This window comes from Ctenopharyngodon idella, chromosome 12 (assembly GCF_019924925.1).
Source record: "Ctenopharyngodon idella isolate HZGC_01 chromosome 12, HZGC01, whole genome shotgun sequence".
Classification (NCBI taxonomy): Eukaryota; Metazoa; Chordata; class Actinopteri; order Cypriniformes; family Xenocyprididae; genus Ctenopharyngodon; species Ctenopharyngodon idella.
Window position 1 is genome coordinate 17,084,518 of NC_067231.1, and position 51,466 is coordinate 17,135,983.

The window sequence follows — 51,466 nt, forward strand, 5'->3', positions numbered from 1 at the left end:
CTGCCAAATATTAAAGCATTTTTACACATCTGGATCAGTACGTTTTCATTTCTTAGATTAAAACTGGAGACCGCTCGCTGAATTAAATACACACACACACACACACACACAAAAGTAGTCAGAACAGTGTATAAGTCCACAGTATTCAAGGGTTAGTTCCCCTAAAAATGAAAATTCTGTCATTTATTACTCACTCTCGTATCGTTCCACATCCGTAAGACCTTCGTTCATCATCGGAACACAAATTAAGATCTTAGTCTGAGGTTTCTGTCTCTCCATAGAGATCCAATGCAACTACCACTCCAAGGTCCAGAAACGTAGGGAAAAGACATCATTAAAGTACTCTATGTCACTCCAGTGGCTTAAACTCAATTTTAAGAACCGATGTGAGTGCTTTGTTTGCGCAAAAAACAAACAAACAAACAAAAAACAATTCACTACTTTACTTACAAAAATATTGATTTGCAACACACAAGAGCTTCACGACGCATGCGTGTTGTGTTCAGACTCGCGCGTCAACTCTACGCACATGTGCGAGTGTTCGCGAGAGCATCACGACGCGTGCGTTTTGTGTTCACGCGAGAGCTGGAATTGTTGCGTGAACATGCTTTGGATAATATTTTGTAAATAAAGTGGTAAATTGTGTTTTATTTGCACACAAAAAAATACTCACGTGAGACACGTTGCAAATTCACGCATATACAGTAGAGAGCATTCAACACTCTTAAAATAAAAATAACACAAAATGAAACACAAATGTGGTTTATATAAAGTTATTCTCGCTTATTGATGCTCGCTTATTGATGTGGTTGAATTGGATCATTGAAGGTCAGCAGCAAAGACATTGTTAAATAAAGTGAGATTAAATACATAAAGTATATTTGTATTATATAATTTAATTGTTGCAGGTTTTCATAATATCCAGAGTTATGAAAACTGTTTTTATTCATGTTGTGGAATGCTGAATCTGTTTTTGTGCAAGTGAGATGAATAAATGCATGCACGCTTTTAGTCTAGAACTACAATAACTATCATGTTTACACAGCGCCTCTGCACCTTACTCCCAATTTCTCTTGACATATAGGGACAGGAGATGTGTCAGTCAATAAATGGGAGTGCCCAAGTAGCAAAACCTGATTTCGCCAAGTACAACATGTTCCTGGATCAACATTGTAGATCCTGGAACAACATTCCATTCAACCAATCAAATTTGAGGGACAATTTTACAGTTTATGTCATGTTTAGGCTTACAAACAGGGTTTGGTGCTTCTACATCAGTGCTATTCACCCATCTTTCTCTAATTTCAGGGATAACTTATGATTAGGGTTAGGTTTAGAAGTAGAGATATGGTGAGGACCAAATTTTCAGACAGAAATGTTGTTCCAGGATCAACAAAATTTGCATTACTTATTTGGAAAAAGTAACTCAGATATTTTGTTGTAAATTTAAAAATAATGCATTACTTTACTAGTTACTTGAAAAAAGTAATCTGATTACCTAACTCACATTACTTGTGATCTGTTACCCCCAACACTGGTTCCATTTACCGCCGAAGAGGCATGTCGTCACACCCGGATTGACAGCATTCCATTACACAGGCCAGAAAACTATGATGGACATTTCTAGGCAAACCTTTGTTGTGCTTGCTCTTTTGGAATAAAAAAAACAAAGCAGCGCAGTTTGGCAAAGATAATGTTGAAGTATCACATCCAGATAGAGAGTGGATAGTACTGTGTACACCAGTTTGAGACAGACAAACAGAATTGCTAATTAACAATACTAATGTTTCACTATGGTTGATGCGCTTGAGCAGCCATATTGGAGCTCCCCCATCCCTCTCCCGAGGTAAATGAAACATACGCATTTAAAGCGACAGACGACATAACTGCATCACATGCTCATAATAAACAAAACGTTATCATCCGTTAAAGCCCTTTAAGCCATCTTTAAACTATCTTCAAAATTCACATATGATTGTCTATTTTACCCCCTAGTGGCAGTGACGTAACTTTCAAACTTGTCATGAAACAGTCATTACCCTCCGCTTATTCACCATGGCAAAATGAATTATTAATATATCCACACAAAACAAATGACAGCCAATATCTCTAAAAGAAAAACTTTTCTAGGGCTAATCAATGCAAATAATTAACAATTTTAAAAAATGATTTCCAGCATAATTATTCATAATAGGCCATTTTACAGAAATAATGTTTGAAGAACATTTCAGTGGAATAAAAGATTGGTAATTATCTCCTTTTTTTCACTAATAACTACAATGTTCATATATTTCAACACAAACAAAGCTCAAATTGGATCCGAAAATTTCACATACGCATATAAACGGAATTCCACAAAGCTCCCATACTTGTCTTCATTGGAAAATAACAAATTCCGGTCCGTTGTTTGTCAAAGTAGTGAAACGGAGGCTAAAGACTCTATTTGACTGATGATACAGTGAACAACAAACACTAAATCAGTAAAAGAAAAAAACTCTTTTATTCTTTAATACCATATATAATGCAACAATTGCATATCTTTGGCAAAAATAAACTTTATAAACCTTTTATTAACAGAGGTTAGCTTACAAAATCAAAAATCAGGTTCAGACTGCCACATACATGGCAGACGAACATGACAAAATTGATGGGGAAGTGGCAACTTAGTTAGTGGACCATATCTTAATTAATAATAATAATAATAATAATAATAATAATAATAATTAATAGGCAGCTGTTTTCAGAATTGGCCTCAAATTCTAAAACTACTGCTCTGTCCCCCTCCCTGCATTAATACTTGCATTCTGTAATAGCACTATGTACAGCTGGGAGGGGAGGAATTGGCAGCCATGGTTAAAGTGACAGGGAAAGAGCTTCACAATAGGCAGTTTTATAATAATCAACTCAAACAAGAAGTTCTGGTTTGCCAGTGTAAGGGGGCAAGTGGCAGTTATAGTTCACAATTTTACATGCTTGGGTATATAAAATCCTAATACAGCCGCAAACAAACACTTAAAAACCCAATCATAAACAAACAACCTAAAGGTCCGGGACCACAGAGTACACACAGCCAGGCAAGTTTTGTGAGCAGCAACTTTGGCGATCTCAAAGATGACAAATAAAGGAGGTGGAGGTGGGGGGGGGTTCTCACTTCACATCCGGTTGGCTCTCCTATCACCTTTAGCTCATAAACATAATGTCCACTCTCCCCAGCTTTAGTTCCTGTGATCCTTTCTCCCATGATCAGCACCATCCGCAAGCCGCAGTGATGGGAGAATGTCTTTGTCTCAGCTTGCAGGCGTGTTTATTGTGCAGTTCACATTGTCTGTGGTTTCCTCTCAAGCCCTGGGAACTCTCTGGAGGTCTCAAAAGCAGCAGTGGAAAGTAGCAGTCTGCACAGCACCCCCTACTGGAGGCTTCATCACACATTTTGAAACAAGATAAAGATGATAAAGGCCTGATTTGGGTAGAGGTGGCAATCGTGCCAACAAAAAGTTAAGGAGCAGGAATGGGGGAGAGTGGTTCAAATCTTATAGTAGAGGTAAAGAGGTTCTTCTTTTGATTGGCCGCTATTCAGTACGCTCCAAAAGCAGGCAGTATGCACATGGGCAATGATTAAATCAAGTCAGTGAGTGCACGTGGATTAGCACAACACCTGATTATACAGATCGCTAGCATCTGAGAAACACTGAGGCTGATGTGCATGCAACAAAAAGCTGTTTCTTTCAAGCTGTTCTCCAGTCAAAGTGGTCAGGATGGGGATGCAAAACTGATCCAATCAGGATGTATGGGAGGAGTCACATGGTTTCGACATCATAACTGCGGCAGCAAAAGGCTCCCAGGGGCATGCCGTCACCACCACCACATGAGATATAAACCAGCAGTACAAAAATAAAATAACTACAGGTATTTAGGTCAACTAATTATTGCATTTCTTCTTTGTATCATGTATATATTATGATCCAAAATCAATGGCACTTTCAAATTTCTTTTTTCTTTTTTTTTAAGCTTTTTTTTTTTCCCGCTGTGGTGAAGCGTGAGAGGTCTTGGGAGCTTGAAAATCCATGCATTCATTTTTCGTATAAATAAGTTTGTGTTGATTTAGAGGTGGAAGCATGCAAATCTTCTAAGTTTGAAGCTTTTTCACATTGTCTCTCTCTCTTTTTTTTTAATGATTAACATCTTCAAACCCTCTTAGTTATAAACTTACTGGTGTGGGCTGTTCATTTTCTGTACATAAAACATGTCAGTATGGCTTTTCTCTCCTGTGTTTGTATTGCCATGTTTGATGAGTGGATTGGGACGTTATCCCAGTTAAAAAGACCAAAGGAAAGAAAAACACCCCAACAACTACAAACAAGAAGGAAGATACACCAAACCAGAAGAGAGAGGTTGGGCAGGCCACAGGATGGAGTTCCAGAATTGGGTTTATTTTCTACTGAGTTTCCTGCTCTTGCGTCTTGAGGCGACTAAACTAGTGCGAATACCGGCCAGGTGTAGAAGCGAGCCGGCCGCCTCCTTGAGCTCCTCATCCACGTCAGACCGAGAATCTCTCCTGCTCCTCTTCCCTAAAAACTGGCCCTGCAGCGGGCTGCGTGGCCATCGTGCCCGGCCTTCTCTCTCCTGATCATGGTGCAAACCCAGACTGAAGTTGACCGGCTGTGAAAGAGGCATCTGGCGTGGGCAGGGCGGGACAGGGGTGCTGCTGTAGTTGTGATCCTGCTTTGGATCCCGACTTACAACCACCAAGTCCCTTCGGGAGAGATCTATGGGTCCTTCTTGGTCTGTGTCTGAGAAATCATAAGCAGAGTGATAACTGATGATTAGACAATATTATGATAACTGTAAGATCAACATTGTTGATTGCAGAATGAGTAATTTTATAGTAGTATGTATATATCATGATTTAATTATTTTGTTAAATATTTTGTATTTATATAAATGTATTTATATGCAGTTAATTTTACTCAATTTATATAAATGGAAATTTAACAAAAAAATTGCTTATATATTACACATTTTTATATGCCATGACAAGTATTAAATCTCTAATTTAATTTGATTTTTTAATCTCTAATGTGAATGTTCTTTTATACAAATTATTTTATTTTTATTTAATATTATATCAAAAAAAATTTATTTTATTCAAAATAAAACCAAACCATCAAACTAAAATATTATTCAGTTTATCATATACTCTCTCTTAAACACACACACACACACACACACACACAACCATAATATTGTGAATTATCATTACAGTTTAAAAGAACTGTTTACTATTTTAATATATTTTAAAATAGTAAAAAGAGCTGCCATTACTCTAGTCTTCTGTCACATGATTCTTTCTAAAATCATTAAAATGTGCAGATTTGGTGCTCAAGAAACATTTTTTATTATAATCAGTGTGGAAAACAGTTGTGCTGCACTTTTTTTCAGGAATATTTGATGAATAGAAAGTTCAAAAGATCAGCCTTGATTTGAAATACAAATCTTTTGTAACATTATAAATGGATTGTTCTAATGCAAATTTTTGATTGGATGATCCCCGTTTGAAGCCAATAACAGAACAGCCAATACACACACATGCTGCGATTATATGAACACTTACATATATGCATGTCTTGATTCAAATAAACCAGATGTAAAACATGAATAAAAAGAAGCAGAGAACAAAAAAGGGAGGACAAAAAAATGAGGTGTTGGTGTATGTAATGGCAGTCTCTTACATGAGTCAATGTTCTGCTCAGAAGCAGACTTTAACAGCATCATGGCAGTGGCAGCATCAAAATCACATTCTGTAAAGAGAAAGAAATGTTTGATGCACACAAATACTGACTATGTGATGTGTATGTGTGTGTGTGTTTAAATGAATGAGTCACTTCCACCCAGGAGCGAAACAGTCTCTTTCTAATTTCAAAGTACCAGTGCCTTGGTTGTCAAGGTTACCAAATACAGGAAAGAGATGGCATCTATGTGCACTGTGTAGACTTCAAGTACAGGGTGAGCGGAACAAAAAAGAGTTGAGATGAGTGATAGGCTTCAATGTGTGATGATACGTCAGATAACAGAGCTGATGAAGTGTACTAACCTTTTAGGGCACAGCCCTGCTCTGATGTGAAAAGGTGATGAGGAGGAGACGAGGCACTACAGAGGAAAGATAAAGAATGAGAAGACATTAAATACACCTGTTTTAAAAAAAATAATAATAATAAAAACCTCATATCTCATGAATCGCTTGTGTTGCCACATAACACCGCCCTGCATTATATTTTCACTGAATGAAATCCAACACTTGTTTCTTACTAATTTTGGGGTGCTGATTCCAAAAATAGTGGCTGTTTTGCTCTACCATGTAAAACTTTTTTCACAAAATATGATGTGCATTTCGTAGTATTTTTGCTTTCGATTTGTATGGTGAAGTTGTCTTGTATTAACCTTTATTCACCAGAAAAACTGCCACAAAGATATGATTACAATCTTCCTCTGAGCCAGGTTACAACTATTTGTTCAATTCTCATCCTATTTTCACATGTCTGAAATTATTTTATGCTTAATCCTGATTTTAAAGTTAGAATTATGGCCAGTGACAAAAGAAAATGTAAGCATGACTCAGATGTTTTCCACTACATCCGTGGGTGTTTTACTACATCTAAACAGTGACAGAAAATGACAGATTTTGTAGGAGAAACTAACTTTTGTATTTGTTGGATTGTGGTATGTATAAGAAAAATACAGACGATCTTATGATTTGATCTCTGCTAAGTTTATTTGTGCTTGTATATATTTCTCCAATAAAACATATCGAGAGAAAAAAAATTACAGATTTTGTGAAAGAAGCGGATTTATTTATAAACTGACATTAAATGATTATTTGAGTATAGAGTATTTGAACATATTTTTCCAGTCCTTTGCAGAATCTAAGTTAAAGGCACAATATGTAATGTTCGCCACTAGAGGTTGCTTATTCAAAACAAAGGAGTAGCTTGATGATGCCCTTTTTCGCGGAATCATGGGAGGTGTTGTCTTCACGTCTACAGCCAGTGGAAAAGAATCCAACAGGGCTCAGGCAGAAATCATATTAATGGATGAGCTAATGTATTAAAGATTTATTAACATTACTGTAGTATAAAGCAGGGTGTGGCTGAAAGCCATTGGAGCGGAACGAGGCCGCTGGAGCGATTGCTAATGAGAGACAAACGCAACACATGACAAGGCTCGAGAGCAGTGGAGCTTTTATTATGCCACAGACAAGTGCTTTCGCTTCCTCCAGTCATGAGTATGTGGGGTAACGCAGCGCTGTTTTATCATATTATATACATTTGTGTGTTGAAAGTTGTTATAGTGCTACTCTGTGCGTTCTACTATGAGACATTTGTTGCACACTGCAGTAAGCTAGATTGATATTAGGCATGGTAAAACATGGTACTTGCTGTAAATCAAGAAAAGGAGATTTAAACAATAAGACTTACTATGTTGAGCTATATTACAATGATTCGTTTTCTGTTGATGAATGTATCCAAACAACTGTCTGAAGTACTTTATTTTTCTTACCTAATATAAATGCATTTTAAAATTTGTGTTATCGAATCTGAAAAAAAAGCTAGAATCAAATGATTCTGAGCGGTTCAAATCATGATTTGAACCGCTATATTATAAATACAACTCGATGAACAACGTTTCAAACCACCAATATACGCACACCTTTTTTATACTAATGCAGCAAGCTGTGGTGTTTTCTGGTAAACAATCTAAATTTTGGTCAACATCAAACATGATGGCCTACACTGGACATGAGTGGAGCATCATGAAATCAATTTATCAATCTACATCATGATCAAAACTAAATCACTTCCATTATATTCAAAAAAGCTGTCTACACTGGAAGTGCTTGTCTGTGACAGTTTGCATGAGTAGACTTTTGAAAAGTAAGCAGTACACAAGCATTGTTTATACTGACTGAAGCCTTGATAAATGTCATAATTATCCATCTGTTGTATAATCAGGCCAGCGTTGATACCTAGGAGGGGAGGCAGGAGGGGTGCAGAAGGCATGTGCATTTGGGAAGTGCTGCTTCTTCAGGGCTTGCATCAGCATGGGCCGGAACTCGGGGTGAACGCACCACAGAGAGCCTTTCCCATTGGTCTAGAAGGAACAGAGAGGGGAGGAGTCAGAAGCGCAAGAATGATTTCAGCATGGTGGTGTGAGGAAAGGGCTCAGGTTAAATGACAACAGGACCATCTGTCTGTCTGATTCTACACTATACATTCATGAACACATCATGAATGCAAAATTATCATTTTAAATCATCATGAAACTATAATGACCATAAGGGAAGGATGTGGAACGGTGGCTTCTGCTGTGTTTGCATGGGGGGTTTTGTGTGTGTTTGAATAAAGGACTCATCACCCTTTGTCTGAGGTGTGGTCCTGCAGGGGGAATATGACCTTGACTCACTTCACTAGCCGTGTTCATAAACAGGAAAGAGGAAACATTGCCATGGCAACAGACACCAGGCTGAGACATATGAAACCCACAGATTCACACACAATGTCACATGTTAATGAAACATACTGTCCTCACCTTCCATAAATCATTTTGCCATCTACGGTTCATGTAGAAGAAATGAAAACATCTGCATCACTTCATTTAACTGGCTACATGTCCTGCTTTGAACACATTGGTTTTCAAAAAGCCCTAAACCAATATCCCTCTTGACAAGCCTGTTAGCACACTGCAGTCAGCCCTGCACTACTTTATACACTGACCCAGTTAGTTAAACATCTGAGCGAGTTCTCTGCAGCAATGTTGTGTGAACCAGTCTTGAGAAAAATGTTATTCTAACTTATTACAAGGCTCTCTGGAATACTTGATTCTGATTGGCAATCGCAGCATTGTGAGGTCGATGTTTTTGTGTAATGACCACTGAACTGTATTTGAGTGTTGTCCCTGGCAACCATTCTCACTCTGCTAGTTTCATGTCTCATAGCACATTGCGATCATGCATAAAAAAAATAATTTTAACCCTCATTAATATTTTAAGATTTTTTTAAAAATAATTTTGGAAATAAATGTGCAGTAAGATGGTCATTATTGCCAAATAAACCCCTTCATAATAGGGATGCACTAATATTAAAATTCTGGCATACACTGGCAGGACAAAAATTATTTTATGACATTTATCGATTATGGCCAATAATCAATATAACTCATATTAAAGTCTTATACTATTTTGTCTAAATATATTCAAAATAAAAAGCTCTGAAACTAAAATGAATTATTTTAAATGCTACTAGTGAATTTAGGCCTCACAGCATTATAAAGTACAATACAAAATATACATTTAACATTTAACAAAAAGCAGAAGTAACTATTAAAAAACAGGCAGAAATCCTAAAGGTGTTATTTAGTATTATTTATATACTATTATAGAATTTTGAATTAGCTTTTATTTTCAGTTTATTTTCCATTTTTTGTTATGTGCTTTTCTCATTTTATTAGTTTTTAATATATATTTCTATGTAGCTTTATATTTTTTAGCTTCAATTAAAACTTTAATTTACTTTTAGTTAACAATAACAACATTGGTCCACAAATAAATATTCAATACTAACCGATTCAATAGCCATAAAATAGGATTGAGAGTCAAGATTTTTTGGTTTCAAACAGAGATCACCATTCTCCCACGATTCTGAACAGACAACTAAACAAAATAACATGTAATTTATTAGAGGTTCTGACAAATATTAAAGGGTTAGTTCACCCAAAAATGAAAATTCTGTCATTTATTACTCACCATCACACCCGTAAGACCTTCGTTAATCTTCGAAACACAAATTAAGATATTTCTGTTGAAATCCAAAGGCTCAGTGAGGCCTCCATAGCCAGCAATGACATTTCCTCTCTCAAGATCCATTAATGTACTAAAACATATTTAAATCAGTTCATGTGAGTACAGTGGCTCAATATTAATATTATAAAGCGACGAGAATATTTTTGGTGCGCCAAAAAAAACAAAATAACGACTTATATAGCGATGGCAGATTTCAAAACACTGCTTCAGGAAGCTTCGGAGCATAATGAATCAGCGTATCGAATCATATTTCGGATCGCGTGTCAAACTGCCAAACTGCTGAAATCACGTGACTTTGGCGCTCCGAACCGCTGATTCGACACGCTGGTTCATAACGCTCCGAAGCTTCCTGAAGCAGTATTTTGAAATCGGCCATCACTATATAAGTCTTTTTTTTTCCACTGTACTCACATGAACTGATTTAAATATGTTTTTAGTACATTAATGTATCTTGAGGGAGGAAATGTCATTGCTGGCTATGCAGGTCTCACTGAGCCATCAGATTTCAACCAAAATATCTTAATTTGTGTTCCAAAGATTAACAAAGGTCTTACGGGTGTGGGACGGCATGAGGGTGAGTAATAAATGACATTATTTTCATTTTTGGGTGAACTAACCCTTTAATTGCTGCAATTTAGAATGTTTAATGAATCTGGATTCATTCTTTAAAAAAAAAATAATAATAATGAATGATTCAATGACTCACTCATAAATACTTAATTGTTTCATTACTGGATGAATCAGCTTTTTTGAACCACTCTTAAGTAAATGATTCAATGACAATTTTTTTAACAGTCACTTGTTGCCACCTGGTGGCATAATGATGTAATGATACAATCCTTATTTGAAGCAACATCAAAGTTACTTTTTTAAAAGGTGATTTGCTCTTTTATGATTACCTCCGTAGACATCAAGTGTTTATATCCGAACTATAACCTTTTATCCCAGTTCTTCTATGATATGAATATTTGTAACAGAAATAACAATACTGTGTGGTTGAAAAGCTGTTTCATACTTATACATGATAACTACTCTCTCTGGCTCAGCAGCAGCTCCGACGCAGATTTGAATTTTCTGGTGTGATTTTGTCAGTTTTAATAGACAGGCGAATCGTTGTCATTTAGGAATGTGGTCACGTGGGTGTTTGAATCAAGATCGCAATCTTTTAAAGATTAATCGTGCAGCTTTAATAAATATAAAAATATTGTGCATCCCTACTTCAACATGAAACAAGACCTGATGGTAACAACTGGCTGACTGGGCATTACCCCTTACATACACTGCATGGGAACATTTATTTTTCTTGCGTTCTTACCTTTCCTATGCTTCGCTCTACTTTACGGAAGCACTTGTTGAGGGACAGGTTGTGGCGCACTGAGTTCTTCCAGCCAGTAGGGGCGCTGGAGAAATATGGAAAATGCTTGAGGATCCAACCGTAGATGTCCTTCACTGGGAGAGATTTGCTGGGTGACTGCTCGATAGCCATGTATATCAGTAAGGAGAAAGAGAAGGGAGGCTTTGACTTGTAAGGATCTCTCTCACTTCCCGCAGAGACAGAGGAGGCAGACGAGGCGGTGTTGCTATGTGGCGATCCCCCGCCGCCCTCAATGTCAAACAGTGGGCTGTTGATAGGTTGCGCCTCAGGTCCCCCGAGCGTGAAGTTCTGCAGCAAGTTCTCATGAAGCCAGTTCAGGTTGGTTAGCTCGTCATCTTCAGACTCGCCTGCTACCACACTCAATGCTCCAGTACGAACAATCTGGTCCAGACTGGTAGCCATGGGGCTGGAAGCACTCTCTGCTTCAGGGAGAGTTCCAGCTCCACACACGCCCTGCGCTCCAGGAGATTCGGCTTTCTTATCTGGAGACATCCCGATTATCGGACCCATCAAACCAGGAGGGTCTGTGGAAGTGAAGGGCATAGGAGAGAACAGAAAGAGGGCACTGGTTAATACAACAGTCAAATCACAATTCAATTTGGGTTTTTTTTTTAATTTTTTTTCCCCAAAACAAAATTTTCATTTAGCCGAAACTGAAAATGAAGTTTCAATAATTAAATGTGGGTAATTGAACTCTTTGCTGTTTCGGGTGCTGGTTTCTCAGATAATAAATTAAAGCAGTCATAGTAAAGTTTTTCAGCAATGCCTCTCAATATTTCAGTCAAAATCTTTTGCTACTCTTTTCAGTCGTTGGGCAATAATTTCTAATTTTTGGTCACATCAGCACTGCTGCCATGTTTATCTATTGTAGCTTATCAACATTGTGTGCACAAAATATGCTGACCTAGTCAAAAGGATTTTTTGGATAAGAACATTTTATCAATGAGTTTTTTTTGGCAGTTCAGTCAAGTATTTTTGGAAAACAATTTTGCAAAGGTAAAGAGAGTAATTTCTGCTGGAGTTTTCTAGAATATGACCACAATTGATTAATGTACTAGCATAGCAGAAGTCAATGAGAGAATTATATAACATTTTTGGGTCAAATTTTAACATTTATAATTTCAAAATGTAAAAAAGTACTAGATACCTTGGGTTTTTTCCCCCCACTTTCTTTTAATCGCTAAAACACTGTCATCTCTCTGCCTGCACCATTTCTCTTGAGGGAATTAAGAGGCCCTTTAGGACAAAGTTAAGGGCCTCTTAGGTGTCTACTCAAGTGTCTCAGAGAACCATGACCCTCAACTTCAAGACGATACCACACCAGAACAACTACAGTGTGTACTCTAGGGTTCTTAGACAACCACTGAAGACGTGCGGGTCTTTTATTAGTGCCATATAATAAGACAGGCAAGGATGAAGAGGATAAGTGATATTCAGTTCTAACCTGGGGCTGGCATGGTGGCCCCACACAGCCTGAAGAAACACATACAGAAGAAAAACTCACAGAAACCAATCAGAAATCTACCTGCCACAGACTAAGTGAATGGCTTTAATGGACATCCATGGAAAGCACACAGAATATTTATAAATAAATCATCAGCTCAAGTAAAAGAGGGCTGAGTGCCTGGGAGAGTGAATGTTTCTCTGCCCACTATTATACCCACTGCCATGGAAACCATACAGCACATCAATAAATAAATAATCACATAAAGTGCTGCTCTGAATCATTCTCTCTCCCACTCTGGAGAATAGAGTGGAGGGCACAGGGAGGGGGTTCCACTTCCTCTCTGACCGTTCAAAACACCCCAGACACAAATAAACATCTTCCTCTTCACATGAGTACTGTAATAAAAAAGGTGCTAACAAAAAAATAGCTTTTACACAAAGTTAAAGAGATGGTTTGTCCCAAAATTACAATTATGTCATCATTTACACATGCTCATGTCATTCCAAAACTGTATGACTTTCTTTTATCAGTGAAATACAAGAGAGATGCTTTGAAGAATGTATTTGAAAAAAGCAGCGTGCACAATGAAAGTGCATGGAAACCAGGGGCTGTCCAACTCCAAAAAGGAAAAAAAGCACCATAAAAGTAGTCCTTATGATAGCTGAGATATATTTCAAGTGTTCTAATGCTATATGATAGCTTTGTGTGAGGAACAGACTAACAATTAAGCCATTATTCACAGAAAATGCTTTACATATGTGGTCACCATTTACTTTTACTGTGTTCCATGGAAGAAAGTAAGTCATACTTGTAATGAAAGACAAGGTGGTGAATAAATGAAATTTAAATTTTTGGGTAACCTATGCTTTTAGGGAGCTTCGCTTTCTTGATTTAATGTAGCTGCAATTAGGGCCGCACGATTAATCTGAATAAAATAGTTATCGCAATATGGCTTAATGCGACGGTAATTTAATTCGATAAATGCTGCAATTTAATTCGATAAACATATTCGCTGACTCTTTCAGAGAAACAGTGCTTCAGCATCTCAGAATGGCTAGGTTAATTTACTGTGAATACAGGATATGTTGACTTTCACTTTTACAAGCAGGTATTGTTCGATACCATGATCGCAAGAAAAGCTTGACATGTTCCTATTATATGTTTTGATATAGAAACGTTTGTTGTCAAGTAAGCTTCATTCATAATGCTTCCCCTGTTGTAAGCCTGTGCACTTTCAAACTGTCCAAGTGCTGCACTGCTCTTGCAGTTGACTGCCGCCTTCTTTGTTTTGACAACATTACGTTATTAACCTTTAGAAAATCGATTTTTGAAATTTGTGAATCGATTCAAATCGGTATTCATATGTGAATCAATTTTTTTCCACCACCCTTAATATACAACAATCACAGAAAAACAATAAAGATTTTTTTCAATATCATGCAGCCCTGGAATCAAAGAATCCATCATCCGTGTCCACATCATTATGCTCCTGGAGTGCATCCACATGCCGTTTTGTTTTCCAGTACAATTCTCTTTGGATGTCTTTCTTCATGGGCACTCAAGGGCAGGGACGACAGCAGTATGTCCTTCATAGCATATTTAGTACTGTCTGCTTTCTATCCTGCCCCAGGAGGAGACCTGATCCCTGCACTCAAGGCGGCACTCATTAGCAAGACAAATCTCCCTCCAACAAGCTCATCAGCCCATTACCAAACCCTCCTTACGAACATCCAGACAATGCTAATGGTGACACTCCACTACTGTTAACTACTTCAAACAGAAATACGCCCAAACAAACCCACTATGCGTAAAGTTTGGTCAATGGGAGGGGCAGCTTAGAAATACAACTAATTACCCTTTTAATTCCTAGGCTCGCTGGGAAAGCTATGGCATTTATTTAATGTCACTGATAATTATTCAGAATAGTATGTACACCCTAAAAGTCGCAATGAAACTGAAGTAACGGCAGACATTTTTCTTCCGTATTGTGACATAAATTTGAATGTAATGGATTACTGAAAAAGAAAAAATGTAGAGTGGGACTTTGTTCTATCTTGGTTGATTGGATGGAGGCAGATCGAAGTGATTCTTGCTAAAGTGGCATGTAATTTCCGCGCCTTTTGTGCTACACGCATGGACGATTGTGAGATGCTAATATTTTTCTAAGTGGTCACATTTACAATTTACACCTTGCAGATTATAAAACAGGTGAATTAATTCCATAAACATGCACTCAAAAAGGCACTCAAGCCATATCATGGAGACTTGGCGGTGGGCTCTTTTAAATTGTGCTTAAAAAGCAACCACCTAGCAAGACTTTAAAAATCACTTAGAAGACCCAAGCAAGTACACAGCAACACGCTAAAAAACACTGAGGACACCTTAGCAAACGCATAGCAATGCCTAATTATCCACTAAAGCATTGTGGCAGCAACTTTTGCAAGCACCACTTATACTATCCTCAAAAAAATTGTGTAAAATGATCTAATGGATTTTACAAAGAACAACCTGTTTTTCCTTTTTCATTCCCACTAACTCATTTCCATCAGTTTGAAGGAGGATTTATTCAGTATTGAACCGCTGATGTTTGCAGAACAGAGTACTGGGAAGAGCATGTGCATCTGTAATAAAACAGTTGGAGATGGAGATCAAGGGGTCTTCTACGTGTTTAAGCATGCTTAAACAGCCCGTTTCAATTGGAGGTCTCTGCTGAACACCAAGCGGAGAGCTTTTCTGCCTTGATTCCTGTAGCGGTTGCTATTGGTCTGTCAAGTATCAGTCCTGACTCAAGGGCTCGCAGCGCATCTCTGTCTCTGTGTGAGAGCTGATCTAAAAGCTCAGCAGGAAGGTCACCTAACCCTATTAGAAAACTGCTGGAGATTAACTACTTTTTTATTTTTCTCTGTATAATCTAGAATTCAGGTATTCTCCTTGATGTTGAGGAGACATCTGACAGAGACTAATGGATTTACTTCCAGTCATAAGCTGTAAGAAACAAATCATACAGTACAAAGACCCTGTTGTTGTTAGTTAGTTCAGGGCTAGTTTTCTCCACAACTCTGAATCACATTTCAAAGCTAAAGCTTCTTAAACATTCATATGCTGCAAGGGTTCTGGAAGCTTGAAAGCCATAATCCACAGCTGTAAAGACACCACATGAACAATGCCTGAGTTTGTTTCAAACCACCTTCCATTTTTAAAATTGAACATTTCAAAATTTCAGAAATATGTTTTCATTTTCAATAAAATAATGTAATTAAAGTGAATTTAAATATATAAATCTTATTTACATACAAATTAGTTCCTTAATTTCATAAATGCTTCCCATTTGTTAACTTTAGCTACTTTATGTAAAACACGTTATACTTGATATTCCAAAACAAATTCACAGTAATTCATCCGTAAAGCCTCTAATTCATCTCTAATAGATGCAGAGGTTTATAAACAAGTCCATTTGGCGTTAAATTGTCTGTTTTTTGTTTTTTCTTCACTCAGGCTTTCAACATTGGTGCTTTTATCACAAAATTTGGTTGCCAAATGGAATGCACACTGTTTGAACTCTGTGACACCAATGACAGTATTTGCATATATTCGCAAATATTGCAAGAAAAACATGACTTGAATTTTTTGAATTAATCTGTAAATTAACACTACAACAATTAAATGTTAAGTTTTACACACCATCTGCACTGCATGCAAGCAGAGCGGCACGGTATGGAACGAAAAAATTTGATCAATATCAATTTGATATATTTAGCTTTTGTCGTTTTGCATTGCGCTAAATGCTCTCAGTGTACATGCATGTTACAATTGAATCTCTCTCTCGTGCAGTGTGGAAAGGCTTGTTCATTATAAGAGAATTCTGATTTGTTGCATCATTCACTCAGCACAGATACAGAAAGCAACTGAATTCTTCCCCCCCAAAAAATCTAGATAATCTCATTGCAGGCCCAGGCTATAGTCTGCAATACTCTTGTCCAACAATAATGACAGTGAAAAAGATGGGTTTTTTTTTTTTTTTTTTTTTAAACAGACCCCAAAAGTGCTAAAAATGTGCTTTAATGTCACTTTTGGCAAGATATATTTATATAGGCCTATAGTTCTTTTTCATTCTTTGCTTAAGGGTAATTAAGGGTAAAAAATAAGTTGTAAATACCTTTGCACAGGGCTTGATGCTTACATTTTTCCCAAAGAGCATGTGCTCCTAAGTTGAAAAATTTAGCAGCACATTTAAAAAAACCTTAGGATTCACAATGCAAATTTTTCAAATAATGTGGTTAAGCTTAATAAAGGGATATAAGGAGGAGACATTATAAGGAGAATACGAAAATTATAGACGTTTTTTAAATACTAATAAAAACTGTTTTTAATAATTATGTAATTTTTATAGTTCTACTTTAAACTGTATATATTAGGCATGTGACAGTATCAAATTTTCATATCATGATAATGCTGAAGCTTTTATCATGATATATATGGTATACAATATATATGGTATAACTCCGCAACGGCAAAAGTAACGATTATGAATGTGTTGGAAAAAAACAGAATGGAGTATTAATAATTTTTAATAAACTAGTGTTTTCGGTGTCAATTTTGGCGGCAAAGATGAAGTTCACAAAGTTGACTCATCTCCGCAGTATAGTGGATGCATCTATAGAGAGAAATGCACATTAAGTTAAACGTCATGCAGTAAGCGCTGTACTATTTTAGGTTGCTCGAACACTTAAACACCTAATAATAGCGCATATTTATCTAGGTTAACATTAATGGTAGAGTAAGTGGCCAGGTAAAGTGTCTACTACTTACATGTTTCAATGTTTCAATACATGATAAGTAGAGATGCACCGATGTATCGGCCAACAATCAGTATCGGCCGATAAAAGCTATTATTATCACTATCGGCCATCGGCCGATTGTTTAAAAACGGCCGATTATCAGGGCAGATTATATCCTGTCAATCAAAAGGGTGTGGAAAGACGTGTTCAGACTGCAACTCATACATACTGTGTGTGAAGAAAATCACTCGTGTTGAATTTCTTCTTCTTCTTCTTCTTGGCGGTTGGCAAACCAGCTTTTGTGTTGAATTTTAAGGCATTAACAGTTTAAAAATAGTGACACTAAAGCAGGCTCTTTTTGACCCTATGAATCACCCGTATTTCAAGCCAGGGTTGCCAGGTCTGCGTTTTTATTTTTATTTTTTGCTACATCAAATATTATTTGTAGCGCCTCCTGTCTAATAATCGCAAAAGGCTTTGTGCTTTGTTACTTCTGATAAGAATAAAAGTTTCAGTTTTCAAATTCTGTCCATTTTAATCATGAAATTCAAACAATAAATGCCGTTTTGACGCTCTTAAATGTGACGTGTCAGATTGCTGTAATGCCTCAGTTCAGGCGGCAGCGCGGAGCGCGAGTCTCTTCTTCCTCTTCAATACAAGTTATATCTCGAAAAACATGCATGAATATCAAGGTATGTTGAAAGATATAGCCTAGTACAACTTACCAGAATGTATCACGTCTCATGTAATCACTTTATTTGTGCTTCAACCGCGGAAAGACGTCAATAAAACAGCTTGTGAACAATGTCACATCATGTCAAATTTACCTCAGGAATGTTTTCCAATGTTTACAGTTCCTTAGCTATCTATATATATATAAAAAAAAAACATCAGAGAGGAGCTTATTTACTGTTAATTATGTTTGTGTAAATTTACCATGAAGACAACAAGTGCTTAGTATCACATAAGGTAGTTTTCATAAGTTTTATACAAACATTTCACTTTTTATTTGAGTGTAATTATTATATCTAAAAAAAAAATGCAGCTGAATATAAAACTTCTGTTGTTAATTGTAACCTCTAATATTGTAGTGTACCAAATGAGCGGGTTCCCTGTATAGTTTGCAACATTATTTGGGAGAGATTTTTTTTTCCTTAAGAAAAACCAAACTATCGGTATCGGTATCGGCCGATATCATTCTGAATAATTGGCTATTGGTATCGGCAGAGAAATTTAGTATCGGTGCACCTCTAATGATAAGCAATGTTTAATGTTGACGAATGAAAGGCAAACATGATGCAGGCGAATGAAAGGCGTCATAATTACCACATGGACCGGCTGTGTTAACGATCTGTCTGTCGAACTGCGTGACTTCGCCAATTCCTGTAAAGTTTTTTTTTCTGCAACTAACTGACTAATTAAAACTTCTCGTCAGCTAAAGCCTAGGACACACCAAGCCGACTTCAAAGAACTAGCGGCGACAAAAACCGATGCTGTTGTCGCCTCGTGTCGGCGAGGACCAAAAAGCTGCACTTGAACGTACAGCACAGACTACAGCCGACTGCAAACTAGCATGTGCGTTCTGCGCCTGCGTGTAAGGAATTAACGGTCTATATCAGCAGTAGTGTTGTCAAAAGTACCGACCACAATACCAAGTCGAAATTTTAAAAATATGATGCTTTGATTGGATACGTAAACAACTCTGATTGGCCATTGTGTTCACACACTCATCAGATATGTCTGTGATTGGCTACAATGATCAACATTTCAAAAACATGTTATAAAGAGACATCTTTGACGCTCTTCACCGAGCGCTTAAACAGATGCACACGGGAGCGTTCGAAAGCAGCTGTCCACTGATAGATGCCTGCTTTCAAACGCTCCCACTCCCGCTTTCAAATTCTAACACTTCTGTGTGCTTTCAAACACTCCCGTGTGTTGATCACTGTAGCCAATCACAGACATATATGTTGAGCGCATGAACACAATGACCAATCAGAGCTGTTTACGAATCCACTCAACAGTACTCAAAGCATCAAGGATATACGAAACAAGGATATACAAGATATATGCAGATATACGAAATGTAAACAAAGCAGCGCTTGCTTACCATTTTGAATACCAGTTATGTTGATAACTTTTTTCATTTTAAGCGGCTCATGTTGTTATGAAAATATTGCTCGGGTAGGATAACATAACATTAGACCAGTCTTCTGTCTGTGCCGTCTTGACTTGCTCTCTTTCATCACTTTTGCTTCAATTCTCGTGCACTGACTCGTTCGCTAAACTGAACATCTAATCAGAGATCCCACTGTCACCAACGGTTGAATCGAGTAAATTGCCGCCAACGTGAGCCCGGCGAGAGCCAACATATGGAACAGACCTCAAAAACTAGCCTGACAGACGCTCGCCAATGGCCCGACGTTGGCCGACCGTCAGCTTGGTGTGTCCCGGCCTTAACGTTTAGTTGAGCCCTAGAAGAAATTAACTAAAAGAAGGCGGAGCCTCAGAGCACACCTATCTTACAAAATTGCCATGGACCACCTGTAGTTTGAAGCTGTTTCAAACTTTTCTTTGTTTTAGCCCGATTTTGTTTGAAATTATGTCACACCAGTTCGTTCTTTGATTTCGTTTGAGGAATATCTTATACCTTCAGATATCAGCAGGGTTTCCATTTCTTAGAGCTTTACATGTTGGGGGCTTACAGACATTCATACATACAAGCCTCCACACAATCTTCACAGCGTGCTGTCTGGACTTCGTCCCGTGTCATTATCACACCCTACAGTCTCAATTAAACACACCCTGTTTATTCACACAGGAGTGATCAACACAATAGAGGCCATTGTGATCGCAATGACACAGGCTATGGTACTGGGGGGCAAGCTCTTCTCATCAAGGCACTGCCTGACATTAGCATCACTGTCAATGGACAGAGGGGCCCTAACTGCCTGCCGGCTGCTCTACAGACTTAAATCCTTCCGAAAGCAGATGAAGAACTAAATGAGAAGGAGTGTGACAGACCAAGTCTAAGAACACAAGGTTGAGTTGGGGGTTGGGGTGGGCGTGAGGTGTGACACGGTCCAGGCAAATGCAGGGGAAAAAAAGCGCACATTTGCAACTGAAATCCAGAGCAGTCGCCTATATTTGATTACCACGCCCCGGTGTCACCATGTAGCCATGGCAACCACAGCGTTATAGCCTCCTGGGGATGCGAGTTGCGCCTCCTGGTCTAACGTCGAGGGCATCGAGGAACAAAAAGAGGCTAACAGCAGATGAGAAATATGTGCAGCTGGAGGTATAATGAGAGGATGGCAGGAGGAGGGGTCAACAAACAAAGGCATTGTCGTTACAGGCAGCATAAAAGCTTGGACATAAGTTTGATTTGCTTTTCAATTGAGTTTGGAAAAGCTGACAACAAGTGAACAAGTTTACTAAAAAAAAAAAAAAAAACATATTATAAAGCATGTTTGATAGTCTTTGCAGGAAAGCAACTGGACGTTCGTTTACATGTTTTGCCACTCAACCAGGAAGGGTTGCCAAAAGTAAATTTGTGGTTTTACTTACAAGACAAAGCTTGTTGTTGTTGTTGTTGTTGTTTTCCACCCCTCTTGCAGTGAGAATGAAGAATCTACTGTAATACACGTGTGTTTCTGACTATTGATTAAACTGTTGTTGACTACGCAACACTTTATTGTCATGTATTCAAACTCATCAAGTTGTTTCATTTTGTTTTGACTGAGGTTCAACCATATATATATCCTTTTTTATTTTTGATTATTTTCTTTATAAAGACAAAGTTGAACCTTGCAGCCAAAACAGTGATATAAACTGCATTTCTTCAGCATTTTTGGGACAGCAACTGCATACAGCCAAGAGCCAGATCTTATCTATCATTGTGAGAGTCATAATGAGACTAATTAATTTCCCGTTTAATGCCAGGAGAGAAGCAATAAGCAAGGGATCATTTGCTGTGTCCTACAAAAGCCCTCCAGAGAAAACAGCACTGCACAGACACTATTGCCATTCTCTACATTAGCGCAGGATTCGGTACTAATGAAGTCTCTTTAGGCAATTGTGCCCTTTCTGATACAGCTGGCCATGCATCTGAATTCTGTACACTGTGGATACAGCTAATGTGGTCATACTGCAAATAAAAGCAAATACATGACAACCCTGTTAACAACACAGACACCCTTTTCACTGCCTACGCAACATGACCTGAATGAGTCTACAGTCTAAAGTGCAAAAGTAGACAGCAGAACTAAATAATGTGCTCATGTGACATGCAGCTAGAGTTGTGTACTCGTCTCCAGCTCTTCCCTAAGCACAGCTATGCGCGTTCACTGACCACGTGTCAATGTCACTCACACGTTATCTACCGCCGGAAATAATGAGTGCACGTCCGCGTCAGAACATCCCATTTCATCAACAAGTCACGAGCAAAACTACCAGTCCTTTGCTTTCGATCTCAACGAAAGCTTATGTACACATGTAATAAGCAAAACAAAACAAGAGAAAATGACAGCCCCCACCCTCATATCTCGTGTTACATAGTTGCCCTAGATTCTCACTACTCGCCACAAACTGAATATTTATTTGTAACCTTCAACTGTAACCTTTAGCATTACTCTGTTGTTATAAGCGACATTCAGGCGCGCTCGATTAACGTTCTATTCGAATGTTGTCTCTGATTTGAGCGTTCAAATTTAAAAGACACTTTCGCGTCAAGTGACGTTTGAATTGTAATTTTATTTAAAAAATAAATATATATATATATTATGACTGCATATCTGTCGTGCGTTCTGAAACTTCCGCAGATAATGTCACAAGAAAGCTGGCCAGTCTTTAGAATGAGGATCTTCAGTTAGCGTCAAGCTAATGCGTGGCTTTAAAGCAGAGCTTCGCGGAGAGCTTCTGTACAGCTAGCGAAATAAAGCAGCGAAGTCCTGGGATATACTTCTTTTTTTGAATATTCATTCAAGAAAAGTATACGAACATGACTGGTATGTGTTTGGTTTAATGTCTCGTGTCAGCTCGACGGCAAACGCATGTATTTCACTCAACTAAGTTAGCTAGCAAGATCACATGGTCTAAAATGTTTCTAAATTTATTCTGAAAATAAACCTGACGAGTGTATATTTCACCACGAAAGATGAATGAATAAATAATTGATTCGTTAAACAAAAAAAAAAAATCAACGTAAACAGCGAAATTAGGGAGGTCAATGGCTTCTTATTGGCTAGATTGTTTTTTTTCCACGAGACACGTTTCATACTTGTCATCTAATTAAAAACGCCATGACATATACAGTTTCCCTTCAAATAAACAGCATTATAAATCACATCGAAAAGCGTTTACTTACATTCGTGCATTCTACTGTCGCGTCCGACGACAAAAGCTGCCGTGCTTTCATGCAGTAGCCTTTCGCTCGCGCTGTGTCAAAAGATCAGCAGCTGCTTCCTCCATCCACGCAGCGCGGAGATCACGCCGCACGGCAACGCTTCCGTACCCCCCCTGCCGTCGCCAAGGCAACAGGGCCACTTCAGCCAATCACACCCCCTCCTCTCCGATATCCCCCTGACAACTGCCGCATCGCAGTAGCACTTTTTTAGCAAACCTAAGCAATTGCGTTCAGCATGCGCTCCGCGTTGCAGCACGTTATTCATTCGTTCTTGAGAGGTTTGTGACGAAAAGAACTTGGTGTTGTTTTTGGTATCGCTGTAAACCAGTCGGTGCAGATTCAGACATTTTGACGTCATATTCTCATTGAGAATATGCTTCATATTCAAAGGCTTTACTAACTTTGACCACCAACCAGCTTACGTTGGAAACGAGGTCAGATGCTGTTGCGTCATTTCGCGGGGGAGACCTGGAGGCTCGTCGTCCAATCGCAGGCTATTTCACGATGTGAAGTAGAGGTACTTAACAAAACTTACCAGGCAAACTTATATAAGTATTGTGCTCCAGAAAAATTAAACACATTGGAAAGTCAGGAGTATGACCATAAGAGCTTTATTGTACTTTTTCCCTTATTTTTAAATATTTAGGCTAACCATTTCTGACTGAAATTATGTTATGTAGACATTAATGTAAACATTTCTACAGCCATAACCAGTCAACAACAAAATCAGTTTTGTGATATTTTTAATAGTTATGTATAATGTGTGCAGTGCATTAGTTTTGACTGACAGTTTTAATACCAAATAAAATCTAAGTTTTGCTAAAATCACATCTAACAACTGTAGTAGCCTCATTATAGGAGCTGTTTTTGTAACCCCCATGCATTGTTGGGTGGTCACATGATTGATTTGGGGTGGGCTGGAGAAGGGGTCTGTCTTTAGCAGAGGACAGCGAGGACAAAGTTAAGAGGAGATACAGCATGTTGACTTCATTCTCAAAGGTATTCAAACACACACTCGCAGGCACAACATGAATCTCACAGGTTAATTAGGAATCATGCAAAATTTAATATTTTCATTTTGCTATAAAACATGACCAAGGCCATTAAGTTTCTATTGCGTTATTTTAACATTATGCCAACCACTTTTATAAAAATCACTTGGCTATTCAATGTAGACATGGAAAACATGATTTTTCCGATGTAATTATCAAATGTTAATGTGCAGATGTGCCAGTGTGCCATGTTCAAGTTGTGTGCCATGATTTTCCACATTATAACTACAACTCTGTTTTTGACACTTAAGGCTTTTGAGGACTGCTTTTTGTGCTGTAATGTGTCCAATGGAAATAAATGTGCCATTGTGCAATTTTGCCACATGTTAATCCCAGATAAGGATGCAGCTAAGCATTCAAGATTGGGGCAGACAAATGTAAAAGTTGAAGTCATTGAAATCCCAAAACTGCGTCAATGGTAAGGGTTATGGCCCTGATCCCAAGTTGCTAAAATATGCTTGTTCTTTCTGTCTTAAAATAGGCCATCCAGTTTAATATACAATCCAATTCCGCTCATTTCCGTAGATAAGCAGTTCACGGCCATGAGTATGTTCAAACACTACATGCCTCCATTTAATTGGCTTTAAATGTTTGAACTACCTACCAGTCATGTGTCTGAAATGACTTTATTTGCAGTTTTTAATTTCTCTGAATAACATAAGCAAATTTTTTTTACAGGTATGTATAGTATTAGATGCAAAGCATCCAATTTGTCATTGACACAAACCTTAGGTTACACTGACCCAAACTTATAGTGTGGAACATTAATTATAAGTACTCTCCCAAAATTGTATCCCTGCATATAATAGTTTTGTTTTTTTTGATGAGTACAATCCAAGAGGAGCTGTCTCTTTGAAGCTTGTAATCTAAAAGCATGTCTATTTAATAGATTTAGACAACAGACAACCTTTGAACATTGATTATTGCCCTTTTTAAGAGTTCTAGATAATGTAATGTTTCATATATATATATATAAAACTTGCAGAATGAAGTATAACAATACAAATACTTGAACCAAGAGTGTGTCAGTATGCCACGGAATATCTAAAAGTCAATGCGGTTCAGCAGGTTTCTGGCTCTTGTTTAGGTTGTTTGCCTATAATGATGGCGCATATTTACCCAGGAATTGTGGAAAGCAAAGGGTTTATGAATTCATGAGTTATTCTTATCAGACCAGATAAAGCACACTGCTATAAAAGTCTCTTACAGAAAGGACCTTGCTTTCATTATTTGCACAAGTCGAGTGTCTGCATTAGGATATTACAGGAAGGCGACACCTGCAATCAGGGTGGTTTTGTCTTATAACTGTAATTGAGTCATGTTTAACAAGCTCTTGAAGGCAGTATGCTAGTCTGTTTAACCATAGTGACAGATGTTAGGGGTTTTCATAGCTATATGGACAGGAAGACAAGCGGGTGTTTAAAACAGCAAACTTCCTCTTGACATGTTGAATGTATTGTTAGGAATCAACAAAACCAAACACAACCAGAGTTGATCTAATAAAGTTTATTTTCTTAAAAATGACCAGTTTCTGTTCTTTTCTAGGAAATTAAACCCTTTTAAAATTCATACTAGCATCTACATAATGGTTATTGAAGACTTCACAATATATTAAGTCTAGATGTTATGGTACACATGCATAAAATTCAGGCTGCATGAGAAGCCACAGTCACCACATTACACATAGATGGAGTTTGAGGGGCAAAAAAAAACAACGGGGCTGTAGAGATACTTGTCTCAGCTTCAAAGAGGCAGAGGCCTCTGATATAACCAACTCCAGCAAGGCTTTTCAAAATCGGCATCGTACTTAAAACAGGCACAAGTCAGGCCATGGGCCCAAAAGAATGCAATAAAAATGCTTTTTAAAAGTCAGGATGCACTTTTAACAGTGATGCTATGACCACATAAACAAAAATTAACTGAATGTAAATGTTCTGGGATTGTTTTTAATAGAAATCTTTTCTTTACATTCTCTGTAAGATTACCGGTCAAACATGTTTCAGAATTCTTTGGGCCCTTGGTTAACATGTCAAACTACTTGGAGACTAAAGCTCCAAATATTTAGAAAGGGAACTTGAGAATGAGAAAGATATATACAATAGGCAAAAATAACCCTTTTGTAATAATGGCAGCAACAAAGGTGATGCAAAAATTTCTGAACCTGCATGACCATAAGTTCCACACATCAATCACTCGCATAAAAGAATTTAACTTAAAAAAAAGTCACCTCATTAAAAAGAGAAAAAAAAAATTCTGGAGGACAATTTAGTGTTAGTTTTCTGATCTTTTCTTTGTTATTCCTCTTTCACAGAAAGAACTTATATGCTGAGACATGAGTATGATTACAGCAAGCCTAATGTGTGCTAACAAAAAATATTAATAACAACAATAATAATAATATATAATAAAATAAAAGACATTCAAATACAGTAAGATTTTTTTTTGCCTGAAAATACAAAACTACATGAGAAAGCATTAAAATCATATTTGTAGATCAGAATAACATATTAACATATTTAAAAAAAAAAAAAAAAAAAAAAGCAAGTGCTAATCACATTGTTTTTTGTTTTGTTTTTTGTTAATTTTTTATATCATACATATATTTCAGCACATCTGCTGTCAAAAAAAAAAAAAAAAAAAAAAAAAACAGTCGCCGGGGAAGCCATAATGGTATGGCTCTGCTTCTAATCTGAGAAACCGCAATCTGTAGCTCCCAGTGGCTCCGGTCGCGGTCAGATCTGTACATAAACTGCAGCAGAACTCGTCTTGAATCTCCACATAGCACTGAAGTTGCACAGGGCAGGGCGCACAGCGCAGGGCTATGTGATTGGAAGGACCAAAGAAAGTCTACTCCCTTTCCAAACACCACCACTGTGGCACCCACCGCCATAATCTCCAGAATCCTGAGTCAACATATTGCTTCACAATATTTCACTCTTCCAAATCATCCATCACACTCCCAAGCAGAAGTGAAGAGAACTCCTTGCATTCTCAGTTAGCAATATACAGGAGAATCTGCACCCAGTACTGAGGCAGCTTTACACGGTTTCAGAGTTCTGCATTTCACCTTTCCAAAGATAGTTTCTCTTAAAATGATTAATTCAAAGTCTGACATCTGACGTCTTTTGTTATCCACACACACTTTGCACACCAGGTCTCTCTGGCCCAGAAATGGCAGGCGCTCTGGATTTGTAGTCAGGTAAGATAAAGACCAGGGTGCTGTGATGAAGGATGAGCTCTATCTCAGTTGTGCTGTAATGTGTTGGATTCTATGGGAGGTGCCGAATCATACAGTGTGTCCGTGTCGTGGGTCGGCTCACCGGCCAATGTGCAAGGATTGGACAATGTACCCGCGCCACAGTCACAAAAAAACCTAGATGGGACAGATTATAAAAGGGATTAGAGCAGATTAATCTATGTGTCCACAAAATGTTACATAAAAATTGTAATTCTGCAATTCACCAGTAACCAGTATAGCTATTGTGGATTTAAACAACTAATACTTTTTGAATTAAATTGATTCTAAGTGTCAGTTTAGGCATTTATAGTGTTATAATTTCTATTTCAGATAAATGTTGTTCTTTGGAACTATCATTGATTCCACAAAAATATTAAGCTGTTTTCAACATTGATAATAATAGGAAATATTTTGTGAGCACCAAATCAGCATATTAAAATGATTTCTGAAGAATCAGTGAAGACTGGAGTAATGACTGCTGAAATTTCAGCTTTGTCATAACAAGTTACATTAAAACAGAAAACAGTTATTTAAACTTTTAATTATTAATTGTAATAATAATTTGTGTAATTTCACAATATTAATTGTAATAATAATTTGTGTAATTTCACAATATTATTGTTTTTACTATATGTAATAATAACAAAACACACACTAAACAGTAGTGTATATATTGCACTGACCTATCATGCCGTATAAACTCCACATCATGCCCTTGGTGGCACTTCTTAATACAATTCACACAAATTGCATTCCGGTCTGTTGTGTTACAGGTGTGACACCTAATAGAAAAGAATGGAACATAGTGAAATACTACAACCATTTATGTTGGTTTTCAAAGCAGACTGCTTCAAGTTGCCTGCCTTCTGATTACCTGTAGAAATCGTGCATGGGGTAGCTGGTGTAACTGGAAATCTTGTACAGGCACTGACCTCTGCTCACTGCTTTTTCTATGGCATCCTGATTGTTCATAATTTTATTATCTAGAAAGTTATGGAAAAGATTTATATTAACACACATACACATATTATTGAGGTAAAGTGAGAAAGATAGCTATGACTCTTAGATAATGTTTACCTTTCATTGTAACATTGACACCAGAGGCTAGAAATAAGCCTCCAAATCTGTTGTTGAATATTTGATTGCCTTCCAGCGTCGCTGTGGCATGGTTTGTGATTTCAATGCCTAAAGTGGGAGTCAGAGAGAGTGTTGTTTGGACGAAGTAATAGAAAAAAGGCACATAAACTACACACAAATTCCAATTCCAAGAACTCCAGAATGTCCAGTATGTGTTTCATTCATGATAATGGCACTTTCTTTTATTATTTCACAATTTAACGTTACTACACCAAAATAAGCATTACATCAGACTTAAGACCACCTCAGTGGCAGCATGTACGCACTTCTGACCTTAAACCTTCTACCGACCTGCAGCAAAGCCGTCAAATATCCGGTTCTTCCGCAGCACTGGGTGGCTGTTTGTGCTGATGAGAACACCAGCCTGTGCATTCCTGAAGATGTCATTCTCTTCCAACAACCCTGAATATGCATATGAAAACAGTGCTATTAGTTTCTATGGTAATGATTAAACATGGTACATCCATTATATTAATTGGGCGGCTTTTTTGACACAGATTAAGCTCAGTTTTGAATCACAAGGGCTTTCATTGGGGGATTAATCACTAATAGTGTGATTTAGCTCAAGACAGCCCTTGATCCATGTCTAGGGAATCTAGGGAATTTTTCTACTTCAAGTGTCCACCAGCTGGCATAGCATTTCCTGTACTGTGTTCATACGCAAAAAGAAATTATGCAATCCATTCTTACCCCTCCCACCGTTGAATATGCAAATACCCCCATCCCGTCCATCATGGATCTTATTCCTGCGCAGCGTGGGGTTGCTGTCTGTCTTAATCCACACCCCCGCCATGGCATTATCAAAGATCTCATTGTCCTCGATAAAACCCAGCCCTACGAATAGACCAACAAATTATGTTAAACAAACACAACAAGCAGAAACCTATCTTACAACTGGCCAGCCCAATATGACAGCCAAGATCTGTGAAAAGACAAATATAGAGAACAGAGAGGAAGTAGATAAAGAACTTACCAGAGTTGTAAACAAGGATGCCACCATTTTGTCCACCCCAAATTTTGTTTCTTCTGATTTTTGGATTGCTTCCAGTTCTTCGTTTGAAAAAAAAAAAAAAAAAACATCAATCTTGTACAATGTGTCCAAATATGTAACCAATATGCAAATTCAATAGACTTTTTTACTACCAACACTCTTGAAAACCTATTTGTACCCCTGATACTTCCTGAAGAAGCTGAAAATTCAATTACTTCCTCCCTACCTGATCTGTACTCCAGAGTACATGTGATTGTAGATGTCATTATCTTCCAGTACACCATGTCCATTGTCATAAAAATACACCCCAACCTTTTCAGAGAAAAAAAAAAACAAAACAAAAAAACGATATTAACAGAGAAGGATGAAGGCTAGATCATATCTAAAGAAATTTTCAAGTTCCAAACCTGTTTTCCGCTATGTATCCTGTTCCTCCTGAGTACTGGCGTGCTTCCTGTGGTCACCCACACTCCGGCCAGAGTGTTGCTGTACACCTCATTCTCTTCTATTACACCCTGACCCTTTTCATGCTATAAATAGAAACAGACAGTTACGCTTAAGACCATAATATTGTATAATATGCATAATATTTTGTTCAGTCAGCAGCCCGTAGTGTATTCCAGTCAGTTCACGTGCATGCTCACCACATAGATTCCTCCATGCTGCCCGTCATGGATCTTGTTGTGCCTTACTATAGGACAGCTGTTCGTTCTGATCTGAATGCCAGCCAGGGCATTTCCATAAATATCATTTCCCTCAATAAGGCCCCTCCCATCACCAAATATGTAAACGCCTCCTTGGTTTCCATTGAATATGGCATTTCCCCTAGATTAAGAGCAGACAGCTCATTTTATAGATAATCAACAAGATGGATCAATCAACCGACAGTGTGCGAGTGGTTAGTGAGCTCAGCACAATCAATACCCAAAATTATTTTCAAGTCTAAAAATAGCAATATTGATTTATACTAATATGTCAGTGAGGACAAAGGAAAACTGACCTTATTGTCGGGTCACTGTTGGAGGTGATCCACACACCAGCAAAATTATTGGCATAGATTTTGTTTTCTATGAACTGGCCTCGACCTTTCTCGTGAACATAGATGCCCCCCGTTTGGCCGTGGTGGATCTCACATCGTACCACTGTCGGGTTAGCGTACGCTTTCACCTCAAACCCTGCAATCCTGTTCCTGTGGATATTACAGCTCTCAAAGTAGCCCTGCAGAGGGAGACAAAGAGACAGAAATCAGGTCACTGGCTGCTGCCCAAAACAGATGAAATCTCTGATTGAACAAAAATTTGGCTTAATTACCATGCCATGGTCAAAAGTAAACACTCCTACGTCTCTGCCATGGTGGATATGATTACGTCTGATGATAGGATTGCCATGGTTTTTTACCCAGATACCCGCAAGCGCATTGTTTGAGATTTCGTTATCTTCATAAATACCCTATAACACAACAGCACACAGGTTTAAAAAATAAATAAATAATAATAATAATAATAATAATAATAATAATACCTGTATTGTGATTAATAATTAATAGGGATGCACCAATACCACTTTTTCCAGAACGAGGCAGATACTTTCATTTTTGGTACTCGCCGATACCGATACCTGTATTTTCACTGCATTTGTAATTTTTAAATATATTAGGTAGAGAAACCAAAAGAAAATGAATCATATTTGATTTAATTTGTTTAGCAAATATATCCTTCAGTTATTTTCATGCTTAATTATGCCTGTTAAAATGTATTGAACAAGCCTGTTACTTTCACTGTTCATTCTATTGCTCTATAATATTTTATCTTTCATTTAATAGCACAGCACATTTTTAGAGCTGCTTCATGAAAGGATTTTTTCTACTGACCTGGTTGGTTCAGTGAAATATCACAGTTCTCTATTACAATTTTGATACTACAGCAAAAACTACTAGCCTAATTAATGTAAATGTAAAACATTATTAAACAGTCAGTAATAAAATAAGAACAAATAATCCAATTACAAATAACAAATATATACAAAAGAACAAATGAAATAAAAGTGCTTTTCAGATAGTTCTAACAGTAGTTTTCAGGTACAGAATTTGAATAAAGTAATCAAATGTAAAGTAACACTGCTTAGTCTTCACTGTATAAATTAAATATAGATTCATCTTTATTAAAGTTACAAAAGTCATTCAGTCAAGAGCAGTGTGATTTCTTTGCCCTTTTTGTTTGATTAACATTAAAAAAACAGCAGCAGGTTTATTAAGCAGCTGTCCCTTTAAGACAGAATGCACGGATCCAATATACTGTTACACATAGGGTTGGGTATTGTTCGAATTTTAAAGTCCCCCTGAAGTCAATTATTTTATCCCTTAAAACTCATTTGAGATCACCAAAATTACATTACATTACATTACAGAAGTGCACGCTCTCTCTTTTTTTACCGTCAGTTAACGTTAGTAATATGTGCCTTGTTTTACCTTCTTTGCTATTGGCATATCCGACCGAACTACAAAATTTCCAGCGATGTCTCTGAAAAAGGGATGTATGCTCAACAAGCTCACGTATCTGTGCTGCTGCGCGCTCAATCCACTCTGAGTTTTACTTATCAGCTCATGCACAGCAGCTGTATAGGCGTACATATTTCATTTAACATTCTATTAATTCAAAACATTTACTTCATAGACATCCTTCTCTGATATATCCATTCTGCTCTCTGTGTTGGCTCTGTTGTCGAGAGTTTCTATGTAAAAAGCACTGTACTGTACAGGCTGCGTGGTATCGGTTGTTGGTATCAGAGCATTTTAATGAGTATGCGTACACAAGCACAGTATTGGGCATCCGTAATAATTAATATTTGTCATTAAAGCATGCAATAGTCTTGTCTGCAACTGTATTATCTACAATTTATGACTAACAATCAGAGTTTTAACACGGAGATAAAGCAGATATTTAAAATGCAACATTTTTCTAAATATTTTGGCCAAAACATGATGGCAAAATAATCCACTTGGGTATAAGTCACACTAAGCCTTGCAATTTAACCACTATGTAACTATGGATGAAAGGAATAGTCCAAGCAAAAATGAAAGTGTATTATATGGCCTCAGAAGACCATAGTGCACGAGTCACATGAATCACTTTTAAAGAGCTTTTCCTGTTTTGTTTTTTTTCCTGTTTGTGGCTTGACTGAAATGTCAGTATGACCCTATTGTATGGAAAACAGTTGTGTGAAAAACTCAACAGCATACAATCTTAAAACGACATAAGGACAAGTAAATAATGACAATTTCCATTTTGAACAGATTTAATGCACTTCAAAATAGAAAACAAAGGTCCCTACCTGTGCATGATCAGTGATGTACAGCCCAACGTTTTCACAATCACTGATGTTGCAGTGTTTAATGGTAGGTCCGGCACCCTGACCGCTTACACACACTGCTGATCCCACTGCACAGACAGACAAGAGAAAGGTCTACCTCAATCACCCTGATAAAATTTCTCACACTTCAACTGCTAGAATTTGCCACTAGCATACAGGTCACGAGTTCAATTCCCAGAGAACACATATGCTGATAAAACACATACATTGAATGTAATGCAAGTCAGATGAATGTCTGCCAAATTAACTGAATGCACTTCTCCCTCTTAATTCATCATGTGTTAATGAAACAAACACATTAGGCTGAAGAGCAAAACAATCATGCCACAAAGCATTTAGATATGAAGTAAGCATCTCTGAACTTTCTACTCAAAGTATCCTATAATTGTTTCCACAAAAATATTAAGCAGCACAACTGTTTTTATCATTGATAATTAGAAATGTCAGCATACATTTCTTATCAGCATATTAGAATGACTTTTGAAGGATCATGTATCACTGAAGACTGTAGTAATGGCTGCTGAAAATTCAGCTTTGATTTCACAGAAAAAAAATTACATTTAAATATAAATAAATTAATACAACAGAATTATAAAACTAAATTATAATCATTTTTCACAATATTACTGTTTTTACTGTATTTTTGATCAAATAAACACAGCCTTAGTGAGCTAAGAAACTTCTAAAATCATTTTAAAAATCTTAGCAACACCAAACTTTTGAACGGTAGTGTATTGTGCTAGGGAAGCAGATGGCAGTGTAAATCAAATGTACCTGTGCAGGTGCTGCGGATAACGCAGTGGTCGATGTTGGGGCTGCAGTTAACTGTGATTTCCAAACAGTGGTGAGCATTATGATGCTGTGCTGACTTATCATCAGGGTTGAACTAAAGGTAAAAAAGCAATATTACAAACACTCAAAAAAAATAATTAGCTGCAACCTCTGGAAAAAAAACCTTAGTGTTATCTAAAAGACATCATGTATTGATTTACAAATGCGATGATTGTAATAATAAAAAAGCTGTAAAAACGGTTACTCACCCTGATGGTCATATAGCCCACATATGCATCTTCAGATCCCTCCATAAACACAAACGTTGAATCTCTAGTGTTTTCAATGACAACCTTGTCAGCTACCTTCCCTGAGGCTGAAAGGAAAGAAAACAGAGGTGTGTGTTAGACACTTTACTCAAAGTTAAGATTAAAAGTTAGATGTTATTATCAAGATTTAAAGTTGAAGGCTATAGGTAACAAAAACAGGGTCATCAGATTCACCTGCACCAATCATTGTGATGGGGGATTCAATGTAGATCCATTCATCTGTGTAAATGCCAGAATGCACAAATATCAGGCCATCAAAATGGGCCTCCTGCACCCCTCCCAGTGCATCCTCAATGGTGTCATAATACTGCAAACCAGAAAAACAATGTCATTACAACGAAGCTGAAAATGCCTAAGTGCATTTATTGAACCTTTTTCAAAAAAGAAAAAAGAAAAAAAGAAACTGCTGAAGACAACGATCCATACCAACATATTCTCTCTGCCTTTGTATCTGGCTGGATTACTATAAAAGTGTTCTGCAAAACCAGGCTTTACATGTGCTCCTTTATACTGTGGAAAAGGAAAAACAAAAGCAAAGACTTAATAAATGCTTCTTCATATTCAAATGTATTTATCATTTTTGATTGGACAGTTAACATGAGGTGTAAATGTGGCCTCAGTCACTTCATTAACTTTCGAAGAATGAATATCATTACTCTGACAAATTACAAACAAAATGCCTCAGACTGAAAAAATCATCTAAGGATTCACATCCATCCTGACTTAAAAAGGAAAACAGAAACGCAAGCGCTCATACCAACTGCTGAAAGCTCTCTTTCCATGGGTTTGGTTGCTCATACTCTTCTGGGTTGATCTGGTAGAACTTCCCCGGCTCTGGATGCATCATGGGTCGTGTGTACTCGAACACCTCCATGTACAGTCTTTTCCTGTAAAACGCACAAACAGACAAAACAATCACTAAAGCATAACCTTATGATATTGGTAATATCTGAACCAATCCCCCACTAACACAACATTGGCTGATGAGCATTTTGTAACGTTGATCAAAGTATCCAAAACTGCTGTAAACATGAATAAGAAATCATCTCCTTGGAATTATAAGGTTCTGACATTTCTGTCAAAATGAAGTTACTCACATTTTCTTATTCTGTGACAACTTATTTACAATATGTGATTTTTTTTTTATGTTGTGTACATTTTGGGACTTTTTGTTTAGAAAACAAAAAGGTTCTATCTACAAAGTCGAATGGAATGCAAAAACTTTGAAGCTCAAAATGTCAAAACCGCTCAGAATGCAGATAGACCCTTAAAATTCCAATGTGGCGAAATGTCTCTTGAGCACAAAATCAGCATATTAGAATGATTTCTGAAGGATAATGTGACACTGAAGACTGGAGTAATGACTGCTAGAAAATTCAGCTTTGCCATCACAGGAATATACTATGTTTAAAAATTTATTAAAATAGAAAAAAAAAAAAAAATATTCTAACTTATTTCACAATATTACCGTTACTGAATTTTGATCAAATAATGCTGCCTTGGTGAGCATAAGAGACCTCTTTCAAAAACATTAAAAAATGTTTTAGACCTCAAACATTTGAACGGTAGTTTATGTTGTTCTATCATGTAAGCTGCAAACAAGACTGATATCTAAAAGCCCCAAAAGACGATTCTGTCAAGACTGTGCATGTTAGCAATGTCCAGTGTTAAAGCATTACACTCTTATATTTTTCTGATATGTACCATCTCTTTTTGCAATATTAGTGCGGTTTACCCGTCATGATCATCATAACATAACTTATGGACATTGCAACAATGTGCTGGTTGTCTAAATCTACTGGATAATTAGTATCCCACTTACAGCATGACACTGCCCTTAACATTTTCCACCATACTCCCACAATGAAAGTGACTTCTGTAAATCAATCTATTGTCAGTATGTAAAAACTCACCAGAGAATGGGGTCATTTGCAAGCTCACTGAATCGCTTGCATACGCAGGCAGCCTGACACAGGTCCTGCTCCAGCAGGTAGGAGAAGATCTTCAGAACGACTTCATCCGGAAGCTTCTCTTGGAGATACTGCTCCGCTGGGGCAGCTGAAACAAAATCAAGAGGAAAAGAAATCTAAAGCAAACTGCTTGCAGAGCACACTTAATGAAAAATAATAGCATTAGTCCTTTAATAAGAAGCAAAACTTTTAATAATCGAGACCACATCTCTTCACTCACCTGGCAGGTCCTGGGATTTTCCCGACACTCTTGCACGTTTAGCTCTGTGACCGAAATTCTCTGTGGCTGAAGTGGAGGCTCCCTGCATCGCACAAATCAGACATTGACTTTTTAAACTGCTATTTAGATTAAAACAACTTTAGAAGGACTATCTCTGTCAAATTAAACAGGGTTAGTTTGTATCTCAAATGTGCAAAATCTTTACCTCCATACTGTTTTTTGTGGGGCACACGGTTCTTTTAGGCAACAGGGACTTTCTACGGAGTTGGTATGGACTGTTTTGAGCTCCTGGACCAGATTCTTCTGCAACCATATCTGCAGGGATGTCCTCATCTACAGAGAGCATAGAAAGAAAAAGAAAACAATCCATTCAGCAAAACATATCTCAACCTGCCCTGCACAAGCTCAGACCCCAAGTTCCACCGCAAACTCCTGATTTCCATGTTTGCACTGCATGTTGCAAAATGTGCCTGCAGGAACAAAATAGACCCATTCTCACAAAGAAAACGGTCAAAAGGAAAATGGTTGGCTTTCTTCAAAAGCATAACAATGCAGACAACATTTCTGCCCATCAGTTGGTAAGAACATCACACATCGGTGCAAAACTCTGAACTTCCATACTTCCAGACAGCTTGCTTTTCCATATCTTGACACATATTTCTATTTAAGGAGTAAAAATCCTCCTAAATCCCTTAACCTTCTTCATACAACTGGTTTTGCACATGTAAACATTATTTGTTATACATTTAAAAGCTACGGCAAAAACTACTGCTGTTTATTTGTTTACTGCTGCTTTATTCAGCTACAAATGATCCCTACCTGTTCACCTCTGTTTGTGTGTGCAAGTGCCCTACCTACCTGTCAATACCTGGTGTACTGATCACCTGAGAGCCTTAGAGTCTGTCCTTCCCTACAGCACAATTGGTACCTGGAGACAACATCCAAAAGTGAAAGATGAGAAGAGCAGCTAAAGCTTGACTCTAAACTGTCACGAATTTTATGGCAACTCACAGCTGACTGGTCCATCGGTAACAAAGACTTTATAGCCAAGGCAGGCAAGGCAACAAAAGTACATCAGGGCAAAATATCAACACAAAAATGAAATCCTCATCTGTTCAGCCATGAATCTGCTCACTCTTTCTGTCTGCCTACATACATCTAGTCAGTGCCTACATCCAAAGGGTATAAAAACAAAGCATTATGGAGAAGATGCTCTTCCTTTTCCTTTTCCAGCATACATGTATTTAATAAAGAAACCCAAACAAGAACCTAAAGCATAAAATTACATGAATATGTAATGCAAATACACAGATATTACATAATAATCCTTTTTAAAAGCCCAACTACCCTAATTAAGGAATATGGTGGTAGTGATACATTGATGGTATCAGGTGGTAAAATCATAGTACTACTATGGTGCAGGTCCAAAAAAAACATGGTAAATTTGGGTACTTTTAAGTGTAAAGATCGTAATGACATTAAATTTGAGAATATGAACGTACTGTACACTCTCAAGTCAATGCATGGCTTAGGCTGATGTTCTCACTGAAAAACACTAACTGCAATCATCACATCAAATGTAAACATTAAGGAAGTCAAAATGCACTGATCACTACTGGTCTAAAATGAATCAATAAACCCAAATAAATGCTCAAAGAGCACGAAAAACTAATGCATTAACACTTTATCAGTGTAAATTTATTTTTTTTTTCAAAGAAGAATTGAAAGCCTGTCAGTGGGGGGTCTGTAACCCAGCTAAACGTGGAAACAAAGGTTTCTGATTGATCATCGCAGATGTACCTCCACCAACAGAAACCAGGGCTTTGTGCATAGCATCTACAAATCTACAAAAATAACTATCTATGTGATAAATGTTCCATTGTGCACATATCCCCAACAAAACAGCAAAGACAGCCGTTATCTAACCCCGTTTTCTCGCTGTAAGCTCAAGTGCGCAGCTACTTACATTAGCTACTGTGCTACCTAGCGCTGTGTAAACAGTTAACTTCCCAGCTACTGCATTCAAAGCTAACGAACCCGAATAAGCTCAATGCAGTTGAAGATATTAATGCGGTGTAGTAAGCAGCTACTGTGTTAGTGTTTAGTGTAAATGGACAGTGCTGTGTATCAATGGCAGCTCATCACTGGATACTAGCAGCTACGCAGCGCAGATTTTCCTGCTTAAATCCACTTCTCACGTCTCTTTTCCACCTATAACCCATGAGAGATAGCTTATACCAGGCATAAATCAACATTTATCTTGTCACCTTGTTTCTAGGTTTAAAGCCAACCTGGAAAGGTGGCGAGTCTGTTAAAAGCTAGCCGTTTACGGTTCGGGCTCGTGAAGCCCAAACAAAGCGCGGCCTGGCCTGTATATATGCGCCTCGACGCTCTGCACACAAGCCCTTTTAATCAGGCCGTGCAGCTTCGGAGTGGCCGTGTCGGGTCAGATAGATAAAGTAACGTACACGACACGGCACAACGTTGAAGCGTTCTTGAATTAAAGGTCCCCGTCTCACCTCTTTCTGCGTTGTTTCTTTCCGGCTGCACCGGGCGCGGCCTCGACACTCGCCTGGGTCTCCTGCTGCTCGCTCTGACGGAGTTCATTTGGCGAGGTGACTTTACCCAGAAAAAATACGCTTCCCTCGAACCTTATTCTGTTGTTCTTAGCATTTACACAAATCTCTGGTCTGAAACAAGTCAAATCAACCGTCTACGCCGAAAAAGGACACCAACCCGGGGCAGTTTTTCTTATTCGGGGTGTTGTTGGTGTGTTTTTTTTCGGACAGCTCCCCCCTGTGCTGAGCTCCGTGTCTCTCTCCCTCTCTCTCTCTAGCAGGAGGAGCCATTAACATGGACATGGAGAACATGCACAAGGGGGCACCACTGATATCCAGCAAGAGTAACATTGATTAATTCCTTTTAAATATTGATCCTCCAATCTTGTATAAGTTTTAAAATGTGAACAGCTCTGGTACCATGACACTGAGATTACAACTGTGTAAAAGCCTTCCCTGATAATTAAAAAAAAAAACATCAGGGAAGGCTAAACTGGTCTTCCAGGCTGGTCAAGATAGCAGAAAATGGGTTAAGATTCTGAGAGACCTGTTATACTAGTGGAGCACAAGTTTGGCCAGGCTGGGAGACCAATTATACCATCTTAAACCAGCTAAGACCAGCAAAATATCTTATTCTGGTTTAAGATGTTTGTGTTAGAAAACAAACACACCTGAAAGCATTACTCTAACAAACTCGACCAATTAAAAAATAAAGCACTTTTTAAACTTTCTTAGAACCGAATAAATAGTGTTTATTCTGCTTGGCTTTATTTACCAGATAAACTACAGCAGGGATATCAATGCCACAGACCCCCAAATATGATCACCCTCGTGGGACCCCATCCTAAAAATTTTTACTGTCAAAAAATATACATGTGAAAAATGTGGAAAATATTTAGTTTCTATTTCATTATTTTTTTCTCCTACTCACTATAGTACTGTATTTACTTAAATACTTTATTTTATTTTAATCTTTATTTTAATCTATTTGCATTTTTTTTTTTTTTAAATCAAAAATATTTATTTTAGATAATTTTTTTACACTTTTCCAAGACCCTAGTTTGAAATCCCCGGAACTACGACAACATGAAGATTTAGTACGTTTATAAAATCACATTTCAAAGAAAACATTTCATTGACTTAGTTTCTTAAGAGTTGCTTTTGGGTTTGAATCTAAATGTAAAGTTAAGTGTACAAATAAGGTCTGTCTGAACTAAAAGTTTATAATTATAATAATAAATCTTTGAAATTAGGTAAAATAAAACGTTCCCTAATTTATCCATTAGATGGCGACATTGCCACTAACCAAAATTCAAGTTGTAATTTTAACTGACAATGCACTCACACACACACACAAAAATCATATTTAGAAAATGTTTACTCCGAGAGAGGATTTATAGCTACAGAATGCAAATAACCAGAAAAAAAAATACCTGAAAAGAAAGAGATAGTGCTAAAATGGAACATTCTTTTCTAATCTACTATAGATTATATCCTTATTTCCATTATACCATAAACGATTTTACAGAAATGTTGAACTTTCATCCACCAAGACAATGCTCAGCCTGAAGCCCTCAGGCTGAAGTCAGTTTGCCTTTGGAAGAACGTGACACTATCTCATTGACGAAGCTATTGTTTTGGCCGATGACCTCTGCCTTGAGTTTGCGCAGCTCCTCTTTGACAGCCTCATCAGACATGCCGTCAACAGGCATTGATTTAACCTTAGCCAGGAAAGCCTCAATGATCTTCTCCCCCTCCTATAGGTAAGATGACAGGACAGCACAGCAGTTTATTAACTGTAATAGTTTAAAGCATTGAGCTGCTAAGCAAATACAAGCAATCCTTTTAATAACACATCTCACCTGTTTCTCCAGGCAGCGTTTCTTGGCTTCAGGTCCAGCTTCCTCCCCGGCTTTGGAAATATCCTGGAACTCCTCAAGCTCCAAAGCCTTCTCCCGTGCATTAGCAATCACATGCTTGGGGAAGTTAGCAAGCTCTGCCACATGAATCCCAAAGCTCTGGTCACACACGCCTAAGTGAAAATCAATCATAAACATCATACACCAGGCACAATGGAAATATACAAAACAAAAGTTTTCAAAATGATTAAAGAGTGTAGAATGCATCTCTTTGCTTTGCTGGAAAGCTACATACCTTTTTTCACCTTGTAGAGCATTGTGAGAGTGCTATCTGTGGTCAGGGCAGTGACATGGAGGTTACGGACAGTGGGCACCTGCTGCGCCAGTGCCGTCAGCTCATGGAAGTGAGTGGCAAACAGGCAGAAGGACTTGAGGCGGGTAGCGATGTACTCTGAGATTGCCCAGGCCAGACCAAAGCCATCGTATGTGGATGTGCCTCTGCCCAGTTCATCAATAATGATGAGAGAATCCTCTGTGGCTGATCTAAAGATCCAAAATACAAAACAAGACATGCATTTAAATCACAAAAAAGTACTGAAGTGCACAAAAAGCACATTGAGGCTGTCAAAATTAACATGTTAATTTTGCGATAAATGTTTTCAGTTTAACGCGTTAAAACATTTAACAATTAACGCAGCATCTGTTTTTTCCTGGCATCCTTTGGCTAGCGTTACAGTTTATGATCACACTCTCATTCATTCGAATGCTTGTAATTCATTTAAGCGCGATAAGACAATAGAGAGAACTCATTATTTAGTTTATATAGTTTATCTGAAGATTGTTTTAAAGGAACACTCCACTTTTTTTGAAAATAGGCTCATTTTCCAACTCCCCTAGAGTTAAACAGTTGAGTTTTACCGTTTTTGAATCCATTCAGCCGATCTCCAGGTCTGGTGGTACCACTTTTAGCATAGTTCATTGAATCTGATTAGACTGTTAGCATCTCGCACAAAAATGACCAAAGAGTTTCGATATTTTTGCTATTTAAAACTTGACTCTTCTGTAGTTACATTGTGTACTAAGACCGACGGAAAATGAAAAGTTGCGATTTTCTAGGCCAATATGGCTAGGAACTATACTCTCATTCTGGCGTAATAATCAAGGAACTTTGCTGCCATACCATGGGTGCAATGATATTGATTTGGAGATGTGAAATTATTACAATATAAACATATTATATTAATATGCGATTAATTACAATTAATTATAGAAAAATGTGTGATTAATTATTTTATTGATTGACAACCCTACTATAAATGTATCAAATGCATAAAATTATGATAATGTATGCTGGAAGCACTAAAAAAAAAAAAAAAAAAAAAAAAAAAATCATAAAACATTGTATGATGTTAAATGTTTTAAAGAAATTTTCAGGTTCAACACAAGTTAAAGTCACTATGAAATCAAAACTGACAAATCTTGTTTTTATGGAATATTGCCTAATTTATTATAAATAGTTTATTTGTGCACATCATTTTTTTTAAAATTCAATTTAAATGTTTTAACTATTCTCTGACATGTTTACTGGCGTGAGAGTGGGACAACCTGTCACTCGCATGAGATCACAGCAATAGCAAACAATGATCCAATCAATTCCCGATGGACAAAATCAAATCCCGCCCTACATTTATTCTTGTTTGTGAAGCTGTTTCACTCGAATATACAACAATAGGGAAGAAAAGACTATCGCAACATTAGTTTCAAGCTGACTAAGTTCAACTGACAGCATTTGTGGCATAATGTTGATTACCACAAAAAAAAATTGATTTGTCTCTGAAAAAAAATCCAAGGTTAAAGTGAAGCATTTACAGTGGAAGTGAATAGGGACAATTTTTGGAGGACTTCAAAGCAGAAATGTGGAGCTTATAAATTTATAAAAGCACTTACATAATTGAGTGCTTTTATACATTTTTAAAACTTGTGTAGTCAATTGGTAAAACTATTTGAATAATTTTTAAGAGTAATTTTAGGGTTTAAGCTATTGTTGTTATAGCAACAAATTTGTAAAAATGGATGTAACTTCACAAAAAAAAAAAAAGTTTAGTAAGTGACTTTTTCAACACAAAATCATGTTAACATGCATACTGTTTACATCTTGTGGCTAAACTACAAGTGGGTATAGAGATGTTTACAGATCGGCCCCACTGACTTTCATTCTATGTGCCTCAACTGTAACCCAGACTTCACTTTTCTTTTAAAGGAGGGAAAGTGGAAATTGATTGTTGATTATCACTGAATCTACAGCTTTACTTGTACTGAACCTGGAAAATTCCTTTAAATATAATGGGTGTACAAAATGTTTCAAATGTGAATTCTGACCGAAGAATAGCAGCCGTCTCCAGCATCTCAGCCATAAAGGTGGACACTCCTTTGATTTGGCTGTCCCCTGCACCCACTCGAGCGAGCACACAGTCCACCACGCTCAGCTCTGCCTCATCACATGGCACAAAACAGCCAATCTGTGCCATCAGCACGATCACACCCACCTGACGGATGTATGTTGATTTACCACCCATATTTGGACCTAAAAATTAGAAAAGAAATTAGAAAAAGGCTTTTATCATATAGATTATGGATTAATGCATTTATATACATGAATCTTTCATTTAAAGCTAGTACTCATCACCCATAAGTTAATTTTTATAATCCTCCAATCAAATAAGAGCTTACCTGTGATGATATGAAACATCTCCTCGCCCCTTGTGAAGGTGACATCATTGGGAATAAAAGCCACATCATCTTGGGCTTCAACACAGGGATGTCTTGCTGCTTTCACAATGAGTCTCCCTGATCCTTTCTCTAATATTTTTGGCCTAATGTAAGGCACTGGGGCAGCATTGGACACCACAGCAAAGCTCACCACTGCATCCAGCTGAGCTATCACCTCATTTAGAGTCTGTACTGGGTCCACATAGCCTATGGTAAAAACACAGGGTTATTAAAAAAAAAAATATATATATATATATATTTTTTTAACATGCTAACAACTTTATTAACCAAAATAAAAAAACAACTTAATGTTAGTGACTAAAATGACTAAAGGCTAACGTGTTCAGTACACATTAGGATCTATAAACATTTGTGGATTAATGAACCTGGCTAAATTCACCTCACAATGAATTTAATTTGTACACTTTTTAATGGAACATTGCTGTATTATAAATTATACAAGAGATTGCACCAGTTAGCAAACAACAACCAAATTAGCCAGCGATCCAATCAATTGCAAAAGGACATAATCAAGTCACGCTCTACATTTTTTGCTCGAGAAGCTGTTTTACGATATTTCAATATGTAATAAAAGACAATCAGAATGTCCATATCATGTCGTCATTATTATTTAAATGCTTATAACAATTCTTCCGAAAATGTGTTATTTGAGTTGTTGTCTAACAGTAACCTGTCATTTTTAAGTATATTCTTGCATTACTTTTGTTTTGACAAATATCAAATTAACACAAGGTTAACAACTGTAACTATAACAATAACTATATTAGCTTTCACACCAACGGATGATATAACATTTTGGTTATTGTAAGTACGCAATGCAGTTATGTCGTCTGTCACTTTAAATGCTCAAGCTCTTTAACGGCGGATGGATTCTAATTGGCTGTTAATGATTTTATCGTTCATTAGTTGGAAAAATTGTTCTGAAAAACATTTCAACAATATCGTTCCTCTGTGTCATTGTTGTGGTGTGGACTTCCCTATTCTCATAGAATTTGAGCAATTAGTAAAAAGTAATATCATTATAGGTAATGTCCTTGGTGGTTTTTTTGGAGGGGATATTATACTCCGTAGTAATCTTTTTTTTTTTTTTTTTGGATATTATACTCTGTAGCAATGGTATAGAGAGAGCTTAACCTGTATTTAATCCAGAATTACAATCAAATTACAGATAAAAACCACAGGGAACAACCCTTTAAAATGAATGACTCTCACCAGCGGCAATGCTGATGATCTCTTTGACGATGGCGTTCTGAGCCTCTTCATACTCTTCTCTGCTTTTAGTGTACTCTTCATTCAAAGAGCTCAGCTTACTGTGAAACAGACACTCAATCACTTAATAAGAACTCCAACCATTAGCTGCATCAGTATTTAAACATCTCAAACAACATCTCTCTTGCCTGTTAGTGAATCGAACTCCGTTCTTCTGAACATCTAAAGTTGTGAATTTCTTGTTGTTGCGAAGGCTCTTTTCTTCTTTGCACGTCACTCGGAAAAAGTAACCGATCTGTGCATTGGATTCAAGCTTCACAGTCTTGGCTGCTTCCAGCCCTAAAGATCAACATTTGTTACTAGTTTAACACCAAAATGCTTAATAGAGAACGCATTTAAATTTCACACTTTGACCACTTACCAAGCTCACGAGCTGCACTGCTCAAGGCGGCCTGCATGGCTTTCTCCAAACGATCCATGTTCTCCCTGAGCTCACTCAATGTGGGATCAAATGAGGGTTTTACTAGGAACTCATGATGCTCAATCTGGAGAAAAAAAAAAAAAAACAGTTACACATTTAAGGAAATTTAGTTCTTGGCCAGAGCAACTTATAAAATTATCTTAAAGTTTGTTCAAAGCACAAAGTGCAGATGAGTAGACCTGGTTCATGTCCAGTGTGGTTTCAATCATCTCCTGAAATTTAGAGAAGTCAGAGATGAGGTCGTTAAGGGGAGAGATGAATGCTGCATGCAGGAGGATCTGATGTTTCCCTGTTAACAGATTAAAATACAGCTGTCAGTCACTGTCGTGTCCCACAATGAACTTTGTTGCTCAAATGCAAATTAGAAGGTTAACAGGCAACGTTTTGCAGGCATGTGATCAGCTAAAGACAAAAAAAGAAGGAAATTAGTATTAAAAATACTTTTTTTTATTAAATTAATAAAGAAATATCTTACTATTTCAATAATACGTACATACTATTGTACTCTAAAATTAAATAATTTAATATTTAATAATCATCATAAAACATTACATTATAACAATATGTGTTATAATAAAATTATTAATTATTATTAACAATAATAAAAATGATTATCATTATTGTTTTATTTTTACAGAACTACAGTAAAATTATAATACTAAAATTTATGGTTGTATTAATTTCTCTGTTGACAACAGATTATTCTCATTATGAATTTGGGAAGATGGTTGGCGGCTTGATCCATGTTCCCAAATGCAAAACTCAAACACACAGCACTTGCAGAGTAGCATATACTATAAATCACATCCCTGGTTTTGCTCACCACAGTATCTCTCCAATGCCAGCACCAGATTCGGCAGTTGCCCCACAGCTTGATAGACCCGATAACAGTCCTGTAAAGTAGAGCTCTGACGCTGGAACTTCTTTGCCATCCGGTTCAGGTCTGGAAAACGGCGGAGAAGATCCTCTTGACAACTTTTCCTCAGCTCAGAGTCTTCCACAAAAGTCTCCACAAGGTCCAGTCTGCACAACATGATCACAAATGTGTAATAAGAAATAGTCTCAAGCAAAAGCACACCCTCTATGGTGTTAAAAATGCTGCATCCGCAAAATACATAAACAAGAAAAAGAGCTGCCGAGTCTAATGATGGCCAACTGATATCAAACCATCAAAGCTCAGTCTTATCACTTCATTTTTAATCAAAACAAATCATACACACTACCGTTCGAAATATATATATTTTCGAAAGTAATTAATACTTTTGAGAAGGATGCATTAAATTGATCAAAAGTGACAGTAAAGACATTGTTACAAAATTTGTTTTAAACAAATTCTGTTCTTTTGAACATCATGCTGTTCTTTCTATTTATCGCAGAATGCTGAAAAAAAAAAAAAAAAGTAATATCAGTTTCCACAAAAATAATAAGCAGCACAACTTTGACACTGAAGACTGGAGAAAGACTGCTGAAAATTCAGCTTTGCCATGACAGGAATAGACTACATTATAAAATACATTAAAATAAAAAGTAATTTTAAATTGTAATAATATTTTAAATATTGTTTTTTTTTTTCTGTATTTTTGGAACAAATAAATGGTGAGCATAAGAGACTTCTTTCATATATATATAAAAAAAAAAATAATTACCATCCCCAAACTTTTAAACAGTAGTGTACAAGAAGAATGATAGGCCACATTCACACAGCAGCAGAATACGGTTGTCAGTCCTGTATTTGAGTCCTTAATACGGTTATGTTTACACACAGTACGGTTATTTACAGGAGTGACAACCACATTCTATAACCGAACTCACACCCGTAAATTTTCAGAACTCACAACCGCATTCTCAGAAATTCTGCGCTGTGTGAATGGAACAGGACTGGACAACTAGTTGTCTGTCATGTCATAAAGTGTGAGAGAGCCGCTCTTCTTAGGTGTTTTGTGTGTGGTTTCACTTTCGGTAACTTACAGCGACAAAGATATGAGCTGTGCGTCATCTTAAGGTGTTAGATCCAGTCACTGTTCTCCACTGGAGTGGCTCCCGTCAGTTTTGTGTTTCTTTTCGAAATTCAAATGCCGTGTCATGTGCGCGACGTCGCAAAGGACTTGACACACGAGTGCAACAGTTAAAAGACTTCGGCTAGTGTGTGTTTACATTGATGTTGCTGTTGGTTAATGAAGTTTAATTGGATGAACTTGTGGTTCAATTAGTCTCGTCATGTTAAAAGTGATAATACTTTTCAATTTTATGGACGTCGCAATCTTTAATATTTCATTGGTCACTGTCATTATGGTTACTAGTAAGAGAATACGGGCTTGACTCTCGCTGTACGTTTATACTGACAGTGTTCCAGACGCTACTGTAAGTTGCTGTGTGAACAGGACATTTCGAGACTCACACCTGTAAGTAAATGCGGTTGTCAATTCCTAAAACTGACAGTGTGAACGTGGCCATAGTCTCATTTTATGTTGCAGAAGCTCATTTCAAATATGCTTTAAAATCAGCATTAAGGAAAAAATATGAAATCTTACATGACTTGTATGTAATGTCCTATGAGATGTCCTATAAGATTCCATAAATATGCAATGTATTAAATCAGACTGAATCAGATGAATGCTATCCAAATGTCAAGATTTAAAGGTATAGTAGGGCTGGGTATTTAGACAAATGTCACAATTCGATTTGATCTAGAGTCACAAGTTTACAATTCTGATTTGATTCTATTCGATTCAACATCGATTAATTTGGATAAATATCAGACAGACAGAACGTGGCAGATTTTCTCAAGAGAGAAAAAAAAAAATCCCAATTAAATTACACACAAGGAAGTTTTTAATTATAATAAAGTTATCCTACTAAATTTATTAAGTTATACTACTAAGATTTATTAAAAGTCAAACATACATTAAACATTGAAGAACAGTAAAATATATAGCTAATTGATATATAATGCATAGTATATTTAGCAAAATGCTTCGAGTTAATTTTTCTTACCGACTATTGAGTTTTTTGGACATTTTCTGAGGCAAGTGTGACGTTACGCAACATTTACAAGCTGTTTTATTGTCATCTTTTCTCAGTTGAAATACTGATCGAGCAATACATGATACGGATTTCGGTAAGTTGTACTGTAACTTTCAACTTACCTTTCGATGTTCATTCATGTTTATTTTGTGCTGTAACTAGCAGTAAAGCAGAAGACATGATTTTAATTTAAATTTAAATTCTCTCTTTGTTTCATATCAAAAGTAACAAAGGACAAAGCATACTGTGATTAACTGAATGGGAGGTGCAAAAATCATCAACTGAAAACAGCATAGACAGAGATTCTTGGGATTTAAGAATCAATATCAGTTCATAAAAATGAGAATCAATTAAAATCAAGAAATCAATATTTTTACCCAGCCATAATATATAGCAAACAAAAGTCTCACCTTTCTTCTATCTTGTTTTTGTCAATGAGAGGCTGTTTGATCCACTGATTGACCAACCGCTGTCCTTGTGGGGTACGACATTTGTTTAAAAGGCCTGCCAGGGAGTGTGTGCCTGTCGCATCATCAGAGGAACCCTGAGAAATCATAGAGGAAGAACATATATCAGAACTCAAAATAACCCTTCGCTGAAGAAATTGCATATTTTTTTTGAATAACCCCTGACCTGGAAGAGATTCAGGGCCTGCACAGCAGCATTATCCAGACGCATGTACTGGTTGAGGTCAAATGTGGTCATCTTGAAGGATCCAAAATTGGCCTCATCTGAGAGGAGCTCCAGGTATTTGATGACTGCTTCTAAGCAAGACATTGCAATCTGGAAAAGCAATAACCTGATTAAATCTGCAGGTGAACCACCTGAAATTAAACCCTTCTAAATTGTGTTGCAGCACCCCAAACCTGTTTCTCCATCTCTGGAAGGGCAGCACTGGACACCGTCTCTCCCTTGCGGGCTTTCAGTAGGCGATTTAGATCCTGCACAATGTCTTTGGTTGTGAACTCAGATTTCTTCCTGTCTGTGAGCAGAATGCCACCCCGCTGTACCACCTGAATTATGAACAGCAACCAGCATGTATGAAAGAATAATTATGGTTATAAAATGTTGTTCTAGGGATGCAGTGATATTAAAGGGGTCATGAAAAGCATTTCCAGATCTTTATATTGTTTCTGGAGGTTAGGCTATGAAGTTAGCAAAGTTTTTTGCATCAAAAAACTTTTGCATAAAAAACATTTGTAAAAGCTATATCCACCGTTGGAAAGTCTTACTCAAAAAGCAGTATCGCTCTTGTAACTGATGGACAGACAAGAGTTGTTAAAGTCATCATAAAATTCTGTCATCATTTACTCCCCCTCAAGTTGTTCCAAACCCATATACATTTCTTTGTTCTGCTGAACACAACGGAAGATATTTGGATTGTAAGAATGTTTGTAACCAAGCAGATCCTGCCCTCCATTGACTAACATAGTACTTTTTTTTTTCTTACTGTGGTAGTCAATGGGAGGGGGGCAAGATCTGTTTGGTTACAAACAGTCTTCCAAATATCCAAATATCATGTACAGCGGAACAAAGAAATTTATACAGGTTTGAAACATCTTGAGGGGGAGTAACTGATGAGAGAATTTCCATTTTTGGGTGAACTATCCCTTTAACTAACATGGCACCAATATACCATGCATCCCTATCTTGTTTCAAAACAAACAATCTGGCATCTATAAGAAAGTTACCTGTTTGAGTTTCCCAAGGTCTCCACCTGCATCTCCTCCAGGAAGCACACACTCTTTGGGCCCGATCTGCACAAGAAGAGCCTCCAGATTGGAAAACTGATCATTGTCTGGGAATTCACACACACCGAGTTTCCTGAGGGTGCTGTCTACATAGCCAACACCGACAACACGCTGTCCATCAGCCCCGGTGCCAAGACGAACCCCGACGACACCAGCTGCACCCTCCCCAGGTCCTCCTCCACTGCCAAACAAAATCTCCTCAAACTGGGTCAGGTTTCCTGGAGAAGCCTGGGATGCAAAACACAAACATAATGAGACTGGGAGAGGTGAGACTTAAAAAGATGTAATAAAGAGTAAAGAAGGTAAGATACCTTAAAAGATATCTGCCAGTCATGATCTTTGCTACTCTTACTGGCATTCTTGTACACCTCCACCCGGTACTGCCTGACCAGCAGCAGGTCCCTCACAAATGACTCAAAGTTCATCTTACTGAGGACCACACTCTCCAACCTCTTGTTTCCTGAGTAAAAAAAAAAAAAAAAAAGTACAGTACCTTTATTAGACTTAATTACAGATATAATAATATAATCAACAAACTTATAATATACTGATGCCGTTTATATATATCAATATATCTGCACAATAGAAAGAAACAAAGAATTAGATATCTTTAATGAACCGATATTTTATTAAATAATTCCATAACTTAGCCAACCTGTGCCCAGGTTTTTGATGACTCCGTTCGTCTTGAACACCTCCTTAGCTGCAAAAACCGCATCTTTTCCGTGTACCGTATAGTAATCGTTTCGATCAAAAACTCTCACTGTGGTGTCTGGTTTCTCAGGCATAGAAAAATAAAAATTCAAAAATCCATGTTCAGATGCACTGTCCATGGACAGATTTTGTTTAGGTTGCACCGCCATGCTGGAATCTCCCGCCACAGCACAGGCGCGCCGGGAGGGTCAAAGGCAAACGGGGCGGAGCTAAAATGACGACAACCACACTTCAAATAAAGAATGGTTATTTTGTAACAATTCTTTTAAACGTATTTATCGCTACTATCCTGTTAAAACCTTCATTGTGTCAAAATTTACTTTTTGTGTACTTTTTGCGATTCACAACCCGTGACTTTTTGGCACTGAATCACAGAAAAAAACACTGGCAGGATATTTGCCAGTTCACTCTACATTTCATATATAAACACTTTATGCTTTATTTTAAGGATGTTTTGTTTGGGTTTATCACTTTTGAGAACCAATATGAAAATGTTTATTTTCTTTGCAACTTAATTATTTCGCTTGCAAAAAACATGTTGTCCACAAATGTAAGGCATTTTCTCACCCTCAAAAAGATATTAGGATTTATATTAAATCTTTATCCACCTCCTGTAACAAAAAAGCTCACACTGTTTTGTGTAATTGTTTTGTAAAACAAATTATATACTAAAACAAATTATATATATATATATACACATATATATATATGTGTGTATATATATATATATATGTATATATATATATATATATATATATATATACACATATATATATATGTGTGTGTGTGTGTGTATAATGTTCCTTGTACAACCAGTTGCTCACATTTAATAAATTTTGAGTCATGCCTTTTAGAAAAAAAAGAAAAATGCTAACAAACGATTAAACTGAAAACAAGTTATTTATGATTGATGTTATTAATGTTACTATGAACAAACACCTCTTTTCTGTGTTGTGGCATTGAATAAAAAAACATGGAAACAATTTTTCCACAACAAATAAGTGCATAGTATAATGCTATTTTAATATCTTAATATTCTAATTATAATATCAAGGATACTGAATGAAATAATTATTATAAGCTATTTTTTTTCCAGTGTGTGAGCTGGAAATACATACATACATACATCTTATTAAACTAGAAGTG

The 51,466-nt window shown here is 37.2% G+C and overlaps 3 protein-coding genes across 6 annotated transcripts; all 3 read right to left on the reverse strand.

The window, feature by feature from the left end:
• Positions 1–2,481: 2,481 nt before the first annotated feature.
• Positions 2,482–23,026, reverse strand: foxn2b (forkhead box N2b). Its single transcript, XM_051913727.1, has 6 exons — positions 22,819–23,026; positions 11,169–11,752; positions 8,021–8,145; positions 6,092–6,147; positions 5,730–5,798; positions 2,482–4,790 (listed from the first exon to the last, which is right to left on the reverse strand). The coding sequence occupies exons 1-6, from the start codon at positions 22,826–22,828 to the stop codon at positions 4,429–4,431; spliced, it is 1,206 nt and encodes a 401-aa protein (XP_051769687.1). The 5' UTR covers positions 22,829–23,026; the 3' UTR covers positions 2,482–4,428.
• Positions 23,027–25,400: 2,374 nt separating this feature from the next.
• On the reverse strand, positions 25,401–38,766 carry fbxo11b (F-box protein 11b). 4 transcript variants are annotated; one of them, XM_051913724.1, is made up of 24 exons: positions 38,454–38,602; positions 36,946–37,103; positions 36,793–36,862; positions 36,140–36,267; positions 35,935–36,016; positions 35,658–35,802; positions 34,502–34,631; positions 34,171–34,254; positions 33,919–34,051; positions 33,685–33,791; positions 33,419–33,530; positions 32,606–32,712; positions 30,587–30,724; positions 30,276–30,493; positions 29,920–30,100; positions 29,683–29,805; positions 29,502–29,587; positions 29,258–29,334; positions 28,975–29,118; positions 28,576–28,686; positions 28,225–28,332; positions 28,022–28,130; positions 27,831–27,929; positions 25,401–27,282 (listed from the first exon to the last, which is right to left on the reverse strand). In XM_051913724.1, the coding sequence occupies exons 4-24, from the start codon at positions 36,245–36,247 to the stop codon at positions 27,153–27,155; spliced, it is 2,532 nt and encodes an 843-aa protein (XP_051769684.1). In that variant the 5' UTR covers positions 36,248–36,267; positions 36,793–36,862; positions 36,946–37,103; positions 38,454–38,602; the 3' UTR covers positions 25,401–27,152. The 4 variants fall into 4 exon arrangements, with proteins under 4 accessions (XP_051769684.1, XP_051769685.1, XP_051769683.1 ...); XM_051913725.1 differs by lacking the exon at positions 38,454–38,602 and adding an exon at positions 37,437–38,400; XM_051913723.1 differs by lacking the exon at positions 36,946–37,103 and having other exon boundaries at positions 38,454–38,766.
• A 1,086-nt stretch (positions 38,767–39,852) lies between these two features.
• On the reverse strand, positions 39,853–50,525 carry msh2 (mutS homolog 2 (E. coli)). The gene is made up of 16 exons (XM_051913721.1): positions 50,262–50,525; positions 49,918–50,066; positions 49,547–49,834; positions 48,722–48,868; positions 48,489–48,638; positions 48,266–48,399; positions 45,655–45,854; positions 45,011–45,120; positions 44,772–44,895; positions 44,539–44,689; positions 44,354–44,451; positions 43,082–43,327; positions 42,731–42,935; positions 40,647–40,894; positions 40,355–40,524; positions 39,853–40,249 (listed from the first exon to the last, which is right to left on the reverse strand). Exons 1-16 carry the CDS (start codon positions 50,467–50,469, stop codon positions 40,067–40,069), a joined length of 2,811 nt encoding a protein of 936 aa, XP_051769681.1. The 5' UTR covers positions 50,470–50,525; the 3' UTR covers positions 39,853–40,066.
• Between the last annotated feature and the right edge of the window lie 941 nt (positions 50,526–51,466).

Coding starts and splice junctions, on each gene's coding strand:
- msh2 (XM_051913721.1), bottom strand. CDS start 50,469: ATGGCGGTGCAACCTAAACAAAATCTGTCCATGGACAGTGCATCTGAA. Junction 50,067..50,261: donor CATCAAAAACCTGGGCACAG/GTTGGCTAAGTT, acceptor TTTTTTACTCAG/GAAACAAGAGGTTGGAGAGT. Junction 48,639..48,721: donor TTCCAGAGATGGAGAAACAG/GTTTGGGGTGCT, acceptor TTGCTTTTCCAG/ATTGCAATGTCTTGCTTAGA.
- fbxo11b (XM_051913722.1), bottom strand. CDS start 38,541: ATGAACTCCGTCAGAGCGAGCAGCAGGAGACCCAGGCGAGTGTCGAGG. Junction 35,803..35,934: donor AAAATCCCAGGACCTGCCAG/GTGAGTGAAGAG, acceptor ATTTTGTTTCAG/CTGCCCCAGCGGAGCAGTAT. Junction 33,531..33,684: donor TGGGCTATATGACCATCAGG/GTGAGTAACCGT, acceptor TTTTACCTTTAG/TTCAACCCTGATGATAAGTC.
- foxn2b (XM_051913727.1), bottom strand. Junction 8,146..11,168: donor TAGAGCGAAGCATAGGAAAG/GTAAGAACGCAA, acceptor TGTTCCTTCTAG/ACCAATGGGAAAGGCTCTCT. Junction 6,148..8,020: donor CCTCCTGCCTCCCCTCCTAG/GTATCAACGCTG, acceptor TTTCCTCTGTAG/TGCCTCGTCTCCTCCTCATC.